General features: G+C 31.4%; 3 protein-coding genes and 1 long non-coding RNA gene across 4 annotated transcripts; 1 reads left to right on the top strand and 3 right to left on the bottom strand.

Annotated features, from left to right (window-relative positions):
* The first annotated feature begins 5,300 nt into the window (after positions 1 to 5,300).
* On the top strand, positions 5,301 to 7,711 carry LOC143046779 (beta-1,3-galactosyl-O-glycosyl-glycoprotein beta-1,6-N-acetylglucosaminyltransferase-like). Its single transcript, XM_076219855.1, has 2 exons — positions 5,301 to 6,282; positions 7,293 to 7,711. The coding sequence occupies exons 1-2, from the start codon at positions 5,325 to 5,327 to the stop codon at positions 7,565 to 7,567; spliced, it is 1,233 nt and encodes a 410-aa protein (XP_076075970.1). The 5' UTR covers positions 5,301 to 5,324; the 3' UTR covers positions 7,568 to 7,711.
* Positions 7,712 to 9,052: 1,341 nt separating this feature from the next.
* LOC143044942 (uncharacterized) lies at positions 9,053 to 21,104 on the bottom strand. Its single transcript, XR_012968814.1, has 5 exons — positions 20,983 to 21,104; positions 16,394 to 16,626; positions 14,944 to 15,100; positions 13,990 to 14,013; positions 9,053 to 13,651 (listed from the first exon to the last, which is right to left on the bottom strand). It is a non-coding gene; the product is annotated as an uncharacterized LOC143044942 (long non-coding RNA).
* A 7,330-nt stretch (positions 21,105 to 28,434) lies between these two features.
* Positions 28,435 to 44,612, bottom strand: LOC143046778 (bile acid-sensitive ion channel-like). The gene is made up of 8 exons (XM_076219854.1): positions 44,491 to 44,612; positions 42,658 to 43,198; positions 41,178 to 41,279; positions 40,027 to 40,186; positions 37,524 to 37,574; positions 35,758 to 35,914; positions 34,941 to 35,032; positions 28,435 to 28,594 (listed from the first exon to the last, which is right to left on the bottom strand). Exons 1-8 carry the CDS (start codon positions 44,604 to 44,606, stop codon positions 28,449 to 28,451), a joined length of 1,365 nt encoding a protein of 454 aa, XP_076075969.1. The 5' UTR covers positions 44,607 to 44,612; the 3' UTR covers positions 28,435 to 28,448.
* Positions 44,613 to 48,873: 4,261 nt separating this feature from the next.
* Positions 48,874 to 66,676, bottom strand: LOC143046777 (caspase-3-like). The gene is made up of 11 exons (XM_076219853.1): positions 66,597 to 66,676; positions 65,084 to 65,222; positions 64,470 to 64,504; positions 63,582 to 63,624; positions 61,665 to 61,753; positions 59,992 to 60,007; positions 57,885 to 58,114; positions 55,817 to 55,986; positions 54,021 to 54,144; positions 52,689 to 52,903; positions 48,874 to 51,421 (listed from the first exon to the last, which is right to left on the bottom strand). The coding sequence occupies exons 4-11, from the start codon at positions 63,608 to 63,610 to the stop codon at positions 51,335 to 51,337; spliced, it is 960 nt and encodes a 319-aa protein (XP_076075968.1). The 5' UTR covers positions 63,611 to 63,624; positions 64,470 to 64,504; positions 65,084 to 65,222; positions 66,597 to 66,676; the 3' UTR covers positions 48,874 to 51,334.
* Positions 66,677 to 72,089: the final 5,413 nt, after the last annotated feature.

Below are 72,089 nucleotides of genomic sequence, written 5' to 3'. Positions count from 1 at the left end.
ATTTTCTCACCCATACAAATTGCCATGCGTCCTCATATATTCTGGATTACAATATGCATTTGCAATCACACGTATATTTGTTTTAGATTGAAATCCGATGTCAGTTGAAACGGAATTATCCAATCTGGAACATATTGGATCGCATACTGATAGTTATAATTTTAAAGGATTATAGTGCACAAGAATGTCATCAAAACTGGGTTCCCTATTCTGACTCTGAGCCGGAAAGTCTTCACTTTTACTTTTTGAAGCTGCAGTTTAAGAATGTACTTGGGTGAGGTTTTGTCATTTTTGTCAAATATTCGGACTCCTTGGTGTTTTACCATACAATACAAGGTAGAATATTTTGCCCCATAACACCCATTTTTTTTATACAAGATTTAATAGCTCATAAAAGGTCATTTACCAAAATTATAGCAGATTGTTGATTTTCTTTCTTTTGATTTGAGACCCAAATAATACCAATGCAAATATAAGGTAAAAGTCCGAGTCAGCCTTTTCCTGTAATATTTTAAATATCATATATCTCCAAAACGAGGTCTATGACCTATCAATATATTTTGCTTATTTTGATTCTTAACCAATGCTTTTTTGAATTATAGTTTAATTTTAAATTCTTGATTTTTTTTAATTTCACAAACCCTCACCTAGGTACATCCTTAAGATCGAAGCTTTAAACACCAATTTAAAGTTTTTTATTTAGTCCGAAAGGGAATCGAGATGACGACCTCAAATATTCGAGTGGAGGAAAAGGGGGGAATGCTTCCATGATATGTAGTTTATGAAGAGATACTAAAATTTACATTGAAAGAAAGTTTACCTTAGGTATAGTCCAATTTGTCTTGTGTTAAACATTGCATTACTAGAAACAAAACATTGTATTGCTTCCATGTTAGTTGAACAAACCAATTCTCACAACTATCATCGATCACATAATCTAAACATATCACCAATGTTGGCATCACACGTAGATCTATTGGTTTCCAAAGACAATTGATTGATGAATGGTTTGGTTTGTTATGTTCAAATACGTGAGTTAAAATACTTAAATACAATAATAAAAACAGAGGACGTGTGTTATAAATATGATTCAGACCGTTCATTTCCCGTTTCCCGTTTGATGTGCTTCTCGTTTTGTCCTGTCGGAGCATTTCATAGCGGCTTTTCTTTATGGTTTATGCGCATTACTGAAAACCGTAGGTTGACCTAAAGTTACTATGATGTAAGTAGTTTGTCCGGGAAATTTTTGAAACAAAAAATGAAAAATGACATGCGTTTAATACTTCAAACAAAAAGCAGAAACAACACACAACAGTCAAAGGTTCTCATAAAGAATCAAACCATATTTTCTAAATTTTACATCTACTGTAAAAACTGTACAATAAATGATTTAGGAATAAATAAAGACAAAAGTTACAAAAACATAATATTTAGATAAAAATTCAAAGTTGTGGTACATATGATTGCAAATGTGTCCGAATGAGACACCTACCGTGGTACAAATAACGTAAATGTAAGCAATTATAGGCTATCGTTAATTTTAATATTTTTTATTGTTCAAAATGACAAATGAATCAGACACAAGTTTTACAACTTAGTTACATCTTCTCCAACATGTCTTAGGCTATCGTTCTACCTACCACAATGGAAAAACACAACTCTTTATTCAGCAAAAAAAAAAGCACCGACAAAACAAAAACAAAAGTCAAATGAGAAAAAAGTATATCCTAATTTATAACAAAACAATTCATGAAAAACAGACATAAACAAACTACGACCAATAAACTACAGGCTCTTGACTTATATATGAAGAATGTGATTGGCTTAAACATTTTTATAAACGATCAACCCTCCTCCCAGCACTTGAGAGAAGTGTGAAAATATAGCATATAAACAAACAAAAAAAACAAATCAGTTGCAGTTAACTCGGACGATAATATATTCTTTCAGACTAAAATGCTAATCATAACTCCTGCCAAAGAGTTACTCTGCCAAAAAAAGACTTGTTTCGTTGTGTAAGGATTTTTCTTCTTATACAAATATATTGGATGATGAACTTTTTTCGTAAAGGCATTTTCTTAAGTAAAACGTTTTTTCGTGTATAAATAGCCCACGATTCTTAGTACAAGTGAGACCTGTAGATTAAGAGCCGCGGCTGAAATTGAATTATTTATGTTTTTTTCTAAGCATAAACATTCAATTTGTTTTAAATTTAAATGTTTTCAGAATTGTCATATTTAAATTTTGTAGCTTTGTAACAAAGATATTTTATTACATTGCAATTCATTTTACTTTATAAGTCGTTTCATTATTAGTCAAATACATGAAACCAATGTACATAGAAAGTTAAAACATGTAATATTGGAAGTACTGGAACACAAATCGTTGTGTATTTGATGCCCTTATGATTTATAATGCACTGGAAGCCAGCGATACCTTACAAGTGGATGACTGATAAAGCTAATAAATTCATCAAGTAAATTGGCTATGAAAGATGAAATGAAAATGTTTAGCTAAAATTTAATAAATGAGTCAACATACATCCAGCAGGTTAATTTATGAATAGTGTATGTAACTCTTTCTATATGATTATAGTGTTACAATGGATGGAAGAAGTGACTATTCAAAAATGTGCGACAAGATGTAGTTTAAATGAGTTTATAAACATTATGCGTTACTGTCATGGTTAGTTATTTATTTTTTTAAATTAAATTTAATTGATAATTCATTGTAGATTGCATTCGCACTTGTTTAGATTTTACTTGCTTTCATTAGTGAGATCTTGGTGCTTTATCGTTACATTGATGTGTAGATCGTTTATATCGTTTGCAGAAAAATTCAGAGATAAAGAACTAAATACCTGTTGCATTGTGATCTGTCCATATACGACTTTATAAAATAAGAAACAAACAAATAAAGCAAAGAACTGATACAAATTATTACTTGACACCTTCATTGAAGAAGTGCGTTTGAGGTATGATGAACCTGTTTTTCAGACCTCTTGTCTTATTAGAACATATTTTGTTGAAGAGCTCTCTTGAAAATAGTGCAATACGCATCTTTTGCATTTGATACCGTCAAAGTAACAGCTACCACTTGGTTAAAACCTGTGGTAGACTTTTAGTATACGCATATTAATACTCAAACTAGAAAATACAAAGCTCGGATGTTTTTGTCCGTATCAGAATATACTTTAGGTCCTGTTTGTTTTAATCGCTTTGTTTGGTTCTGGGACTTCATTTTCTATCTCTAATCACTAATTAGGCATGAAAAAATTAATACAACACGTTCATAAATTGAATAGTAGGTCACATCTGTATGGGTAATAGGCGTATTATCAAAATGCAGTTCTGATGCAAAAGCTTAGAATTGTTTGTGTTATCAATTATACATTTTATAACCCCTAGTTTTTGGTAGGGTTCGTGTTGTTTATTCTTTAGTTTTCTATATTGTGTCATGTGTACTATTGTTTGTTTGTTTGTCTTTTTCTTTTTAGCCATGGCGTTGTCAGTTTGTTTAAGATTTATGAGTTTGACTGTCCCTTTAGTATCTTTCGTCCCTCTTTTATACAGTGTACCCCAGTCTGATAATGATACTTCCATTCTAAGAGATTTGATGTTGGGATATTTCTTCTTACGTTTAATTTTTACTGGCCTTATTGAACACTCTAACTTTGAAATTTGCCCACTTATGATTTCAGAAATTATTCAGAAACTAAGGTTTAAACGACTAATATCAAAAGTGACTCTAAAAAAAGTTTCATATTATTGTAGGGTCCTAAAAGCTAGCTCATGTGTTTCAGTTCATCAAAATCAATGGCGTGCAAATATTTGGCTTTCAGCATTCTAGCTGAAAGAATATCCAGAAAGTTGAATTAACTCTAACATGTAATAAGTACTTTATAATTACTTAGATTTTTAATACACAACACATGAAAGTGAGATTGTAATTTACCTGAAAACATCGGGCTGTTGTTACGCATTTGTCCACAAGATACCTATATGAACATTAATTTGAGTTGGAAATCAACCTAACTTTCTACGTTTCAAATGCCACTTTTGTGATAACAATCAACTATTGGTTATTACATGGAATATATATGTAGGACTCAAATCTATTGTGGGTTCCATATCTATGGCAGATTTCTAATCTACGGTAAATGTGACGTCATGCCATCCCTAATCTATGGCAAGTTTTGTAGTTTCCTAATCTGTGGTGGATATTTATTGTTTCCAAATCTATGGCAATTTCTTTGCAAATGGAAAACAAATCAGTACATTTCGACCAATGCCTTGTCTTAGGAAAGAGGAAATATACGACAACGGGAACATGCCTATAAACATTTGTGAAATAATATTTCCATCATGGTCAACCAAAAAAAGTCTTAAATTATAAAATCATCAACCTTAAAAATGACTTCAAAATGAAATGATGTGCTCTGTAAAAAATAAACATAGTTTATCTTTGCATGGTATCTGTTCATTAAACCAACTAATAAGTCCTTGAACAAACAAGAAGACCGCTTTTAAAAAAAAATACAAAATAAAAAAGTAACAAATAAAAATAAACAGTTTGAATTTTCAAATAATATTTATTTCAGCGATATCGTTAATTCATCTTTTTTATTTGATGTGGATTTAAATCAAATTTGTATTCGCTAATTTGATCTTTCTCTTAAAAAACTTTGGCAACCGTAGACCATATACTACAAAAACTCCTTTTAAACGATATGTCATACTGAAAATATCGGTGCCCTTATTCATCGGGGGCATTGACAGGTACAGCACATCTTGTCCCTCTTCGGAATAGTAGGTCACATCTTCCTTCAAACCACCGGCAACTTTTTGTCAGAAAAATAACTTCATCTTGAATGGTGTTCAAATCTATGGGTTCCGTCATCGTTAGCGGTGGCGAAGATGTAATATGGCGTTATTCAATTGTGACGTTATATGTTACTCTCTCCCCCAGATCTGCCATAGATTTGGAGAAAACAAAAATCTGCCATAGATTTGAGTTGTTTGTTGTAACTAACGTCACATTTACCATAGATTAGGAATCTGCCATAAATTGGGAACCCGCCATAGATTTGAGTCCTACATATATATCATTCAGTTGCGATAGTATATATGACAAGGAAATGTGTATATATATATATATATACCATGCCACAATATCAAACTCATTGTATGGAGTACAATCTTCAATTTCATTGGTTTGAAAAATTGATACGTTCCTTTGTATGCCATGCAGACCTCATTAGTTTTTTATTTCTTTTGTTTGAAAATTTCATTTCAGATAACAACCAACAATTTTCAACTATTAAGATGAAGACTAAATGGAAAACATTGTTTTTTTGTATAGGTGGATTTTCAATAATAAGCATGTTCAGCATATCAAACTTTTTACAAGTTTATCTAAGTCTATATCTGGGATGGAAGGTTAACTGTCGTAATATAATTCATGGCGACAAAGACGAAATTTTAAAAGCACTTCAATACATGAAATATAATTCACCAATCCGTCTATTGGACAAAGACTTCGTCAATATAGCCACGAACTGTTCTAATTTCTTAGAGATTTTTGGCTACAACATTTATCCAATCACTGACGAGGAAAGACATTTTCCGATTGCCTTTAGTATTCTAACTTTCAAAGACGCGGATCAAACTCAACGTTTGCTGCATTCAATTTATCGTCCTCAGAACTTCTATTGTATACATGTAGATACCAGTTCTTCGAGTTATTTACATGAAGCATTCCTAGTAATTGCTAAGTGTTTCAAAAATGTTTTTATTGTCACAAAGACGGAAAACATTATCTACAAACATATTTCACGCCTTAAGGCGGACATCAACTGCATGTCGGATCTTTTGATGAAGTCACAAAAATGGAAATATTTCATTAATTTACCTCACCAACAGTTTCCTTTGAAGACAAACTTAGAACTGGTAAAGATATTGAAAATATACAATGGTGCTAACGATATAGAAGGAATTACATCCCCTAATCGAATGGTATCGGAGCGATATATGTATAGCTACAAAAATGTTAACAACTCTTTAGTGCGTATTGGATTGAAAAATGATACTATGCCGTTTAACGCAAGTATCTTTAAGGGGAGTGCTTATGGTATTTTTAGTCGAAAATTTGTTCAATATGTATTATTTGACCAACGTGCTAAAGCTGTTCTTGAATATATGGAAGACATCATGAGTCCAGATGAATATTATTGGGCTACTTTGAATCATAATGAAATTTTACAAGCGCCAGGTAGATTCACAGGTGAGAATCTTAAATATTCATTTTGTATAAATAGATAAACATGGTAGTGAAAAGAATCGAAATCAAATAAAAAGGAAAAACATACCGAGTTTAATTACAGGTTAAAATTCTTTTTGTGTGCATAATCACATGATTCGACATTTAAACTTTTAACAACGATTAACATTAATGTACCAGATTTTACTACATAAGATGGGAATTTCGACAATAAACATCCCTTCAGTGATGGTCCAGACCAAGGTATTTTTTAAAATCCAAGACATATTCATGGGAGTAAAACCGTTGTAAGGAAGACGAAACAAACAAAAAGACACCAAATAAACGACGGTACCGAAAACGTCTCTGGATTGGAATTCGAACGATGCACATTCCAAAACTTATTTTGTTCCTGCAAAATTTAAAGTCAGGCACATCTTGTAACCACTAAAACTGTCAGGTCAATGATGGGAAATAGGTTTTGTTGTTGTTGATATATGTGTCATGTGACGTTTAAAAGAATATTAACAAAAATACTGTATTCCGCGGAAAATTCAAAACGGAAATTTCGTACTCGAAAAGCTAAATCAAAACTCAAACATATCAAATGAATAAACAACAACACTCATCTTTGTGAATTTATACTGGTATTTTTTATGTACAAAATAGTGGATTAAACCTGGTTTTAAAATCGACCTGTATCTGATTTAGTTCAGGTTTACTAAATGAAATAAACAAGTTGTGTTTTTATCAGCAACAGTTATACAGTAAAAGGCTAAGAAACGAATTATATTTTTGAGTACATCAGTGCCTCTATTCCTCTACAATAGAAACTATAATTGAACTGCTATGAATAATGATCAGCACAACAAACCTTATACCCTGAGTTTCAGTTTTCAAAAGAGGTACATTGTTTTTATGTGCATATAGATCATTATCGTCAATATATTAGTTATATTAGTTATATTTGTTATTATTATTATTTTAATTATTATTCAAACTTTATTCTTGGTAGCGTATGTTTATTTTTTCAGGCAACCCTGAAAAGAAGTCTTGGCTTGCCGTTTACGCTGCATGGGATGGGACGGATCAGTGTAACGGAAAATTTGTCAGAGATATTTGTATTTTTGGTGTTGGAGATTTAAAAGAACTCGTAACAAGGAAAGAACTTTTTGCAAATAAATTCTATCCGGATTTCCAATACCTAGGTCTGGAATGTTTAGAAGAGTATATCAATAACAAAACATTAAATCCAATGCGATTTGATTCCTTTTATTACAAACAATTATCATTTATAAAAAAGACTTAAGGGAATTCGATCCTTAGATCTTTTTAAACAAAAACTAGTAAATATTTTAACTTGTAGATTACAAATAATGGAACCTAAAAAGAAGAATAGAATGATAATTCTGGATTCTAATTTTTGCGATTTGAGCGATTGAAAATTTGGCGGGTAATGATTGGTTCTTTTCATACATTTAACAATGCCATCTTTTTTTAAACTACATAAAAAAATGTTATAAGATATTCACAAATTATAAAAATTGAAAAGAAAAGTAGAGGTAAGCGGCCAATTTATTCTTTTGAACTTCATGAATAGAAATTGAGGATTCCGAATACCTGACAAAAAGTCAAAAAGAGTAGAATCCCTCATAGAGATAATTTCCATTTCAAATAAATGTTCTATAAAAATGTATCTATCATTAAAAAAATAAACGTTTATCATTTTTTTCCTAATAATATTACCTTCGCAGCAAACAAACAAAATAAGATGTGGCAACGCGTATGAGACAGCAACCCACAAACATATATAACAAATACCAATCTTCAAAGATACTTTTCTTTCTGGCAAATTTTGTAATTTTGATCTCATGAGTGGAGTAAAATGTTTACAAATTGAAACAATTATCCAAGTGAATATTCAATAAAAAGTAAAATCACAAAATACTGAACTCCGGGGAAAATTCAAAACGGAACGTCCCTAATCAAATGGAAAAATCAAATGACAAAACTATTAAACGAATGGACAACAACTGTCATATTCCTGACTTTGTACAGGCATTTACAAATGTGCAAAATTGTGGATTGAACCTGGTTTTATTACGCTAAACCTCCTACTTCTAATACAGTCGCATTAATTTTCGTTATATTGTACAACGATGCGTGTCACATATTGATAAAACTTACTAAGTATACAATGTAAGCTATCCTATTTTGCGCCTGTTTCAAATCGGGAACCTCTGACTAATGTTTGTTTTGCTGGATAACTTTTTTAATTTAGTTTATTTGTATTTTTCGGAAGTTAGTATGACGTCCACTTTTGCTGAACTAGTAAACTCAGTGTTTTGAAAGGGGCTTACTTAAGTCTGCCTCTGGGAGCCGGATTTTTCGCAGTGCTGAATACCGATTGGTGGCCCTTTTGCTCTCTTGTATAGTTGTTATTTCCTTGACACATTCTCCATTTCCAATCTTGAATGTTATTCTCATAACTATGAGTCTAGTGCACTTTTCAACCGATTTATGTTCAACGCTTCAATAGATTGTACTTGCTTATGGGGAAATGAACGCCAACAAATATCAATCTTGAGTTTGATCAAGCCACAATTTAGATGTGCCTGTTCTGTGGAAGGAGCATGCAATACAGTGGTTGTCGTTGTTGGCTGTCTTGTTATTATTATTATTTTTAGTTTTTTTTCAGTATATATAACATTATATAGTTTCTGTTTTGAATTGTTTCGAGTTTATGTCATTCCTCTGCTCTTTGGCTTATTGTTGGTATACATTTGGATATTGTTTAAAGCTGATGTACATGTATAAGTGTAAAATATATGTTCCTTAGTCATATGTTGGTCTTTAATGGATATTTATCTAAATTGAGTATCAGAAAATCTTAAATTTAACCAGTGCAATTAACGCAAACACATACTATGCAGCCGTATAATATTTATTAAATATACATACAGTATATTACAGACGAGTTAACCTATACATATTGAGGTACCTTCACTGATGAATAACTTCCTCGAAATGAGAAAAATACAAATAATACATATAATTGATAACATAAGTCTGAAACATATATCAGCTCAATAGAAGTTTAAAAGTCCTACTATTAGATTGTCTGTTGTTATGTAACAGTATATTTTTTTTTATCCCTACAGATATTCTATTTATGACTAACACTATTAATAAATACGACGGATGTGACGTAATGTGTACACTAGAATCGACAGGATACGGTGTTATCAGAAACAAAATCACGTATTTACAAGTTTCCGTATCATCATTTAATTACGTGTCTTGATTCAATGATCAATCGTTAGTTTACTTAATTCACCTTTTTTATTCAAACTACCCGTTTAAAGTGTTTTTTTTTTCTTCAGTATCAGTGTTTCGGACATTCGTCAATATGTCAGTATTTGTTTTATCACAGGTTATCTTTAACACAGTAACTTTTTTCCCAATTTTTCACTAATACATGTTATTCTGAAATTATTATCAACTTGTTTTTCTTTTCTCCTAAGAAATATTTGAATCAAGAGTAAGTAACCAGGCAATAATTTTCTCATTATTTGTTTGCTTAAGTGCAGTTTTATGGTCAAATACACTATGGTCAATATTGTCCCAAAGAAAACGAAGACAGACTAATCTGTCATAATACGTCTGGAAACTGTTAAATTCTCTCCCAGCACAAGCACCTAAAAAGGCATTTTGTATTTCAAGATCACTTTCGGTGTAATTTTGCAATAACCAAATCACCAATCGAGGACATCCATCTTTGCAAGCGTCAAGCATCAATATCTTAACGTTTATATCTTTACATATATTGTTTTCTAAGAAAAAAGAAACAACGTCATATGCTTTTTGTTCATGAGCAGATGTCAGAACTTTTGGCAAATCAAAGTAATTCATACCACAGTGACGAAGAATTAAATCAACGAGTTCAACTCGATTTGTAGAATGTGCATGTTGAATAACCCCATGATACAGAGGATATGGATTGCAGGCCTCTATCAATGCAGTTTTCATATCAAAGTCCGACAATTCAAATTCATTAAATAGATATCTAATAAGATCGCTGTAAGCTGAGCGACAACTAATTAACATAATTCGCTTAATGTCATATAAATCTTGTTCAATATTGTCTAAAATCCATTCAATTATATAAAATGATTGATATTGAAGTGCTACATCAATAACCTTATTTAAATCATACAACTTTTGATCAAAGTGATTCCATAGATAATCAATGAGATCAATTCGTTGCTGTTTGGTATTTCTATTTCTGAAGTCACCGGCACACGTCATAATCATTGCCAAATTCATATCCAGAGTTTTATAACTGCCTTTATCTAAAATAATTTTGACAATATCAGTATATGCAAAACGACATAGCCCTTCCACAACGTTCTGCATATCAAAATATCTATAATCACATTTTTCTATCAGCAGTTTTATGAGGCATTTGTTGTCATTCTCAATAGCATTCTGCATAGACTCAGCTATACATAAAGACTCGTGATTTTGATTCTTTAATATAAATGAAACAAGTTTGATTTGTTTGGTTTGGATTGTATCTTCGGATGTTACTACAGTTAAATTATCATTCGTTGCCCTATTATTCACTTCCACCGACAAATATCTGATTGTTGAATTTGTTCTAAATGAGGACAACCATATTAGGCACGATTTATAATCAACAACAGAAGTATCATTATTAGAAAGAACCCACTCTGCTAGTTCTAGCTGTCCATATTCACAACAGGTTTGAAGTACTTGATTTATATAACGGTGTTCAGATTTGATATGTTCAAGTAACCATTGTATGATATGAAATCGTCTTACAATGCATGCTTTTTCGATAGTATTTTCAGTATTTAAAGTTGTTTTGTCATCGACACAATTCCAAAGTTTAATGACCAATTTCAAACGTTTTTGATCTTCTTTTTCATCATTATCATGATTATTTTCCACAACGGATATGTTATTGAAACGACTAACTCCATTGTTACCACCACATGCTTTCAAAAAAGCAGTGTTGAAGTTTAAGCATCTACGATTTACAAAACCTAGCATCCATTGTACCATATCCATATTACAGTATTCGCATGCTTCGTTGAAAATTGCAGGCAAATCAAAATTATACGGACTCCATTTTCCCAACAACAGAAAAACTACTACTTCGAAAAACCCGTTTTCGCTTGCTAATTTAATTGTTGTTTTGATGTCTGCCAAAGAAAGATCAAACTCCTGAAAGAATATTTTCATTATCTTGACAATTTGCTTTTCGTGGGAAACATCCAGGAAAGGAAATCTATTTTCTAGCAAATAACGTATTGCACATGTTGCGTTGTACCTATTTACCATGACTCTCCCAATCATCCATGGAATCATATTATATATTCTGTTTTTGCAGCATTCGATAAATAAGTGAAATAGCTCAGACTGAAGCATAACTGATTCATCCCAGAAAAAGTCTGCAATATATTCAAAGTTGTTCCTTATACTTAATTTTAAGACAATCCTTTTGTCTAAGTTCTGACTTGTTGTAAGCCATTTAAGGGATTCAAGTGGTGGTGGGGGATAAGTCTTTCTCGTAAACAATGGTTCTATAAATTCATTAATTTTAAACGTAGATAGCGTATATTCTGACAACAACCGCTGCAAAACCGATAGATTGGACAACAAAAACGCTCCTTCGATACATTTATAAATACTTATGACATTTCCGCCGAATTCATAACAAGCGATTAAATCGTCATGCGAAATAGGGATACAATACTTGCGTGCAAAGTTTATAGTTTTGTCAACCATGTCAGCGTCTCCGTATGCACACAGAAGATATATGGACTCAGTTAATTTTGTTTTACATAATGTCTTTTTATCAATATCGAAATCTCCTTCTAAAATTAAAGTTATATATTTCAAAGTAATATCAAAAGGTATTTCGTTTCCCTGTTTTCTAGAAAAATATAAAAGAAACTCGGCAGGTAGAAACGCCGATTTAGAAAAACGTTTATTTAATCTTGAAGTCAGGTCATAAAAACTGACAAAAGAATACATTCCAAGTTCGGAACAACACTCACGTTCGGAACAACACTCATTTTCTTCATTTACGAATGATTATAGTATGGAATCAACTCGTTCTTTGATTTAATCAATGCAGAATTCAAGAGTCTCTGTATCAATTGAGCTGCTTTTTCATGTCTATGCTCACTATGATTAAGATATGAAATTCTTTTGCCTAGAATGTGAGTAAATTTTTCAGGAACAAGCAAAACTACCTCGCCTTCTTTCGATATGTATTATTTAGTTCTCATCATCTCGCAAATAAATTCAAAACTCGCAACTGGTATAATTTTGCTCATTTCTATTTGTCCAAAGGACACTAAAACACTTTCAAAAAGTAATTGATGTTCAAACATGGCAATATGTTGATGCTTTTGGAAAAATCTGCTTTGTAAAGTGTGAATGGAATCAATTAGATCTAATTGTGTTATCTTAATACAATCTCCATATATTGTAGGAATTATTTCATTGACTTTCGTGATTGCATCGGCATGTAAAATATCGAAGCAGTTACCATTTAAAACAGTAAGAACTAACAAGCTGTATTGAATTTTTAACTCGTCATTCTGATGTCCCTGTCTTCTTATGTCATTTATATCTTCTAAGGTTTGTTCGTCAGGTCTGCTGAAGAACGCGGTACCTAGAGTAACATACTTTTTGTTATGAACAAACATTATAACCGCTTGTGGGAACCCGATTACAAAATTAGACGAAGCAATATCATGGATTTCAATGTTATTCAAAATAATAGAACCAGTTGAATCTGCAAAACCATCAGTTGTATATTTAAAGTCATCATTTGTTCTCATATAAGTGACCAGGAGCCTACGTTTCTGCTCTACAGTCATTTGGAATGGTTCAGTATTAAGGTCAATTTCAGAGTTTTGGAACAGTCGTGGATGAATTCTGATAAAATCTTGACATTGCCGTTTCACTGTATCTCTTGTAGACACAATGACCTTAATGTTACCTTTTTGGACAAACGCATAAATTTTGCTCAGGATTTTATCATGGATTTCTTTGTCATAATTGGTGTTTGTTTTTCCAAATATATCGTCGATGAAAACAATGTAATTTTTATCTAGATCGATCAATTCATCCCATTCAATAATATTCTCTAACTTAATCATTTGATACTTAAATTCTGTTTCAGAGCAAAACATATTCATCAGATTTAAACAATTTCTAGTTTTACCAATCCCGGCCATCCCAGTTATTAGTACGACTCCTCTCTTATTAAAAAATTCTAAACCAACATCCAATATGGGAGTCGGAATGAATGTATTTTCTTTTTCTAATGCTTCCACCATAGCACACGTCTCAACTGCAAAAAAGATAATGATCATGGCAGGATGCAAATATATGTAAAAATGAAAAAAATAATTCTAAACAAATGTCTGTCAAAACAATGTGATTCAACTGTCGTAACCACAATCACGTCATCTTTTCAACGGGTGGGACCGAGATAAGATTTAAAAATGAATCATTGCAAAGCATATTGCTTATCAACAGGAATTAAATACTTTCGATTTGTTAAGGTTGATCATAAAAACAATGGACAAATATGTATTCGAACTCCGAAACAACGGTTACGTCCTCTTTACTATATTTTGTTTCTGGTTGTTTAATGACACATTCACACTTCAGCAAATATCTACTTACCTAAACGTTTCTTTCTCTGCTTTTCTGAAATGGGACACAACACTTGATTCAGTTGAAATTAATTAAAAATTGCTGATACTTTCTTACTTTATAAAGCATGTACATGCGCAGATATTTCGTGTTTTAATGTTTACAAAGCTTTCACAATTTGTTCCTTCAAACCTTTGCACAGAGGACAAGAACTGGGCAACAGTTATCAAAATTAGAATCAGGATAGTGCAGCACGTTTCTTTTCGACAAAACCACATGAAACATTTTTGCTCATATCTTTCCTTTTCTAGGCCTTACCATTACCGAATGCTAGCTGTCCTGCATAATACATATGTTAAGGTATTCTGTCGTCGGCAAATAGATCAAAAGCTATTTGATCCTTCATGCAATTATGTTAGGCGCTTAAATATCTCAATTTATAGTTTATATTGTGTATGTTGCCACTATAATGACTTTGCCAGTAAAACAAGCTGCATCAAATAGTTATTAGGAAAACAGAATGAAATACCACTACAGAAAAGTAAATGTTCACCATTTCGAATTTGTTAACCGATACGATGTGTGAGTTTCTAAACAAATTAGCCATATATTTTCGCAGTTTTACTTAATTCTTCAGATATCCGATTAGTCGTTTGCCGCAGGGCCCCTTACCAATTCTTCGCAAATGGTTTTGTTCCTTTTGATATTTATGCGATTCTTTCAGTTTCGTTTCATGCTTTGATTTGTCTATTTCTTATTGATTTATCAGATTTGAACATTTGTTAGCTACTGTGGCATTAATGTAAATCATGCAAAATACCAGAACATTGACGGTCCATTACAAAATTCTATGTTTTGAAGGATTTGCCTCACCGGTAAGACTGATATTAATGTAATCATATTGAGTATGGTGTCTTTCTTGTTTGTTCATAATAACATATTTTGGTAAATGTGTGTTGGGTAAAAACTATATGTTCAATTTACCTATGTCATGGCTATTGAAATTCATAATTTCCTCTTTCAGACTTTGGTTTTCTTCTCTTAGTCGTTTAACATCTCCTTCTGTAATTTTTGTCATTTCTGAACCGGCAAGATCCTCACATAGACTCATAAACGCTTGACCACCGAGTCTGTATATTGCCTTGGATAACCAAAAATTCAAATGAATTATATTCCTTATATTAAAAACGTATGTATTAGTTTTTATAAATTATAATTTACAAATATGGTGTTATTCATCAAACCAAACATATAGCAGTAAACCGTTCTGGCAAGATACGACATGTTTATATAAGAAATGTAAAATTCATTACTGCAGCTAATTAGATGTCGACGGCGTTTACACATTTAAAGTTATAAAAAAGGAAAAACTAGTAACTATCTTTCAAAATTAATTTGTAAATCAATGCATAGTTAGTCCATCAACCTCTTTTTATAGAGACTATTCCGTTCATCACCTTTATCTAAATCATTTCTACAATTTATAGTGTTTATCTTTTGATGTATCGACAAAACCCGAGATTTTCGTAGTCTCTGGGAAATGAATGCACATTTAGAATATTAATATAACTGCAAATCTGTACTTTATTAATGATTTATTTATAAGGTCTTTGCATCGGAAATCAACCCCTTTCATTATAAAACCAGTTATTGGCTTGCTATGTGTTATGTTCGTCTTATATATGTCATGATGGTATGGAACGTGACACCTAACGGGAGGGATTGTGCCTGATATTCATATGTTGAAGGCGTAATCTTTCAACCAGTTTAACATGTTAAATTGAGGTCTGGATTTGTCATTACAATAATTGCTAGTAGTCTTTTGTCAATTTATGTATCATTGTAATTTTGTTTAGTTTCTTTTCTTACCTATTCTGACAACGGGCTTCGACTTCTTTTAAACTAAGTTTGACGGTGCGTATTTCTGTGTGTTTGTTTTTCTAAATTGTCTAGATGTTTAAGGAATGGGCTGAGATCTGACAAAACATGTTAAACCCCGCCACAAGTTTCGCCTGTCACAAGTCAGGAGCCTCTGGCCATTTCCATTCTCAATATTAGTTAAAATAAGAACCAATACATATTAATTGATTTGAACATGTTCAAACATTACTGTTTTCTATCTAAAATTCATCCTGGTCACAACTTTATATCTGTTCTCAAAGACAGCGAAAAACCAATTTTGACATAAGGTTAAATATTAAATAGAGTTGTTCCTCCTTTGCCATCAATGTTTTTTTTTCTGTAAGGCTATATTACGAGAAATCCTCGTTTGATATTTAAACAGCATTCCTGATGTAAGCTCATCCAAAAAAAAATAACTCGCTTCGAACGCAACGAATTATAAAGAGTGATTTCAATTTCAAACGTTCTGAACTTACTTTAAAATTAGAATATAAATAGCTTATGTTGTTTATATGTAAAATCATAAACCTACCTCGGTTATGTCTTTCCAACTAGTCGTGTAATAAGTATTGTCTATCTCATTGCTACTAACATGTGCTAACTTGTTTCTGTAAAACTTAATTCTAGCAAAATCAGCCTCAGGGAATATTTCAGTGTGAGGTGGAAGTTGGTCCAATCCATTAATTGGTTTTCTATAGTTGTATAAATGTCTCAGAAGACAGACCATCAATGTTATGTCGTATAACTTTGATGAAGTAATTCCACCTGAAGTGGTAAAATATAACAATAGTAAAAGTAGAAGTAAACATTCTTGAAAAAAGTTATCAAAGGTACCAGGATTATAGTTAAATACGCCAGACGCACGTTTCGTCTACATAAGACTCACCAGTGACGCTCAGATCTAAATCGTTATAAAGCCAAACAAGTACAAAGTTGAAGAGCATTGAGGACCCGAAATTCCAAAACGTTGTGCCAAATACGGCCAAGGTAATCTATGCCTGGGATGAGAACATCCTTAGTTTTTTAAAAAATTCAAAGTTTTGTAAACAAAAAATTTATAAAAATGACCATATAATTGATATTCATGTCAACACCGAAGTGCTGACTACTGAGCTGGTGATACTCTCGGCGAAGAAACGTTCAGCAGCAGTGGCATCGACCCACAGGTGAAAAAGTTATCAAAGGTACCAGGATTATTATTGAAATTATTGCTTTTTTCTTGCTTTTTAAATTTTTTTTTTGTGATTTACACGATTTTTGTCCCTCTCGTGATAATGGATAATTCATTAACATCTTATTTATTTCTCATTGGAAGTTTTCATCTTGTTGATTTTTATTTTTTCTCTATGATCATTATATGAGTAATGCACGCTGTTTTTCCTGTAACGCCTCGTCTAAATAAAAAGTTCTTTTTATCGCGAGTGTATTAATAATATATTGAAAAAAACATTTAAATACACACTGTGCATAACAATATTTAAACATTTTCTTATTTAAATTTATTAGAAATTCATTGTGCATTTTTATATTTTATAATCGGACATGCACCCATCTCTTTTGATTCCCTAGTGTGTAGGTTTTATCTGGCGGTCTGGTAGCAATTTTTGCGGGGTAGGATGTGTTATAATTGATGTAGGCTTTATTTTTGAAGTTCAGAGAGTTATATTGCAAGTAATATTTTTAAGTGTGTCTCTCTGCGACGGTGCCAGTTTTTTGTTGCGGCACAACATATTGATATGACTTTTTCCATTATTTAACGTTGTAATCAATGAATTCGGAGGGAAAATAACGTCAAATTTAACTCTGGCGGCGTTTGATCCAATATCATTTACCAAACAGAATAACCGTAGAAAATTTTGTTTTTCCTCATTCATTGTAAACGGGTTTATCTTTTTAATCTTTCAGCAGAAAATAGTTTCATAACTCCAGAAAAGTACCTGAAATTTTATCAAAAAAAAATCATCACGGTCATGCAATTACAGATTTAAAGATAAAAACATCGTCTAATTATATATTACTATAATACAATATAAAGTGCATATAAAATCAACCTAACGATTTTAGAGTAGGTCTGATTCGTAACTTCCTCCACGAGTGGGACTGGAACCTCCACTTGTTATTTCTAACTTCTACGACAACACCGCCTAGCATTGCACCTTATCCCCCCTTCTAACTATAGCTTATTAAAATAAGCTTTCGTTTCGGGAGGTGTTACCTTCTCGTAAGAATTAATCAAGGATAACTGATACAATACACTAAGTATTCTTGTTAGTGTACATAAATGATCATCTACTCATCTGTTCAGTATAATTACATGATGCTTATCTATTTTTAGAAGAATACAATCACTGTAAAGTAATATATATGTCTGCCTATGTGTAGTGTACTTCTACATGTTATATAATACATCGTATCACTTAAGATCAATGGATATGCATCGACTTTAAACATAAAGAATATAATATTTTGTTCTTGTAACAAATAAAAACTTTGATTACATCAATACTCAAACCTAATTTAAAAAAAGAGAAAACTTCACTTTTAAAATTTGTTGCGCACGTTGTGCTTATTTTGATTAACCTTAAATACTACCCACTCATACCCTAAAAATAAAACAAATAAATAAATGATGTACACCTACTTTTCCACGTGAAGAGCTATACGGTTCACAGAGGCCACACATATAAATTCCAAGTCCTTCTGAGGTCCACTTTGCCTTAGAAAGTATGAGCTTTAGTTTTTTTCAAATATATTTCAAATTCTCAACGGAAGGTTTTGTTGTTAGAATATTTTATCAATAATTTCAGTGATTAAGCTATATAATAACGATCTGATGGTACTATAGAGGACTAACATTCCACAAGCAGTTGTATCGACACTATGCTAGAAAACGCTTTATAAAAGTTTTGCGTCCAGTGACTTATATAAAGAGAAGATGTGGTATGATTGCCAATGAGACAACTATCCACAAAAGACCAAAATGAGACAGACATTAACAACTATAGGTCACCGTACGGCCTTCAACAATGCCGCATAGTCATGTTCATCAAGAACTTCCATACTCAAATAATGTGAAAGGTAAGGATGCCTAACTTCCAACTCACATGTAGAGTTATTTGATCCAACAGATCCATCTTATGCCAAGTTAAGGAAGTTCCCACTTTATTTGATAAAAATATTTATGAATTTATCTACTGTTAATTTGATTGCCAATCTATGTTATGACTCAGTTCTGTAGTTAATAACCAACTACTGATGATGAAGGTACTCTTGGAAATTTACAGACAGAAAAGTATAGTATCCCTATAAGATAGTATAATCATCTTCAAATTAATGGATGTCGTTTGATTCATTTCATTAATAAAAAATCAAAACATTTCAGAAAAAAAAGGGTCTTCAACTTTCAAATATACATGTCATGTGGATGAAATATACAGATGCGTAATCGAATGTATATAGTTATTTTACTACTGATATGCGTAATAAATTTATTAAGCTGCAGTTTTACTATTTATCTGTTTTCAAAATCGTTGTTGTTTGTTCTGTCCATATACATGAGACTTTTAAAAATACTGAATTGATAAAAAAAAAAAAAGGTTAAGCCTGACATTTGAATTTATACAGCTTTTAATAACTTCAATGACTGGATGATTTAAAGCACCAAATATCAATAGTTATATTTCGTATTGATAATACCACTGTAAAATATTGCGAGAATATATCGAATTTACTCAGCCCGGCTAAGCTAGTTTATTTAAGATTTGTACTTAGAATATACTTCATATATGTTTTTCTGTTACAAATCACAATACATTGTTTTATGTGTACATGTCATGCTGCCAATCAAGGGCTCTTGATAGCTTTTGGATGATGACATACTTTCTCTGAAATTCCAAGGAAATCATTGGTCACAAAACGTTTTGAAATTCAACAAAGGGACATACCTTTTATTACAAGAATTTTACTTTTTGATTCCTTAAACTAACATTCTAGTATTCAAATTTAATGTAAGGTCTGTTTCTGTGTTCATCACTGCGCTCCACTGATGACATGATCATGGTCATATATATAGAGATAGTTGCATTTAATGATATCATTGAGGTAATATTTGAGATAAAATTGATACTAAACCTACAACATTAGTCGCTGCGGATGGGGATATATGTGACCACTTAATTACCTCTCTAGTTTTTAAAAGGTTGTGTTGTCGTTTTATCTTGTGATGCTAGATAACCTAGATGATTACGTTTGGAAATATCATCGTTTTAACTAAAAAAAGACAATTTTTTTAAATGACTATGTTTCTTATGTAACATCAAAATAGCTAAAGTTAATGGTTTTAATGGGTTCAAAATGTTGTTTCATATGTATCAAAAGGTTAAGATATTTCATCCTCTCCAAATTCTAATTTTATGTCATTGTTTTTTATAAATGTTCTCGACGATTACAAACTATATTTTATTTTTACATGAAACAAAAATGATAATAGAAAATAGGAAAGTGTCAAAGAAGCAGTAAACCCACCAAAGAGCAGAAAACAGCCGAAGGCCAACAATGTCTATAATATCTAAGATTTTTTAATCAATGCAGAAGAGGATATGTTTACAAAACGATACCAAGGGGCAAAACAAAAAATCAAATATCATCAAGAAATAAGAGTCAGCTATCATCCCTATGTTAAAAAAAATGGATAACTTAAAATAAGGTGATCAGATAGTAAGCTCTCGCCTTTGAGTCATTATTCACGCCACCAATGAGCTAAAGTCAGTAATCAGTTTAGATATAACATGAATAAGACATCACACAAATAGAATTTAGTTTCATTTATATGGTTAACGAATACAAAAAATAAATTACACACAAACAGATAAAGTCACTCAAAAACGGCATCAGAAAAAAGTATGACTTCTACTATTGTCTCGAAGTTTTTTTGTTTTAATATTTGGGCAGTGTAATCAGCATCATTTTGTCATGTTATCAGTGTTATGCCATTCGAATTTGTACTACTTTATCCGATTATATTAATAGGCATTAGAATATCTTTACGACACAACATTGAGATTCGATTGAACAATGTTCAAGTTATCTAATAATGAAATATATAGTTATTTTACTACTTACTAATGTCCATTGAATAAACGTGATCCACTGATGCTGTTTTGCTGTTAACTGTTTTTCAAAATGTTGTTTGTAATTTACGTATTGTAATGCCTAATTGTTTTCATATTCAAATATATTACCGACTTCAATTTGCAAACATTACACATTGAAATGGTTTGAACCCTTTGATAACCTCGAATATTATGTCAGAAATTATCAATTTTAACAAAAATAGACACACACTTGTTTTAAATGCCTACGTTTCGTAGGTAACACCCACTTACATATGCTAAAAAAAGATCTGTTAGCTGACAAACTTGTCGTTTGTATTCAAAATCCGGCGCAAAGATCCTATCCGATCCATTCTATATAACGTAACACCACACTCAAAAGTAGGTGAATTATACCAAAGTACATGGAACGGATATGACCTATGTGCTTGAGATTTGTGTATATTAAAAAAAATACCACGTGAGGACAGAAATAATCGTAGATTCCAAAGTATACAGAAAGTGACGGAAAATAATGTAGTTCATATTGTAAAAAGTCAGTGTTTGTCTATGATGTGTAGATTAAAGCAAAATATGTATGCATCTATTGAGAATGTACCATTATAAACACATTATTGCATATTACAATAAGAAATAAAGATATGTATGTTAATTAAATATAATCAAAATTCAAATAAGGTAAACAGTTATTCAGCACTTACAGCAAAATATATGTGAAATATCCTTATGCATATCTTTGTTCGATAGAAAATGTATTAATGATTTACAACTTCATTTTGGAAAATGAAAAAAAAAAAAAAAAATAAACGGATCACTTAATCTAAGTATTACTTGAAAGGATGCCTTACAATGATCAATAATTTAATTTTGGATGTAACGCGTCTTCTGATTGGCTGACGTCGTTTTGTTTATCATCTCATAGACATAATTCCGTCATGTTACCGTGACGTCACCAACGTTTTTTCATAATTGACACCGGTTTAAAATCAAATTTAGAAATGACTGTAATATTTTTTTGTCTATTCAAAATAACACACAAAATGTGGCGAACACTTAATAATAGTTATTCAGTGTGCACGACATTTTTTATTTTATTTCTTCAAAGACAGAAAAAAAAATTATAGTCATTCCTTAAGTATTGACAATTTCTCATCAGCTACACACATATCCTGGGTCAAACGATTAACATCAAAACACTTTGCAAACTGAAGTTATTTCCCTTTTCTTTTTGAATACATTTGAAGAAATCTTTTCTTTATTAAACATGAATTCAGGTAGCATAAAAGAATTTTCAAAACTTAGTTAATCACTCCCTCTTTTTTACTTCGAAAAAACAAAAATGAATCAGACAAGAACATTATTAAAAGTTTTGTCAATATAAAACAACAATACATTTGAGGCAATGCACATTGGATAACAAATGGAATACTTTATATAATAATGATATAACCGACAAAGCAAGAAATATTTCAAAAAAAGAATAATAAGACAAATTGACCATTAAATCTGATTGTATGTCAAAACTATTTAGAATAAAAAATGCATTACCAAAAAGTGACAAATGGAATCAGACCAATCAATCAAGGTATAACAGATAAAAACTATACTTCAAACACAAAATAATTATTGATAACCTTTGAAACACCAATTGTCATTTTAAAATGGAAAACACAATTCAAATAAGATTCGTCAAGCTATTTATATAAAGCCTTAAACTTTATAGTGTATAGCTTACAAGTAAACACATTTTAAAAGTATACAGGTGGAAATTACTTGACAAAACCTTCCATGTAAACAGCTATTGTATATTTGGAAATTGAAAAGGATGACTAGTGCCATATTTGCAACCAATTAGAAAACTATGAACACTCTTTCATTACATACAGAAATATCTGGAAAGGTCAAATTACTCCTTGATAAAAAAAAATGGAACACAGATTATGACATTCAAAAATATAATATTTTGCTACAAAATATATGATAAAACCTACTATTCATCTTTATATAACAGTCGAAATATCACCAAAACTCACCTTTATAAATACTCAGTTGAGATCCTCCTGCTCTCAATATTATTAAATTTTTTTTTAATCATTGTGATCATCTAACTTTCTAATTTTCTATTAAAATTGAAAATAAATGTCTGGTTAACCGGTTAACGTTTTTCGTATTCGGTATTCGGTCGTTAGACCGGTTAACCGATGACAACACTAATTAAAATGGAAGCCTTTTTCACCATACTTTTAGAAATACAGCTTGAGATATATACCCTTTATTATGTGAATTAAAATTGTTAATTCCTTAAACAAATCAAAATTACATGTATATTCTGATATAACAATATCTATAGTTTTTATTGCGCTTTTCTGTTTCCATCCTATATAGAGAGATAATTGCATTTAATGGCACCAACTAATATTTGATGCTTGACCATGATCTCATTTGCTGTGTTTGGGGTTATCTGGGATCACTAAATTACTGAATCACCTCTCTAGTTTTAAAAGAGGTTACTAAGTTGTTTGTACTTTTTGTTAGCCAATTACTAGTAACTTATTAAGATGCCTTTTTTTCTCAAATGTAAATCTATAACCGACTTTAATATGAAACTTTTCAAATTGAATTGTGCTTGAGCTCAACCAAAACCTCAAAGATAACGCTCAAACTTATCATCATTTTAACTAAAATGGGCACACTTGTTCTCAATGATTATGTTTCTCAGGTAACATCCAAATGGACGAAGTTCATTTGGTAAATAATGACGGTTTTATTTTGTTATCCATCGACCTCAAAATCAAAGAAATTCATAGAGAATAACCAGACAGAGTCATTATGTATATGCACAGTTAACCTTTATTTCGGTTTGGGAGAGCTATTTTGAATATCAATATATATATACCTGTATACAGGTAAAGATAATCATAATCATATAGGACTGCTGTGGCTAACGAAATGATGTAGTGCATTTTAAACTTCCGTTGCTTTGTTGGTAAATACACATGATGCAAATTTAAGTTACATCAGGTAAAATATGTTTTAAGCAAATAAATGTTCTATTCATCTAGTTCGGCAACTGTATCGACATAATATGTAACAAAATTTTGCTATATCAAATATGAAATTAATATCTCAGTAAAAACATTACCTAAACAAAATGTACATCCATGCATATTATCTGTATGAATGCCAATGAGACAGTTGGCTATCCAATCATAATTTATAAAAGTAAAACATTATAGGTCAACGTACGGTCTTCAAATCTGAGACTTGACTCACACCAAACAGCAAGAAGGGCCCCAAAAAATTACTAGTGTAAAACAATTCAAAGTGATAAACTAACGGTCTAATCTATATGAAAAACGAGAAACGAGAAACACATATGAACCACATCAAAAAACGACAACCATTGAATATCAGGTTCCTGACTAATGACAGGTGCAACCAATTGCAACGGATTTTAAAGTTTTCAAACCTTCACTCTTTTTTTTATAACTTGCTGTTCGATGTGAGTCAAGGCTCTGCGTTGAGGACCGCATTTTGTCCTATAATGGTTAACTTTTATAATTTGTTACTTGAAAGGAGAGTTGTCTCATTGGTACTCATACCACATCTTCTTATACCTATTGGCTTTATCAACTTATCTTATATATTCAATGACTCTTCCATTCATTGCCAAATACCTCCATATTTTGATAATACAGGACCACGTTTTACTTCGTAATTATACAAGCAGAATTTTGATTTCAAATAATACGTCAGTTACACCAGACGTCAATTATTGAAACTGATGCTCCTTTCACTTGAGACAATTAAACATCTAGTTTTAGATATATTTCCTATGGTCTTGTCCCAACAGGATACCTCGACATCGATTACGACCTTGTTATCAGAAATGTTCATTATTATAAATTACAAACAGTGTCGTCTTGTAATTAAAGACGATTTATCAGCCCTCTGTAACAATTAGTGTAAAAGTGAAAAATCTGATAGAAAAAAACTCTAGACAGTTAAAATAAAAGTATCTCATTTTTAAAACAATTTTGAATTAAATAATAAGGTTTATGATATGCCAATTTCTAGAATAACGAATAAATTATAAGTACTCTGAAAGCGTTATGTGTTTGTTTACGCAGACATACCAGCCAACACTTTATTGGTTTTTGTGACGTACATGCTACACGGAAGTTCTAAAGAACGAATTTATAAATTCTTCTACATTCAGGTTCCATACCAGTCCAAATAATTATGACGTCTGGCAAGGCTATTTTATTTTTTTTCTGGGACGCCTTCCTACGACGTCATAACGCTGAAGCCATTTTTTACGTCTGGAGTTTGAGAGCAAAATTTGGGGGGAACTTTGACACCTAATTTTGACAAGAAACTTTCATTGCCTGTTAGAAATTTTACGTAGTTACAAAGTCCTACCTTTTTTGTGCTTATTGGTGTAAAATATTTCCAGAAATATCCAAAAGAAAGGATTAAATAAGATACGATTCTATTTGAAGTGGGGGAATATTTATTTTGTTAGGAAATGATTTCCCACAATTACCAACGAAACGTCACTTCCGGTGAATATAAAATTTAAAATCCGTTAAAATTTGACAGACCCGAATTTCCGGATAATGTAAATCGATCGTTCCGGAAATTCGGATCCATCAAAATTTAACGAATTTCAAATTTTATATTCACCGGAAGTGACGTCACGTCAATGTGCTAGTCTCGATAGATACATGTTTACACTATATGGACTTCATGAACAAATAAATTTTTATTCTTTACACAATTACTGCTCAAACAGATATTCGATTAAATCAATACTACATAATGACAAATGGTAAGGTTGAAATCACCAATTGTTGACCGATACTACACATGTGAAGGTTTCTCCACACACTAGCGAAATCTTTCACTTTCTTTCAAGAAACAAAGTTTTGTCGTCCGACATGTAATATTTCCTTACTGTGTCCTCATTTGGGTTTTTTGGATGACGAGCAGGTGTGTGCATTTAAAAAAGAGCTTGTTATCAAATGTATATTTAAGGAAGGATCCAGGATAAATAATTTATTAAACATGTAAAAGGTACAAATAGAATACAAGGGATGTAATACTGCAACATTTAGTTCAGTGTTAAATTTAAGCGTTCTTTTCCAAAACAGGTAATGCATTATTAACAATATAACAGTAAATAAATACATATAACTAGGGATAACATGTTTTGCTAATTGTTAAGATCAATCTGTGTATACCGTTTAAGGCTTACACATATGGAAATTATTATCTAAATAATAAAACTTTGCATTAAAACCAAAAGAAAATATATGGAATGTTTGTTTATTTTGTTTGCACATCGTTGTCAATATAATGGAATTTGATGATGAGACTGTCATACAAGTAAGGGATTTAGCTAGCTATAAAACATGGTTTTATACTCTCTACACTACACTTCCACGAAATTTTATCAATATGTCTTATTTAATTAAATGGTCTTTTGAAAAATGTATTTGATGTAACTGGTTTAGAGAATTTTTCTGAAACGAAACGAAAGTATGCTAGATACACTTACTGAAATAATGGGGACATGATTGAAGCCTTCAATTTTCTCCTAGACAACATATATATACGTTTCGACGTTAAAGTGTTTCGACCAGTAGTAGGTATTCCTATGGGGACTAACTGTGCCACTTTAATAGCAGATGTATTCTTGTATTGCTATGAATCTCAGTTTATGCTTTAACTCTGTAAACATGGTAAAGACACGTCAATGTTATATTTGGTTGATAATTCTAACAATAACTACCGTTATCTGGATGATATTTTCGTTAAATAATTTAGAATTCTCTAAATTTACTACAACAATTTACACCATACAACTTATTTTTACTAAATCTAACATAAACAGCAATAGTTTTTATTCCCAATTGTTATTTTTCCTTTACTAGACGGCAATGTTCGTTTGGCTCCATCATATGGTGTTCATACATCCAAACTCGTTCGTTATCCCATGTGTATAGTGATGTCATAGATTTTAGCGAACGTAATCAATGTATCACTTTTAAATTATAAAGTCAGGGATTTCGTTACCATACATTACTTAAAATTTTTACTTAATTATTCCATAGGTACAAAGATTTGACTAGTAAAGTTGGCTGTACCTGTAGAAAACCTTTTGCAAACGGAATTCTCATCCCCAATATAACGGTTATATATTGTACTTAAAGCGCAGAAATAAGTATGTGATCCGTGTAAACTCATCGAACCTTTAAACAAATTTATTAGTAAAGGTTATTTTACCGATGTTGTAATTAGATCTTTGAACATAGTTTACATTGGCCCTGATATTGATTTTGTCAGCAACAAATAAAACATAACTTAATTTGTATTCTTTTCACACGGGATGTATGACGACACACCCATGTTTTTTTTTTATCAATTTACAGGTTAACTCTAACTATCCTAGTGCCTGTTGATTCATTTATTTTGGCATTGCAAAAGTCATGTTTTCTTTGGCTGTCCATCCCGTGAAAATACTAAATTCCTGGGATGTAGTTTAGTTTATTTTAGTCTTTGATGATGATTTTTTAAATATTAATCGTTATTGCTTTTAACTAGCTGTAAGTAACTACGAGTACTCTCAAATCGTACCTTCTTGTTGATATGACCTGTTGATTATATTTGTAATGCAATTTTTGTTATTTAATGTTTACTTATTTATATCTAGTCTATAAGTGGAATTTCTACAAATTTTCACTTCTGCGTACTATAAACATCAGTGTTGTATGTACTGGTAAATCGTCCGTTATCCAAACAAATAACTCGAGAGCTGCGTGGGTACAATGGAATCCATGCACACTCCCTATCGGGATAAATGGAGATGTGTCACTCATGCATTTACAATGTTCAATATTTACAAGAAAAATTCCCATCCCTTCACCATGGAGTGTTAGGACATTGGACATAATCTGTTATTATAGTTGAGGAAGCCGAAGAACTCGGAGAGAACCACCGAACTGATCGGCGGGAACAGACAATCCGAAGAGATATCATCAGACTGATCTTCAGGTCAAAGTCGGGGGCAACTTTCCCCAACCGAGGCCCCATTTTAGTTTAAACGCAGGTATGGTACCAGAGATGTATGTGAGAGGTTTTAAATCACTCTTTTGATGTACTGGTATTTTACCTATTACACGTATGTCTTTTTGTTTTGTTCACACATCGTTGTCAATATAACATGTATAATGAAATTTGATGAGACTGTCATGCAAGTGAGAGGTTTATTTTTGTCATTTTACTTTTTGGTAAGTTTAACCAAAAAAGAAATAAAACTTTGCAATTGTGTGCAATGATCAAATATAATTCACTTAAAATACATTAAAAATTGACTATTCAGAAATGTCAATTGAGCTTGTCATTCAGTAAAACATGGTCAAATTGCATATTTCCTACTGTTCAAAATTACAATATCCAAAAAGTTCTAAAACACTAGGTTTTTATTGGTATGACTGTCTTTCCACCTGTTTTAAATCGGGTGATGAATAACCATAGATTAGAAAACACAAATTCTCCAAGTTCAGTCATTGTTACGATACTTGCTCCTAAAAACAATCCCATCATTCCTCCTAAGTTAGCTGAAATGATACATAAAGTTCAATCATTAAAGGTCACACATTAAAGGTCAAACATTAAAGGTCAAACATTTTATATTGATATATGTGCATTCCTCCTAAGTTTAGCTGAAATGATAAACAAAGTTCAAACAATTTAAATATATACAAGTCTAAATTGAAAACTACGTTCAAACCTATGATTGCGTTGGATAAAAACCGCAATTTTTATACGTATGCATGTAAAACAAATTTCGTTGTAGAAGGGTCTAAATACTGCACAAACAACATTTTCCAAAAGACCAAAAAAGTGAAAAAGTATATTTAAACAAAACGCATTTGACTAACAGGTCGAACAACTGATGTTCTTTAACCCTGCTGACTGCCATTGGCGATTCAAAAATAAAATTGATCACGAGACGTCACAAAATGGATCTTAATATAAATTTAATACTAAACAGAAAACAATGAACTTGTGACCAAGATGTTATGCCACAAACACAAGGTGTCAATATTTTTTTGTACACCAGATCTAGATTTCGACAATATATGTCTCTTCAGTGATGTTAGCTGGGATCGAAACGGTATTTGGAAGGCCATATAATTTACCCTCAATTTAAGAATTTTAAGAGTCAATATAGGATGAACGGATCATATAAACCGGAGGGAAAATATGATACAAGCCCAAACGATAAAATCTAAACAAGTCTAAATTGAAAACTACGTTCAAACCTATGATTGCGTTGGATAAAAACCGCAATTTTTATACGTGTGCATGTAAAACAAATTTCGTTGTAGAAGGGTCTAAATACTGCACAAACAACATTTTCCAAAAGACCAAAAAAGTGAAATATATATATATATATATATATATATATATATATATATATATATATATATATATATATATATATATATATATATATATATGTACAACAGTTGAATTTTTTGCCAGGCTGCAGTGGGTGTGTCATGTTTTCCGGTCTTTGAATATATACAAAAGAAGATGTGGTATGATTTCCAGTAAAACAAGTCTCCACAAGAGACCAAATGACACATACATTAACAACTATAGGTCACCTTACGGTCTTCAACAATGCCTAAAACCCATACTGCATATAAAAGGCCCCTAATTGACAATATGAAACCATTCAAACAAGAAAACAAACGGCATAATGTATGTACAAAAAATGAACGAAAAACAAATATGTAACATGTGTAATGCATAAACAAAAGACAACCGCTGAATTACATGCTCCTGACTTGGGACAGGTACATACATACAGAATGTGACGGAGTTAAACATGTTAGCGGGTTCCGTTTCAGGTTAAGGTTTCCTTTACACGATGTAACAATGGCTTAAGGTTTTAGTTTAGATAAATGTAATTAATAACTCAACAATTGAACTGGCATCATCAAAAAATAGTGTAGTCACATGACATAGTATGTTTAAACCATACGAGTGGCATTACATGCCCCTTTTATTTTGATATTATGTTCTTTTTTTGAAAAAAAAAGAGACAACCGACATCTGGACATAAACACGCAGTTTTTGTACAATAGTGGAATGTATAACCAATATACCATGTTCGAAAAAAGATCGAAGAAAAACTACTTAGGCGACCTAATGAAAAAACGAGAATAGCTGTGCACTATGAACCCCATCAAATTGACGAGAGTGCCTGTGAAATGCCGTTGGAGTGCGGGTTTTTGACTCAGAATAATAATGTGCCGATTTTCTTCATGTAATAGTACATTTCGACATAATAATTTCAGATTAAAAACGAACACCTTTATTTATTTTCGACAGTACACACATACAGCATAATAGAATTATAAACTCGGCATCACAAGAATAAATCAACGCTTCAACACAATAGACGTCACAGGTAAATTTCTAAAAATTTAACATACAATCGGGAATAAGTTAGTAGTGTGTTATTTGATGTATTTTTGATAATCTGTTGAAAGCTCTGTGTGAAATAACTCCTTTTGTGATTAAAAAATGTGTTTTACAAAGTGATATGATTAGAAACATGTTTTTGTTCAAAACCGTTTTAATCTTTCAATTAGATCAATTTGATTTGTAATTCAGTTCTAGTATGATGTTCGCGTTAGGTTAGATTTCAAATGACTTACGAAAAGAAACGGTTGCATTAAAACTAGGCAAATAGCTTTGGCAATTTCAGTATTATAAGTTTTATCATCAAACGACAATTTCTACCTTTATATCTGTTGAAAAGTGTGAACGCTTTGACTAAAGATTTAAATTGTTGAAACGAATTTGTATATATACAATGTAAACGCTAATAATTCCTATTCAAACAATAGATTCGTCATATTGAATATTGCTGGATTAACATATATAATTACATTAGTTTTAGGCAGGGAATTTTTAAACCATCGAATAAAAAATTACATGTATCATAATTCTGATATATTTGATCATTTTATTTAAATTTTATACAGCAAAAGTTACGAGACACGTAAACAAATACAAATATGACATATCTTTTGCTCAATTATTAATAAATTAAGGAAACAGTAGCATACCGCTCTTAAAAAGCCATAAATCGATGGAGAGAGAAAAAATCCGGATTAAAAACTAAAACCGAGGGTAACACATCAACAATAAATGTGAAAAATGAAATGATTATTCGCTTTTAGCAGTTACTTTTGTTCAAATGTGTCAAAATGAGATAAAAAAAACATCGATAAGGAATTAAAACTTGAAAGTGAATACTTCGACATTATTTAATCCGTTTTCATGTGACCTTCAATGAAACAGTTTAGCTAGAGATGGATTACCCATGAATTATGCGTGTTCAGTCATTAAAAGGAAAACAATGTTAACAATCAGAGTGAATCAAATGTCAATCATTTGATTGACTGATTTGATCCTCAAAAACTCATATGCAGGTAAACACGATGCTTGACAAATATATTTCAATATAAAATATGAAATATATGTTATCTATTTATATCTACAATTTATATGTATGTTTATATAGCTTATATGACCATCGGCAGTCTTCAGATGTCAATCCAACAGTTTCTTAGATGGTGTCTAGACTAAGATACACACGCAATGATGATACATATTATCGAAAACAAGCCTTGTTAATTGTTACAAATAGTGTGTACATTTTTTAACTCTACTTCGAGCTATATAGATGATGTTTTTTGACTAAAAAATTCAAAATTTGGTGACTATGTGGAACGCATCTATCCCATCGAACTAGAGATAAAGGATACTTCAGATACAGTTATGTCGGCCTTACATCTAGAAATTGACAATGAGGGTCGATTAAAAACAAAATTTTACGTCAAAAGAGAAGATTTCAGCTTTCCAATTGTGAACTTTCTATTTTTAAGTAGCAACATTCAAGCAGCACCTGCATACGGGGTATATATCTCCCAATTGATACGATATTCCCGTGCTTGTATTTCCTATCATAATTTTCTTGATAGAGAGTTACTGCTCACAAGAAAGCTATTAAACCAAGAGTTCCAAATGGTGAAGTTGAAATCATTCCTTCGTAAATTTAACGGACGCCATCACGAGTTGGTTGACCGTTATGGAATAACCGGTACCGTTTCACAAATAATATCGGATATATTCCTTACGTCGTAACTACAATCCCCGTCCCTTTCATGAATGTGACCTACCGAATAAGACTATTTACCGGATTTGTTATTATATAAGGTAGCAATACACAGAAGTTTAGTTTCGCATTATGGCCCCTGTGAATTTTTTAAATATGAAAGTTTTTGTACAATAAAATTGATTTTTAGATAATTGAAGAATAATATAGCCTTCTTAGTTGGTTTATATGAACATTTAGATTGTTTTTAACATGTTTTTTAGGCCATTTATATGATTGACAGTCCGTATTTTCTATCCGTACCGTCCATAGGTCCATAAATTATTGTAGTGTTTATCAACAAAGATTTAGCGCTCGATCTTTTCAATTCAATTTTATGGAAAAACGAGCAAAAATGCATATGATTTTTTTTTGGACCACTTGATAGATATAAACCTATGGATTCAGGAAAGGTATCACTGTAATTGATTGAAATTTTCCTTTAGACCAAATTTTGGAGACTTTTGTGACATGTTCACCCCCCTTTTTTGCTATATTTTGTATCTAAGAAATGCAGATTGTTGCCATGATTACACCCAAAAGGGATTATATTTCACCCTTATGACCATTAGAAATCAAATCTATGGAAGATTCTCTTTCTATAAGTATATACATGCATAACACACATATAAAGTCTTCTTTGTTAGACAGGAGGGGAAAGAGGGTGTTTAAAAATTATGAGTGTCAATTTTAAGTTTTTTTCCTAACTGTGTATTGCTACCTTATGGCATTTGACAAAGCAAAGAATTACTTTTTTTTAGATTAATCATACCACAAATCTATTGATATTTAGGTTATAGATACAATTCTGAGGGAGAAACAACCTTTAGTAAGACAATATATGTTAGTTTTGTTGTTTATTGTCCTTAGCAACCAATATAGACATTTTGACACAAAGACTTGGTTCCGTCATAAATTGATACTTTCTTGGCTACCCCTTGGAAAAGAAGATTGCGCGTTATGTAGAAACATTAGAAGGGAACGCTTTATATTTTTTCATGCGACTAAATCAAATTTATTATTTTAGCAAGTATAAAGTCACAATTTAGCATAAATTAAGCCTGATTTTTTTCCCGCTGTTATAAATAAATTCAGTATTTACTAAATTTTAACCAAGGCTTTGGTATGGTAATACACAACAAAATTGACATTCTACAGCTTTAAAATAGCTTTAACTTGTAAAATTTGTCTACTGTTAAGGTTAATTTAAGTTTTTAAACAAGAAAAGACAGGCTTAGATGGTATAGTTTTAGAAATTTGACTAAAAAAGGAGAAAATGCACCTTGACATGGCATGTTTCATAAAATCACTTTTTTGTTGCATTTCAGTGTCAACTGCTAACCTTCATAAAATATTTATTTCTGAACCGATTTTCAAAACTAGCAGGCCAATTTGCTCGTTTTAGCTAGTAGAAAACGGAAATCCATTTAAAGTGGAATTGGGGAAAAAAATGTTAATCCTTAAGGTAGCAATACACAGTTAGAAGTTTAGTTTCGCATTATGGCCCCTGTGAATTTTTTAAATATGAAAGTTTTTGTACAATAAAATTGATTTTTAGATAATTGAAGAATAATATAGCCTTCTTAGTGGGTTTATATGAACATTTAGACTGTTTTAACATGTTTTATAGGCCATTTATATGATTGACAGTCCGTATTTTCCTATCCGTACCGTCCATAGGTCCATAAATTATTGTAGTGTTTATCAACAAAGATTTAGCGCTCGATCTTTTCAATTCAATTTTATGGAAAAACGAGCAGAAATGCATATGATTTTTTTTGGACCACTTGATAGATATAAACCTATGGATTCGGGAAAGGTATCACTGTAATTGATTGAAATTTTCCTTTAGACCAAATTTTGGAGACTTTTGTGACATGTTCACCCCCCTTTTTTGCTATATTTTGTATCTAAGAAATGCAGATTGTTGCCATGATTACACCCGAAAGGGATTATATTTCACCCTTATGACCATTAGAAATCAAATCTATGGAAGATTCTCTTTCTATAAGTATATACATGCATAACACACATATAAAGCCTTCTGTGTTAGACAGGAGGGGAAAGAGGGTGTTTAAAAATTATGAGTGTCAATTTTAAGTTTTTTTTCCTAACTGTGTATTGCTACCTAAGCAACACGACGGGTGCCACATGTGGAGCAGGTTCTGCTTACCCTCCGGAGCACCTGAGATCACCCCTAGTTTCTGGTGGGGTCGTGTTGCTTATTCTTTAGTTTTCTATGTTGTGTCATGTTTACTATTGCTTGTCTGTTTGTCTTTTTCATTTTTAGCCATGCCGTTGTCAGTTTATTTTTTATTTATGAGTTTGACTGTCCCTCTGGTATCTTTCGTCCGTCTTTTAGTATGTTATAAATAAAATACAAGAATTTGAGGAAAATTGATGAACATGAATTTGTCAGCCAATGCTACCTCAAAGATAAAGTTCATTTAAGGAATGATGAAAAAAAGTAAATTTGAAAATATATCTTCTAGATAATAGATTGTGTAACGTGTGTAGCGGAATATACAATTGTGATTATAATATTCAATCAAGATGATTATCCATGTCGAAAATACCAATGAAAATGCATCGACTATTTGCATAATGGTGGTCTGAATAAAAAGATACATTATACTAATTTACACGTTCACAGTTCTTAGCGTTGATTTCGGGTTGGTAAGAAATTGAACAAAAAACATCTATTTATAGTAGCAAATATTACATACCAAACATTTCTCCAGCTGAATATTTTGGAGTCTGTTTTGACACAACAGTTTTCAGTTGATCAAAATATATACGTAGATTGATGTAGTTTTTTCTGTAACAAAAATGAAAACTTATACTTCTGTGGCTTTCAAATATTTGTCTTCGAGCGTCTTTAAAAGTAAAAATCAAGAAAAACCATATTGTTGTCAGTTGTTTATTTACCCCATTATGTCATTGCGAAACATCTTTCTGTCATTATTAATGAAAATTAACCCATATATAAACGTTTAGTGAACCTTTTCATTATGTTGCTTCGTTTATTTCTATTGAACTATTCGCCTCCACAGAATCTAAAGGACTATGAATAATCCCATTTTTCGTACACCATAATGAATATAACGTTACGTCATTAGTTGACGACGTTTTAAACCAATCACAACGTTTTGAATTACTCTTTTAAAAATATTACCCAGATTGCATTAGATTCTGAAACGGCGAATTGTATGGTATATGGTTATTTTTTTCTGTTACCCTTTTAACGAAAATCAACCCTTAATATTTTAATTGATAAAATTTTGATAGAATATATGAAAAATATAGCACTGAAAATAATGCCAAGGAAACGTAACCATAATATTTACCAAGCGATTTGATATAATCCCAACTGGACTATAATATGTATAACATGTATAAATCTGATTATAAAATTCAGATTTGTACCAAACGGACCAATTTATCTACATGACCTACGATAAGTTAGTACTACCATTGGATTCTTAGCTTAATGCTGTTTTTATGCATATCAGGTCTGATCTGTTTTTAACTTTAAATTCTTACCGGTAATAGTTTATATCCAAGTCTGGAGAGAAATATCTCTTGAATATCTCGGCATAAAATTCGGAGGGAAATAAAGTTGACGAAATCCTAGCGTCATATCTTGTAAATTTGCACGACATTGGACAATCGCAACTCTTTAAAAGTCTTGCAGTTGCGTCTAAAATGAAACACAATTATGTAAAGTAAACAGGTTAAATTAAAAAAAAGATAGAAAACACCATTACATGTAAACTCTTCGGCCTTAAATAATGAATAATACGCATATTGTTTAGTAAGTTATAAAAACCCGCAATGATAAAAGTGTAGAAAACAATATCAAATGAGAAAATTGACGTCTTGATTTATGACTAATCAGACAGTAATAACGCTACATGGGTACAATTATTTTGGCATGGAACAATCAAATACGCCTGTAAAAAATGGTAGGATTAAATGCTTCCAAGTGGCTCTGACCCATTGAAGACTAAATTGAGGGAAACTGTTCAAACTTTGAAAAAGAAACGATCAAATTGAGATTTATAAACAAAAACATTGGTCTTCGGTGATAACTTCGTAGTGGAGACTTATTTGAATTAAACAATGGTTGGGATGATGGTTGAATATATTGGTCTAGATTACTAGTTGTAAAACACATGTTATTAAAGTTATCTGTATAGCTGGAAAATTAATTGATTGTATAGAACAAAAGAACACTCATGTTTTGCTTAGAAAGTTAAATATCCGATGTCATATTTTATATTCTAGTTGTATAAGAGGAGTGGTAGGACTGAAACTAAGACAACTCTATATCTAAGTCACGATTTGTAAAAGTAAACCATTAACTATCAAAGTACGGTCCTCAACCAGGAGATTTGGCTCACAAGGAACAGCAAGCTATAAAGGGCCCCAAAAATTACACGTACTTTTTGTTTACATGGCATATGTCCACTTTCTATCTGCTATATGGATCAAACTTTGTACAGACATATGCCGCCGTTCGAAAAAACTTGTGAAACATTCGATAAAAATTCACAAGGCATGAATTTTTACACTCATATGAGATAAATTTCTCATAAAATTGTTGATTCGAGGCCTCGATGCACAGGTGGATGAAGTAGTTATATATATATATATATATATATTTATCATATTCTTATAGAAAATAATGGTATAACTGTACCAAATGATAAAACGTATTTGTACATATATTTATTCATTCAATTTGAAGAATTGCCTTATCCGTGTGATAAGACTTTTGTTATCAACTGCTTTCGGTTTATCAGTCCTGATCAACATGTTATATTACCATGCCTAGTAACTTTTTCCTTGGGAGCAATAATTAAAGTTCAAGGATTCAGAAATTAAAGTCAAATGGTCGTTCTCTTATCTTGAAGACTTAATGTTTTTTTCGTATTTTCAGTTTGTTTCGGTAGCAAGAAAAAAAACCGGTACCGTCCACATTTTGTGTATAGTTATTTCAATGCATCTTTTATGTCTTTCAAAAACATCTACCAACATTAACGTATAAACTTACTAGTATATAGTAAGTAAATGATACTTTTGAAAGTTGGATTTCAAATTGCATCAATTATTCTGAAAAGAACGGGGAAAACAATCTAAATAGATAAACTCATCATAGATACCAAGATTGAAATTTTGTAATATAGTACATAGAAAGTAACATTTGCCTATTCAAAAAGAACATTCATTTTAAGCTTATACAATGCATTTATGATTTGATTGTTTTGTTTGTTTATATTTGTCATATATTCAAAATGGATAATTACCTATATCTTTAGTGCAGTTTTCTACGTCGAACTTTGAACAATACAGAGTATCTGTAGAAAAAAAAACATTTTGGCAAAAATTGAAAATTTATCTTTTGTTTTAACTTGACATTTGAATAACGCATCGGAATTTAGGATGTGAGATTAATATTGTTTTTCATTCTTTAGAAAGTACACATGCATTAGATCGTGTGTTGATGAAAAATTTCATCCCAAAGTGGTAAATTGTATATCTTGTCATCTAATTCAAAGTAAGGTTTGGAATATTCAAAATGTCCTGTACAAAATCGGGGATATATCATTTGATATCAAATAGTCTGATTCTATGTATGTTGACGTTTATTTTTGTTGCAGTTCCGTGTTTGCATTGTTGTTTTCCGTTTAATTGATGTGTTTCTTTTGCTTTTGGTTTTTGACCCAGCTTTGTCTTCGCTTCACTTAATCGATTTACGACCATTGAATAGCTGTATACTACTGTCTCCTTCATTGACTGCTCAAAGTGTTGGATTTTCCTTGTTTTTAAGGAACTTAATGTGGTTAGCCGATTTAATAGTCCAGAGCATACTTAATATTGGTATTCGGTTGTTAAAAATGTGCCATGATTTTAATTCTAAATAATATTTGCTTTTTTCAAAAAGATCATATAATGCAAATTGTGACTCTACAACTATTTGCATTACCATTTTTTAAATATGTTACGATTATCGATTAAGTGACATTTCGATTAGATAATTGTACAAAGTACTTAAATTATTGTTAGGCGAACATTCACAACTCGATAAACAACATGCAAAACGAAATAAAAAAATGATAAAAATGATAGATATAATTTTCTATAAAAACAAACTAATGAACCATAGAGTCATCCAGCGTTTATAATTTGGTAACTCTAAGGACACATGTTTATTTTATAATCAGGCTTTAAATAGTCCCGTTTCAAAATAAGATTATTTTGTAAACAAAACAAGTAGAATTAGAACTACACATATGTTGGGAAAACTCATATTAATGTCAAGAGACATCCCACAAAACGTTTTTTTTAAATTATATTAAAACTATTGATCCTTTAAATGAACTTAAAATATAAAAGTTTTCCAATTCAACACTGACATAATATCTTTTGATATTGTTTATATTAAGATTGTAACCTAATTTTGACTGCTGTACCCCTAATTTTGACATTTTTACCCAGTATGTCTTCTTCAGGCATTGTTGTCAATATAATGGAATTTGATGCGATTGCCATTCAAGTGAGAAGTCTAGCGCTACTAAACCAGATTCAATCCATCATTTTCTACATACGAAAATTCCTGTACCAAGTCAGGAATATGACAGTTGTTATTCGTTCGATTGATGTGTTTGAGCTTTTGATTAATGGTTTACTTTATACTAATTGTGGATTGGATGGAGAGTTATTTCATTTGCACTCATACCACATCTTCTTATATAGTGCGTCGGGTATAGTGTTAAACGATTTGGTGTCACGATATCTCAGTAGCATGACTTTGAATCAAGGGACGAAAAATCATTTGAAGATCTAACATTGTTGGGCTGATATTTAGACGAATTATTAATATATATAGACTGTGTTTTTTTAGCCTTGTACAGTACTGTATCCCCATTACTGGTGGTCTGATGAATAAAATCTGTCAAAGAGTTGTCATTGGTTCATACGTACTAATAATATGATTATTTTTGTGAATGCATCCTACATTCATTTGTAAGATCATCTACGATATATAATTCCGCTGATCTGTAATAATTTCCAGATTTAACATTAATCTGCTGAAATTAATAAGAACTATATGTATATGCGTACAGTGTGTCATTTTTGTTGCTGGTGAAATATCACCTTTACACGTCTGTGTTTTTCTTACTTATTTTTCTTCTTTCTATCGATATGCCGAGTTAATCCCTTTTTTAACTTATATTTTAAAAGGGCAGTTCATATGTTGTGCTGGTACACCACTGTCCTAGTTTTGTGGAGGACAAGGCGTCTTTAAACATGTTAAACACCGCCACACTATGTTAGTTCATATAATAAGCCTGGATCTTGTAATTAAGTGGTTTGACGTTTGTTACTGTATATCACATATTTTTCTTTTTTTTTCATCTGATTGTAATTAATACGGAAATGTTCATAAATTATCTTTCTTGTAAGACGTTTTATGAAATAAGTCGCAGGCTTTGGTAATGTTTTGCACGAGAGGGGAACATTTAAAAAAGTGTCTCCCTCTGACCCATGAGTTAGAGTTAATGGTCTTCCTCGTATTGACCAATCACACACTGGCATTTGAACGTGAAATATAATATCAAAAGTTTTTTTTTTTTTTTTTCTATCAGGTTTAAATAGACCTAAACAATGTACATAAAAGGTTTTGTATATTACACAAAAGATTGCTCATGTTCCTATAAACGTTTCTATTATATAACAAAAAAAGCAAAATATAACAGTGACATTCATACTCTAACGTCGATAACAAACTGACAACGCAAAACTTACTATTAGTAGTAAAGTCGACACACCCACATGACGTTAACATATGTCTGGCAAAACAATCCTTGAAACAGTGTGTTGAGTAATAATCTGTCCCATCACTATTGCGTTTATCTCTGCAGTAGTTGTTAGCCATTGCCTTGTATGGTTTGGACAAATATTCAAACTATAATTTATAAAATAACAAATGATCAAACTTGATACATGATCAAATCAATTGGGCCATGTGTACTAGGTCAAATCGAAGTTTTTTTTTTTGTAAATAACATTATCACTACATGTATTTGATATATTTTTCCTTTGGTATTTTTGTGATATTTTTTTATTTTATCATACTCGTTTAATTGTAAATGAGATACACCATCTCATTTGAAAAACTGATAATCTGAAAATTGCCCATGCTGTTACTCAACAGTTTTGCAATTGTTATAAAATCAAATATTTTAGATAACATTAATGATTAATGCTGTGAATGTGTGATGAATACACTCAACTGAAATATTTAGCCAAAGTGTGTGAAAACATGGTTAACATTAACTATTTTAAAATGCTAGACTTAATCAGTGTCCAGCTACATATTCTTAGAATCAAATTATAAATTTATTACGATACAATGCTACATATAGACATACCATCAAGCTGTCAGATAGTGTTGCATGCACCATAAACGAGGCAATTGATTTGACGTCAACATTGCGACTGGTCGTGGCTGCAAATCCAAAACAGAGGCCCCAATTTACTAAGGTTTTACTGACGGATGAGAGAAGTCCAGGAAAGAACATATTTGTTCACCCAGTCAACCCTAGCTTCATCTTATTAGTACTGACTTAAATCTAAAAGAGGGACGAAAGATACCAGAGGGACAGTCAATCTCCTAGATAGAAAATAAACTGACAGCGCCTGGCTAAAAATGAAAGAAGCCAACAGACAAACAATAGAAACAATGACACAACATAGAAAACTAAAGAATAAGCAATACGAACCCCACCAAAAACTAGAGGTGATATCAGGTGCTCCGGACGGGTAAGCAGATCCTGCTCCACATGTGGCACCCGTCGTGTTGCTTATGTTATAACACATCCGGTAAATAGTCTAATTCAGTAGGTCACATCCTAAAGGTGAATGTTGTTACATTTACATCTAGTTGTTACATTTACCTTATTTTTTGTGATTGCAGCAGAAATCTCGCGCCCTGGTTCCACATAGTACTCGCTTATTCCATCGAAGTCAGGATACTCGTTTGGATCATGTATCTTAAACTGAAATTCAAAAGTAAAAAAAAATCCTGCCGAACAGAGTTCTTATATCTATTTAGCGGCCCATCGGTGTCACGGAAGCGTGATTCTTCAAATGTTCGAGGTATTGAGATTCTTCTACGTTAGCGCCTGGATTAATACCAGTCATGTTTGTCGTTTCGAGTCTAAGAAGTATTTTAAAGTATAATAATGCAGGTTTGAGGTAGCTGTTCAATTCAATTCTTTTGAGGTACACAAAAATGTATATGTTTATTGTTTAAAACATTTTTGGAGTGAATATCTATTTAATAGGAAATATTCCTGGTGTATTATAACCGTGCCCTATAAAAAAAAAACCAACAATAAACATACAAAAAAATAACCTTTAAATAAATGGAATTCGATAGCTATTTTATCAAACATTGTACAGTTAATTAAACTGTTAAGGTAATAAATGTGAGCGTTTCTAGGTAGGGTTCTTTTGAGATTTGCATTTGATCTGTTTGTTTCTAGTATTTCTCATGTCAAAAAGATTTGTTCTATTTGTAAAACATGAAAAATTTAATTCCCATTTTATGACAATACTGTCAAATGTAATAAAAGATAGAATGGAAATGGGAAATAAGTCAAAGAGACAACAACCCGAACAAAGGCCAGAAAACAAATAAAGGCCACCAATGAGTTTTCAACACAGAATAAAAAATCCTACGACTCAATGCGGTCTTCAGCCCTGAACTTAAGTATATTTCATTTGCGTCTGAAATGAAAAGGTATTCACGGAAACTATGAGCGGAAAATATGAGTAGTCCTTTCGCACGCAAACATCATGATACGTATACCTTATGTCTTAGCATGTTGTTTACCTTCAGCTGTACATTATATTTTTTTTTTTATTTTTTCAAGTTGAGTTACTGTTTAAAGGGGCCTACATTAAGGATATCTTTTAATGTAAAGAAAGTTTATTCACAATAAAAACAAAATCCCACTTGATGAAAATAAATCTTTGCTTGCTCTTTCTTTTGCTTTACCTTTTATGACGTGTAAAACAATGTTTAAAAGTAAGATATAAGTCCCTAACAGTCCATTCTGTAAAATATTAAACAGGTCTTCGGCCTGCGGCCTCAGACTTGTCCAATATTTTATAGCATGATTTGGTGAGTACATTTCAATAACATATTTAGGAAGCGTTTATTGTGGAAAAAGAATTATGATTAATAAATAGGCTGTCCATGCTTTAAATATATTCATAGGTCATCTGATAGTTTTATGATATCACGGTTGTCATAATACATAAATGTTCACTGTGACATTTTATCTTTGCTTATTTTCACGATGTGGATTTCTGTTTGACATTATAAAAACGTGACAAAAAACACATAATTTAACATATTTTAATGTTTACCTTTATTCCTGTACCAAACGATTCTCCAAAGTAATCGTTTTCTGCATCTATATTAATCCATGCATTCAAGTTGAACTTTGAACCTGTGATGTCTGTTGTTATTTGGCCATTTGGATCGAATGTAAGACATGGACCACTCCTTAGTATAAAAAATGACACGTACTCTTTTGCATCCAAATCACGTCCATGAAACTCCCATACCTGAGAACGGATTTTGTGGTCTTTGAGGACTGTGGTTAATGTTCTATTTTCAAAGAAATTTTGTTCTTTGAAAAACGGATCAGACCAATTACTGGGTGTGGCATAAAACTCAAGTAAACTTAGTTTAAGGTAATGATTTTCCATCCTCGTATCGTTCAAAATTGAGTTACGTTTCAAAGAATTCAAGTTACAAATTGTGACCGCTGGGAATTGCATCTCTGAATGTGTTTCTGTGTACATATTTGTATTTACTGGATAATTGTAGTAGTCAATTATTTGTGTTGTTACGAAAATGGCTAAAAAAGTTGTACAAGCTAACAAGATAATAGACCAAATTACCCTGAAATGATAAACGTACTAGATAAAGTAATATAAAAAAAATATACTGAACTCCGAAAAAAATCAAAACGGAAAGTCTCTAATTAAATGGCAAAATCAAAAGCTCAAACACATCAAACGAATGGACAACAGCTGACTTTGTACAGGCTAATGTAAAAATTTAAAGTGGATTAAACCTGGTATTAAAGCTAGCTAAACCATATCACATGTATTGACAACGCTGTATGATTTTTTGGTAAATCAAAATTCTATACGTAATATCTTGTTTTAGTTCAGTTCATCTGAACGATGTTTTTATTTATTCAAATTACATCATTGTCATTCTATACAACGATAATAGAACTATAAGATTATGATGATTATCAATATTTATAGTGATTAGATCATGACTGTTTACCCAGAGTGTACTACGGTATATTAATATCAATGTACAAAAGAAAATCCTTAGTATTTCGAAAATTTATGCTTTTGATAACAGGTAATTTATAACAATGACCACATAATTGATATCCATGTCAACATCGGAGGCTGGTGATACCCTCGGTTACTAAATGTCCACCAGCAGTGCCATCGACCCAGTTGTGTAAATAGTTACCAAAGATACCAGGCTTATAACTTAATCATTGTGTTATTGTTTTTCAATTTTTTCAACGTTCAAACTGTATATTATCTTGCATTGTTGCTGGTTTTGTTTCATTATTTTTCCCTTTAAAATATGCAAACGGCAAGTCGCAACACAATCAGCAACTGTCACAACGTTATGCGAGTATTTTCTTTCTTTATACCATAACATATAGGTTTTTTTCATTTTTAAAGAAAAAAAAGTTTACTAAAAAGCAGATCTGAGATCACTTCAGTTTTTAGTGGGGTAAATCTTGCTCGTTCTTAAGTTTTTAATGTTGTCTTTTGTATACTTTGTTTATGTTTTGATCCTTGCGTAGTTATAGCTTTGTCCGTTTAATTTCGACTAATTGGTGAGAATATCCTTTAGTTATCTTTTGCCTCTTTTTGTTCATCTGTGTTAAATGATTTCGGTCTGGTTGATTTAGAGCTTTGCAGATAGGATAATCAGTTGTTTACATCCTACAGAACAACAGTATGTGAAAATTTTGACTTTTGTATGTGTCGATTGCTTGAAGTCTTTTCTAACAAAAAAACACAAGCGAACAAACCGATATCATTTGTTGTAAACCAGTTATGGTATAATAATGCCGTAACATATACATTTAAGCAAAATGCTAAACTGTTAAAAGATATTAAATTATTATACTTTTTTTAAATCCTAGTACTTACAATCTAAGCTTATTTGTTGAATGTGACAATTTATTTATCCCATGAAAGCCTGTGCTCTGACTAAAATCCTTCCATAAAGACAAGACATTATCATTTTGTTCAACTATTACTGACATAGTCAAATACAGTACTTGCGAAAAGCATCAGAAATGATAAAATGAAAGAAGTTAAACAAATTTTGATTATTTGAAATCACATTTATAGTATAATGTTTATTTATCCTATATTTTGCTCTATAACATGCGCAATATTTCAACTTTTCGTTTCAAACGGACAAAACAAACTAAACTGAGGAATTAATATATAATGAACTTTTATTCATTGTCAGGAAATACTATTTACGATTCCATTACCTTCTCAAATAGACTACATCAACCGGTTATAGTTTTGACGTACTCACATAAGAAAATCTATAGTTTTAAAAAATAAACGGAAGCACTTGCTATTTCAATTGTTTCTCTATTGTCACATATTTGATGAATCATAATTTGAATAAATAGTATAGTTATTAAACAATTAAGATCTTTATACCTTATTCAGCTACATGTAACCACTTTTATTTTAGTATTATCGTATTACATGTGTGACCAGGTGGAATAAGGCTCAGATTAATTAAATGCAGAATGTTTATATACTTTATTAAATATAACATAGAATGCAACGACTACTCTTATACTGCTGGCTACGGCTCTTAGTGTTGTTTCTGTTGTCACTTATTCTGCATTGACAATCTAGTTCAAATATACAGTATATATAGTAAAACGGTGAACCGTTAAACTAGATAGAACCAGATAAAACAACTATTAAGATAAGTAGTTTGTCCAATAGCCAGTTGTGAGTAAATATGAAAGAACCCACATATAGTATTTGGATTCGTTGAATCATATCATAAAAAATATGTTCAATATATATAGTAAGATCATTATGTTATTGGGTGAAATAGATATAAACTAAGTATAAAGTTGGGAATAATATCAAATAGATAATATGTTTATAAATGAACTTGTCCACACATGTGTGTTTCATTAGAATCCGTTAACTAATAACAAGAACAAGTCACTGCAATATCATCATAGTTTAGTTAACATCTTTTACTCCACGTGATATTCGTGACAATGTTAAAATATTGTATAAAAGCTGTTTGACTTAACTCTTAATTGCGTTAAAATATAGTTTTAAAAATTGACCTGTTTTTGTTTATTTTTATTTATGATAGTTCTAAGAGTGGTGATCGTAGTGATCTTACGCACATTTTAAATAGCGATTTCGCATTGCATACACCATGTCCTTTGACCAACATTTTTACACCCTAATATTGTTAAAAGAATCGTTTAATTCCTTAACTGCACTTTCTGACATAACAGAATCATTCGAAAACATGCCGGCGATACAATCTGAAATACAAAATTTATTAAGCAGATGTTCACCACTATAACAGATGAACGCACGAAGCATTACCTGTAGTCTTTTTAACTTTTTAATTTTACTCATTAGAAATAAAAATGTCATACAATACCCTTACAATATTATATGGCATGGCAATATGTTTGTAGTTTTCCGGCACTTTACAAAAAAATAACACCATATTCTCCCCTAGAGATTATTCGGTTATTTGTAACCTGTTGAATACATGGGTCAGAAAGAGGGCGCAGTAATTTTTTGAGTAAATTATTTTTTTTTTTTTCATGTTTTCTGTGCTGTACTTTAAAGAAGAAAGTATGATAGTATACTTTGGAAATTAAACTGATGTTTTAATATATGAAATACCTTGATTCAATGTAAAGCAGTATTATTTATGGTTCCATTAAACATGATAAAAGTGTCATTAAATAATTATTGAATAGTTCCGATAAGTCATTTTTTTTAAGCTAACGGCTTGTATATTCGGATGAATTTTGCTAGATTGTTTGTCTCATATAAAAGATATTTTTTGCATCAGCTAAGGCAAAATCATGCCGATTAAATTAAATATCCTTCAGTATGAATATACATTTTAATATCAGATACTGGCCACACAAATTAACCTGTACTCTTCTCAATTTGATTATTAAACGTATCGAGATATTAGAAAGTATAATTTCATGCAAAACTGTAGAAATATTTATCAGGGCATTGATGAACAGAAGTTATACATCTTCTAATTACATCCTTCAGCTTATCATCGGACATTCGTTTCTTGGAAATTAATGTTTATAAATTTGAATTTTGTATTGCATATTTACATTGCAGTTTTAACCATCTTACATTTAGTTAAAACAAAATATCCTAATTTCGAAATAGTGTTGTTGTATACGTGGAGATGTAATGGTATAGTAGCTTGGAAAGGGTGGGAAGAACTTTTTTCCTAAGTAAGTAAGAGAATCCTGTTGGTACCATCCATGTAATGGCGCTGCGAGCAACTAATGGTAATGGTCGTCATTATTTAGGATAAACCAGAAATAATATTTGTTCCGTTAGTACTTGAAATCACTTTTCCCTAATGACAGCAGTGCTGATTATCAATTAAGCTAACGGCTTGTATATTCGGATGAATTTTGCTAGATTGTTTGTCTCATATAAAAGATATTTTTTGCATCAGCTAAGGCAAAATCATGCCGATTAAATTAAATATCCTTCAGTATGAATATACATTTTAATATCAGATACTGGCCACACAAATTAACCTGTACTCTTCTCAATTTGATTATTAAACGTATCGAGATATTAGAAAGTATAATTTCATGCAAAACTGTAGAAATATTTATCAGGGCATTGATGAACAGAAGTTATACATCTTCTAATTACATCCTTCAGCTTATCATCGGACATTCGTTTCTTGGAAATTAATGTTTATAAATTTGAATTTTGTATTGCATATTTACATTGCAGTTTTAACCATCTTACATTTAGTTAAAACAAAATATCCTAATTTCGAAATAGTGTTGTTGTATACGTGGAGATGTAATGGTATAGTAGCTTGGAAAGGGTGGGAAGAACTTTTTTCCTAAGTAAGTAAGAGAATCCTGTTGGTACCATCCATGTAATGGCGCTGCGAGCAACTAATGGTAATGGTCGTCATTATTTAGGATAAACCAGAAATAATATTTGTTCCGTTAGTACTTGAAATCACTTTTCCCTAATGACAGCAGTGCTGATTATCAATTATAAGAGTTTAATTTGCCGAATAAGTCGTCCAATGTTGCATTTTCAATTCAACCAATCGCTCATCATAGGAACGGAAGTGACGACACCACTAAACATATAAGCATACTAACTAAAATCAAAGTGTTTGACGGAAATACAACGAAATCGAAAGTTGTTTATGGCCGCTAATCATACCTCTTCTGTGTTTGTCTTTCTGCTAGCTACGTTTTAAACATGTTCTCATGATCTAGGTTTTTTTCTTCTTATTATTATTAATTTAATTATGATGACTTGCTAAGTACTACAAATACCATGAATAAAAGCCAGCCAAACTTAGGTCTAATTCCAGTCGTGTTTGTTATGGTATAAATCATCAAATATTGTTATAACGATAAGTTCGTAATTAGACCTATCCGAGTATCAACTACATATTAACCGTTCACACCAATTTTGAATATCGCATTCCGTAAAAACACCAATAAAATCACCAAAAAGCATTTGAGAAACCTCCCATCATTTAATTAAGAAAAACAAAATATTATCAAAGAAATTCATAAAAGTAGTATTTACAAACTATTTAATAACAATAAAATTAGTGCAGTTTAGCATTCATTTATCAGTCAAAACTTGTCATATACTGTACCTAAGGAATGACTAGGAAATTTCTATTCGTTCTTCTTTCGACTTGCCGTGAAACGCTTGTCAAGTTGGTGCCTGTTTTGCTGTGAGGGATGTATAAAAACGCAGTCATATCCGGTCTTAATAGGAACAATAAAACCGATGCCTCCATTTGAACGTTAATTAACCTTGCAAGATTTTGTAGGACCTTAATTTAATTCGAAATTTATCAACAGGATTTTTTAGAACTGTATTCTGCTCTAATCTAACGAACTTAGTTGATTACATTTGAAACAGATGAAGAAACTTGGTTCTACAAGCCAATGGTTTTCTTGTGATTATTTTTCACATTCTACAATATAGATTTCAGAGTGCAGCATAAAATTTGGAAATTTGAAGATATTCTGTTCACGTGGTTTGATTAATGTGTTCCAAAATGAATCAAATATTACAAATAACGGCCATTTCTTTGTATGACAACAAGCAATCAAGAGCTTGTTTTCATGTTGTTGTAGGGAGTAACTGTGATTTTTACAGCGGAGGACCGTCAGGGCCTCAGGTGTATTGCCATCGCCTAATTTTCCGCCTAATTTGCATATATTCAAAAGGATTTTGCTATATACACGGGTCATAATCAAAGGGCTGACACTACTAAATTCAATCATTGTCAAATTGTTTCCTATTGTAGTTTTATTCAGCAATCAGCAAGACTTTCTAAGATAACTAATATAGGACAATGCTGTTGATTAAAAAATACTCCATTCCTGGATAGCCAGGACTTTTTGTTTTCCAAATAATTAATATTACCAATAATTGATAAGTTCCAGGTCGACGGGTTCAAACAGAAAGATTTGAAAGCAGAGAAAACTTTGTATCTTATAATCTACATGACTTTATCAGATGACAATACTAATTACTAAAATAAGGCTTAGGCATAGTTATATACTTTAATTCAGTCACGGACCCGCGATATCACGGGTGTGTACTTGTAGATTAAAAACTTACAACTCATATCCAAAAGTAATACTACGAAATACGTTTTATGAAAAGTCACAAGGACGTTTGTTCATTCATATTTAACGCTCGAATTTTATAAAACCATGTTTTCAAAAATATTCGAAAAAAAAGATAATCTAAAAAAAAGTAGTATGAATCCATACAGCACCAAGCCCAAAGGAAAATGTAGAACATCAGTCAACAAAATAGAAAAATCAAGAAAAAATCAAAACGAATCCCAACAAAAGTCAATGGGGGACTTTAGTTTACTCTACTACCTATAACTATTGATATCAGGAGATAAGAAATAGAAATTCAGAAGTTCTACAACTTACTATCTACAGGTAATAAAACAGATAACAAGACTATCCTATCATTAAAGTACTAATGTTATTGAATACCAAAGCCCAATTTAGTTTTAATTGATAAATGTCTAATTAATGTGATGATTTTATGTTATGGTTTCATGTACGATGATCGAATGATTTTTGAATTCGCACTTACTGACTGTGAGAACGTTGGAATTCTATCTATTACTGTAAGTGTTTCATCGCAATAATAAACCAGAAACCAATAATTTTCTTTTTCGACGTACTGGAAGATTGATATACATGTTATTCTATACTTATATGGATTGATGTTTGTCTATTGTCCGTTTTCATCAGATTGTGCTAGTTATCCGCCTTTCCGCAATGAATGTATTTGATTAACTGGAGACCATTTTTCTATCGACTATCTTTAAATCAACACAGATTTGTACAGATACACAAAAACAGTATATAAAAATACAATATATATACAATATATGTACATTGTCGGAAAACATAAAATTTATTTGTATTAGCGTTAGAAAGAGGACGAAAAGCGAGACTCCGTCGAGCTTTTTCTCTTATTTCGTAGCGAGTACAAATAAATTTTATATTTTCCGACAATGTACATATATTGTTTTTATCCTGAAATTTACACCCAACACTTAAAACTTTCGTTGTCAAATGTAAATCAGTGTCTTTAATTTTTCAATGAAATCGTCGACAATTTAAACGCGGACCGCGGAGAGGACTCCAAAAATTAAATGGTTTGCAAAAAAGAAAAATCCATATTACCCCGTACGCAACATGGAAGCAGGATAACAGGAGACTTAATTCGTACATGTACAAATAAAGTAAAAAATTATTTGTATACCTGTTATTTGTACAATAGATGGCTGATTGCAGGATAAAAGGTCAATATCAGAAAGATAATATGAGGCAGCCATTTCCAGTGAATGGGTACGAAATCTGTATGAATTATTTTTTTTGAAACTTAAATATTTGTTAAAAAAAAACAAACGGAAATACCGTAACGTTTCTTATTTTGGTTCTGTTGTTAGAGATTTTACTTGTGACGTTATTTAAGTTATGACGTCATGTTCAATGTTAAAAAGAAACGCAATGCATCAGGTAACGTTAATTCATATCAAAGACATAGAATTATTAAAAATGAAATATTGGTATTGTATTCCTTGAGTTTATATATTTTACTAGACTACTCAAAGTTTCGCCACAACGAGACAGGAAGAAGGAAGTAAATTTCTGCGTTCTGTGCAAATGCAGGCATTAAAAAAAGGGACAAAAAAATTTTGAACGATTTTGAGTTCATTAGTACAATGAAAATTTCGGATTTTTTTTTTTTTTTTTTTTTTTAATGATTTTTCTACTGTAAAAGAGGACTTCGTCCCCATATAAACTTTTTTGTATGAGGCTGAGAAACTGGGAAAGAGCGAGGTTTTACCGAACCCTTCCCCAGTTTTGTGACGAATATACAACAGGTTTTTTTTTTAATGACATTGACCTACTATTTTTTTTATACTGTAACTTAATCAAATCATTGATAGCTTTTTAAATCGTAACATAAATGTAATTTCATCCCTTATTGAACACCTGAATGTGGATAAAGTGTCCCATGATGAAATTGACATTGCACACCATAAAGCTGTGTTACTATATTTAGGAAATAAACATTTAACTAGTTGCAGTATAAACATGATGTATATCTGTATCAAAATCGGACATCCTTTTCAAAATTGTTCCCTACCGAATCACTGAAAATGATAAATTTAGACTGTTGATCAGGCACTTGAATGTGTTGCATTAATTTGTGCATTAGTATTTGACACATTTGAGTAAGTTCCATCGTTGTACATTACCATCACAACCTACAAATAACAAGATGATAAGTGAGTGTTTGTCCGATTTGATTGATTGACAGTGTGTTGTTTCTTTAAATTCGCGCATTTTTAAGACGGGACCAAATTAAACGTTTATACAATAGATAGGTTCTATGTGTTTCTTTGTCTAATACGTTCTCCTATTTATTTGTATTGTAGTCCTGTATTTTTATGTTGTCATTTTAATGTTATATTTAACAATGCCATCAAAGTGCGAGGTTTGGCATGCTACAAAACCAGGTTCAACCCACCATTTTTTTCTTTAAAAATGTCCTGTACCAAGTCAGGAAAATGGCCATTGTTATATCATAGTTCGTTTCTGTGTGTGTAACATGTTTACGTTGTGTTTCCGTTGTGTCGTTTGTTTTCTCCTATATTTGAGTGTGAATTCACATTACTATAAGACGTGTCACGGTACTTTTCTATCCCAAATTCATGTATTTGGTTTTGATGTTATATTGGTTATTCTCATCGGATTTTGTCTAATGCTTAGTCCGTTGCTGTGTGTGTTACATTTTAATGTTGTGTCGTTGTTCTCCTCTAATATCTAATGCGTTTCCCTCAGTTTTAGTTTGTTACCCCGATTTTGTTTTTTGTCCATAGACTTATGAGTTTTTAACAGTGGTATACTACTGTTGCCTTTATTTATCATGGTCGGTGGAACAGAACAATGTAATCAGAGGGAAAATGTTTGTCTAGGCAGTCACTAAAAAATTTGTGTTAGTTTGAAGAAGCAGAACTTTAGCAAGGTAACACGCCATCATGACAAAACCCGGTAGCAATGTCATATTTGACACATTATTTTTACTTTGTATATGAAATATAACCGTTTGCATCGATCTATGCATTAACACATTATAATATAAATTTCATAGCACAATCAGAATGATTAAGAAAATGCTGTAGAAGTCAGATTGCTGTTTTCGATAATAGAACATGATTGTACAACGAGTTAAGATATATGTTTGTCAAAACATGGAATCAGATTAGTTCCATGACATTTGTTTTTGCTAAGTGACGTAGAGATCCAATTAGTTCCATGGCTATTGGGTAGATTTTTGTTTCTTCATTTGTTTATGTGAAGTTAATGGCAGATTAATGACTTAAGTACTAAACTAAGTACAATTGCAAAATATCCTACATTTAGCAAATATTATGTAGTTGTATGTATCGGAACATATTTGAAAACATGCAAACAAAATTTTTAGACATTTACATTTTACTTAATTATGGAATCATTGATAATTTTACCCACCCGTTTCTTCAAATTGAAAACTAAGGATTTACTAAGCGATGATGTGTAGCAAGGCACTTGACATAATCTTGAAACAGCAAAGCACTTGGCAGTATAATTACTGACTTTCTGTAGTAGCTCTGTAAGCTTAGTTTCGGTTCCTTCTAATCTTAGAAGCTCACATAGTACCTCTATGTAAATGGAGCCCATTTTCTTATCCCTCCATGAAACATAATCTGCAATATCAAATGAAATGCAGGCTATTTATAAATAAACAAGTAAGGATGTACACCTCTGAAGAGCCCAAAATTTCTAGAATTAAACTTTTATTCTTAACCTGATTTTTGGGTTTATAAGACTATAATCAAATAATTGGCGAAAAAAAAATCATATGGTGGTGCACTTCTTTTTATAGCTACGGACAATGAAAGTACTCAATTTTGAAGATTTTCCCATTTGTCATCAATTTTTACTTATTATCGTGATAAAAATCATAGTTCCACAGTTAAACTTTATCATACTTTCAATAAATATGAAGAGGACCAATCTGAATAAATTTAACTTGAAAAAAAGATAGGAAGATTGGTTTATAAAAGAAAGTTTTATCATATTTTGATGCTGTTTGCCCAAAATTTACCATGATGTCAATTTTCTAAATTTGTGATTTTCTCTCTTTTAAGAAACAATATGCACAATATTTCACATTCTATGTTATAAATGTTTGAAAAAATACATACCTAAGAAATTGAAAAAGAAAAACGTTATATGGGATGTTCATGTTTCTAGTGAAATCAGTTATTGTACCCCTCACCCATTTCCCGAAATTGGGGTTAAAAGACTGATTTGATACACATTTTTTACAGAGCTATGTTTGATAATAACATTTTTTATATTCATTAATATTTTCTGCTTTTTTCACATAATTTGGAAATAATTCCAGAACGAGATTTCAACGAGACTGAAACGTCAGAAGAATATGGTCTTGGTCTAACAAACATAGAAATGAAACAAGATATTGCTGCTTCTTAATTTTTATTATAGTGTAAGAGTGTTGATCGTGATCGATTGAGGGTTACAGTATACTGCTGCAGTATTTCACTGTCACGCCACGGTCGGGTGAAAGGGAATCAAGAAATAAGTGAAACTGTATCTATGGAGCAGCACCGACCCAGAGATATATAGATACAAATACAGTTATTCGAAACGAATGATACAAAATTCTGTTTTATGTGAAGTGGTTCTTGAATACCTTTAAACCTAAGTACGTTTGATATGTTAGGTCATCACGAAACAATGTGGTTTTTTTTTATTTGCTCGCAGTATTTTAATTTCCCCATAAAACTACATATTTACCCGGTGTCGTGGCATAAGCAATGAGAACATCTGATTCTGATGATAACATTTGCAGAGTTTCGCTTCCTCTTAGAGAGCCATCTTGGACTAAATTGCCAAAGTCTATCGTGTTACCACGGCATGCCTTATAAAATATTAAAATAAAATAAAACTGATGTTCAAAAAAATTTCTCTCTGCTTGATTTATATTATTGGTGATCATAGTTCCCATTAATCTACATCTTTGTAAGATATAATGAATTAGAAAGAGACGTGATCTAGATCGCATGAAAATTGTAATATAATTGTGTAAATTGTTGCGAAGTTTTAATTATAATAATAATGATAGCATTTCATTTATATACCATCAAAATAAGTATAATTGATTGGTTGCAAAATGCATTACCATGTGTGCCACATTCTTTATAAGTGTGTATGTAGTTATAGAGAACCTGGATTGTTTGTTATATAATACTTTGTGGTTTTGTTCTTAAAAATCATGAAAATAACGCATTATTATTTCAAGTGTTTGAAACGCTTTTCTCGGTATGCTTCATAAGACAAACTGAAATGGAGATGACTCTTTTATGTGTGACCGAAGACGTTTCAAGATTTTATTTCTCAAGGCACACGCATACTAAAACAAAAACGCTAAAGATTGTCGATGACGCGAGGAGTTGTTTTACCAAAAGGGGAATATGCAATTGCAAGAAGAAGTTAAAATCATAGTTCCTAGCTGTATGGAGGAAGAATGTAAATAGACAGAAGAAGATGTGGTATGAGTCCCAATGAGACAACTCTCCACCCATGTCACAATTTGTAAAAGTAAACTATTATAGGTCAAAGTACGGAAAATCATAGCAATGCTGAATTAAAAAACCACTAACTGTTGAGATTTTTCGGAGACCCAGTGCTAGAAAATGAACAGACATGAACATGACCTATATGTCAAGTAACTTCGAATTCTAAGCTACCAAAGAATAACACGTGCTAGAAAATGAAAAAAAAAATCATCATAAATGGCTAGTAAAAAGTAAAATCAAATCGGAAAGTCCTTGATAACATGGCAAAATCAAATGACAAAACACATAAAAAATGAATGGACAACAACTGTCATATTCCTGATTTGGTACAGGCATTTTCAAAGGAAGAAAATGGCAGACTAAACCTAGTTTTATAGCGCTAAGTCTCACACTTTGTACTGTACGACAGTCTCATCAAATTCCGTTATATTTACAATGATGCTTGAACAAAACAGACATAATAAATAAAATAGTAACGCCTTACTTACTTATGTTACTTAAACTGTAATAAAATAAACGGTATAAATGTAATTTTACTGCACCAGATGTGCATTTCGACAATTAACAGCTCTTTAGGGATGCCCGAATCAAACATATTCAACAGTTTAAAACCCAATACAAATGTTGAAGAGCTAAATCTGTAATAAAAATAATTACAAAAAGTAAAGCAAAATTTCGGACAAAGAATCACAAAAACAAGAGAGATACATTTCTTTATTTAAAATGATTTTGAAATTTTATAACAACAAATTTAATAAGAACAATACACACTGTGGATTCATAATTATTCGTTGGAAACCAATTTTCGTGGATTTCGTGTGTACAGGTGAAATATTCAACGAATGAAAAAATTTCTATAGTCTTGTATGCAGACTTAAGGCAAATAAAGGCAACAGTAGTAAACCGTTGTTCGAAAAACACGGACTTAAATATCCACGAACATGCAAGTTTTTCCTAATTCACGAAAATTGGTATCCACGAAAATCAATGAATCCTCATTATATTCAAATGTACCTGAATGAAGAAAAGTTTTGGTTTCCCCAGCAGTGATTTGCAGTTCTTTATAGGATCAAATAATGTTGAAAGAGACACTTCTCCGTCAGTTGTATGGACATATCCTTCTCTACCATGACTTAGAATCACACAGACAAAGCAGTCATTGTCATAATGGTTTTTATCGGCAACTAATTTGTGATAAACAGATACAAAGCAGATATAATGAAAAGATAAAAACAAATGTTTAATAATAATTTACACTATAAAACAACATATGTAGTCAAACTTGATATAAACGGTAATAACTGTTTATTCCTAGAGTAAGATATTTAAGTTTGACAAGAAACCCTACCCGAAAATTTACGACAAAAGGGATGGTTTTTTGTTCTCTAATGTTATTTTTCTTTTCTTAACATGTTGTTCCTTTTAGCAATGTCTGTATAGCACAAATTGCTTGATATTGACGTGTCTGTTGTAACGTTTAGAATTACAATGGATGTAATGTATGTTTTAAGCCCTAGTCCCACAAGACCATGATCGCACTACGCTCACCGCGATCTAAAATAAATTCAGATCGTGGTGAGGTAGCGGTATGAGCGGCATGAAAATGTAAATTTTGTTTGCTTTCTATTTCTGATTAATACGTAGATTTATCAGAAACAACGCAGTCATGCAACCAAAATTTACCTGAACTCTTGGGCGTAGTGGTAGATGTAGTGGTAGAGGCAGAGGGAGATTTAATAGTAACAAATCATGATCCAGTAGAGATATGTCGGAGCGACCAATCCAACTTGAATCACAACTTATTGTTGGTCTATCAAGATCAAGTGACGATGCTTTAGTGACGATAGTGTGGATGACAGAGATGTATCAAGCATGGTTGGGTCATTGCAGATAGAGGATAATTAAGAGACCCAAATTACATACAGACAAACAAATGCTGGAGAGCATTTATATATTACATATGACAATGATCATGATGATCGTAGTATGAACGTAGTCAGGTCATAAGAACAGCATGACGAGGACGGCATGGGCGAGCTAAAATCGCACTATGGTCTTGAACAGCGTGGTATAAACGTTGTATAGTCGTAGTGGTAGCATGGTGCGGTCGCAGGGAGAACGTGATGGTTGTAATGAGTTCGTAGTACAGTCGCTGTGAGATCGTAGCGTAGTCTCCCCGGCTCTAGTCGCGCTTTCGTTAAATCTCGCTACGATGGTGCAGCAACCTTTGCGATCTTACCACGACCAAACTGCGCTCTCATTACGCTTCTACTACGACCTGATTTTGCAACGACGGCACGACGATTGTTTTGAACATGGTCACAGTTGGCCATGCTCATCACGATTATGAAGACCTCACTACGACAGTATTTCGACTTTACTGCAATTTGCACGATCACACTACGATCGTCAAAATTTGCATTTTTTTCACAGATCGTAGTGCGATTGTGGACTAGTGGGACTGCGGTATTACTGAAGTTATTACGTCAGGGTTTTCGTTACAAAAATTATCCAAAGCCTTTACTTAATTCTTCCATAAATACGTATTGCTATTTCACACATATTTTACTGAATTTATGATATCTTATTTCAAATGATGTCTAATTCTTATTAATATCGAAGACTTTTCCAATGAAAAATGATATGAAAGCTTAGTTTGAAAATTTTTATAGCAATTCAAAATGACAACATTTTACCTTTAGCATGGTAATGACTATAATATGTCTATACAAACTGTTACTCTGATTTTGTCTCAAGAACATTAAAGTGGGCTAAAATCATATAGGATTGTAAGTATGTTTTATTTAATCACCTTGCACTTTCACATTTTGACTCAACAGTTTGTTCGAAATTCTGACCAGTTGAACAGTTTTGTTTTCTAAAGCAAATTGCATTTGGTCAGAATTTTGAATGTGTTGCAATAGGTCGATAGCAACACTAACAGTCAAGTCACTGTAAAAAAAAACTTTTCAGTTAGTACATAACATTTTTTAACTGTCAATGTAAAAACAATGCCTTCCTGGTTTCATTTTGTAATAGTTTATATCGTACTTTAAACTCTCTAATTAAACAATCTACGTACTTGAATGTATTTCTCTTATAATTTCCTTCTTGGTTAAATCTACCTTCTCGATAACTTCAAAACCGAGGAAAGAAAAACTTTCGGTCAATCTTTGAACATCTTGTTCGCTGCCAGCTCTAACCTCTTCAGTTCCAACATGTTTGATATTGAATATAACGCAATCCCCACGTCTTGCATGATTCATGTTGTAGAATTCTTCTTTCATTTGGTAAATATCTGGTATTGCTAGCCTTTAATCATAGTACATTTGTGGATTATACTTGAGTCAAAAGGTTAGTATGGCATAGACATAATTTTTCTTATTCATTCCATAAAGTTAGAACGTTTTGTATATCACTTCATCTAATATTTAAAAGAATTAGCGTGAATTTCATATTGTGGCATACATGTACATAGTTTAAAGCACTTCAATTAATTCAGTTATTCGTATCACGGATAATTGATTGTGTGGTACGCAATAACATTTATGTATACTTGACTAGTATGATATCGGATATGTTCACAGAGGATATCGGATATGTTCACAGAGGATATCGGATATGATCACAGAGGATATCGTATATGTTCTTTATGTCGAAACTACACCCCCTTCCCTTTTCACGAATGTCACCTTCAGAATTAGACTTTTTACCAAGTTTGTAATAACATGACGATTGCCAGACGTTGAGCAAATTCTACTTGCCCTTTCAGAGAACCTGGGATTATCCCCAGGTTTTGATGGGGGTCGTGTAGCTTAGTATTAAGTTATCTATGTTGTGTCTTATATACTATATTTTGTCTGCTTGTTTTTCTTTTTAACCATGGAGTTGTCAGGGTTTTTTTTTTCGATCTATGAGTTTGACTGTCCCTGTGGTATTTTTCGCTCCTTTTTTTGAATAGGTTTTTATATCTTTCTGTTTCACTGTTCATATTTGAATGATGTATGTCTTTTTGTAAGGAGGTGATAAACTATATAGTTCTTATATTTGCATGTATTGCACCAATGTTCAAAATAAAGAATCTTTAGTCTAAAAAAAGTGTTTACTGTATGTTCCACTATTATGTTGTTGATTTTATTAACGTAATTGCAAATACATACTTTTGTGCATGTTTATCCTTGTTTGCGTATTATTAACTTTTTCTTGTTAAACATGCTTTTTTCAGGTTGCAGATGGTTGATGCATTAAAATAAAAAACGTGTGCCAACTTGACAAATATTTTCCCGTTTGAACTAAAAGGTCCTAAACAGAACAGGTTAAACCACTGAAGATCACTTTTGCTTGGATCAGCTACAACCATAGTCACTGTGTTAGTTCTACATGCATTTCACAATATAAGGCCTTTGATTAATGCACTTTTGAACTCCTATACAGTTATTTACTTTCTAAAGTTTCAGTTGACAGTATATAGATTTAAACTGTTACATGTAGTTCATTTTTGGTCAAACAGGTCTTCCACTGTTTCGGCTGATTCTTTATTTGACTTAAAGATTTCTTGATGACGGTCAATCAAGAAAAACGCATTGTACACATTTAATTGATAAAGTGCAGTTTTATTTTTTGCCACGAGTAACGCCACCGGGGTCACGGGTGTTTAGCAAGAATTTCTGAAACGTCTGTAATTTCTTATTTACTTGAGTTTGTGACATTTTGATTTATTTCGTTTGGATTGTCACGGCGGATGATGAATCTGTACACAGGAAAGAATGTATTAATCTGACGCTCTCGCTGCTTATACATTTCGTTATAAGAAATGCCTTCCAAAGTCAGGAATATGACAGGTTTTTTTATCCATTTGTGTGATATGTTTAAGTGTTCGACTTTGCTTTTTACTGAGGGAAACTTTGTTTTGAATTTTCCTTGGAGTCCGACTTAAATGTTATTTTACTTATTATTTAAACTTATTAAGCTAATATTGCTTAATTTACCCGCTATTTGTTGTTGAGGCATGTGTAGTGTTTAATGGACTGTTTTCATGGTGAAGTGTTCCCGTTTGCCATAGTGTTTCTGTTTTCCCTTGGTGTACGGTATTTTTAAAGTTGTGTTGGTAACTTCCCTATTTGTCGAAAAATTTCATAAAATATCATCAATTCAAAATTGATTATTGATATAACATTCAAAGTACATACCATGACTGTGTTCTTCCTGTACAAATGTAAGAAACTTCGTTTAAAGAATAAATATTGGGATTTATAACTTTTCTTTGTATCATTAAGATTGATTAAAGGTAAATTAAATCATTATAAAACCGGAAAAAAAACTTCCTAAAATTAAAATAATGCACACTCATTTGAATATTGGGGAGTTTCCAAAGACCCTTTTGTCGTACCGAAAAAACTTGCACTTGCTTGAAAAAAATTATAGGGAAAAGCTTTAAGAAATAAAAAAAAATATCTCTTATTATTATAAAAATGCACGCTTGCAAAACGATCATTTGAATATGAGCGAGTTTTCAAATTACCTTTCGTTGTACCGAGAAAAAACTTCAACTTTCTAATAATAATAAAATAACCTATCGGGAAAAAAATATTAGGATGGGTAACAAAACTATCGTTTTTCATGTGAAAATTGACCTATTCATCTATGATAACTGTGTCTATAAACTAGTGTTGTCAAACCGTACAATTTTGCCTAACCGGTTACTCGGATAATCGTTCGACCGATTAACCGGTTAAACGGTAGTTTAAGTTGGCGTTTGAAAGCCTTATCTATATTATCCTACACATACATCGTAGACATAAGATGTGGTATTAGCTTCAATGTGACATGCTTCCATTTAAGTCATGAATTTACGCTTTTTGAATTGTAGTTTGTACGTTTGCATTATAAGGCTTGTCTGTGAGGATTCCTGGCGAAGTTTGACTTTTAATGATAAAATACACCGTATTACCCATGGCGTTTGTGCCGAATTCAGATTGAAAAAAAACTTCTTGATCTCGTTTAATTGAATATGTCTGAAACCGATTATTCTTTGCTTTTCTCTTGTTGTCTCAGATAATAATGTGGAGTGTTTCAATTTGAAATGATTAAGCATGTCACTCGTACTTTCATGTATACATTGAGTACATTCACATTGGTTTGCATTTCACAATTTTTTATTTAACATTTCGTATGACCAAGTTTTGCACGACGGTGGTTGCACATTTAGATGTTGGTCTACACAATATAAGACCAAAAACGAAATATAATGATGTAAATTGTAAAATTTGGTCGTATTTCTGATTTACAGTTACTGTTAAAAAACATGTATACTAATTATGTTTCCTTAAGATCTTGTCCCGAGCTGAGATACAACTTCTAATTAACTTTATGTTTTTTTTATTAACAAAAGCAATCGATATACTGTTCAATTGATCTGTCAAATTAATTACCAAGACGACAATTTGTAAATAAAACATAACTATTTAATTATTTCAATACAAATATATCAAAAATATTAAAAATGAAAAAAAGTCCGGTTAACCGGTTAGCGTTTTTGGTAGTTCAACCGGTTAACCGTTGACACCACTACTATAAACAATCGTTATATTTGCTTTAATACACCATTTTCTACAGAAGGAAATGTATGTAGCATATGACAATTGTTGTCCGTTCGTTTGATGTGTTTGAGCTTTTGATTTTGCCATTTGATAAAGGAAATTGCCTTGGAGTTTGATATTTGTGATATTTTACTTATTACAGAACACTGGTACAATTTTCTATACTACTACATTACAAATTTCAAACTGCTTTGTGAGATATAGTCACTCAACCAGTCTTTAAAGAACATTTTGAAAAAAATTATTCATTTCTAAAAACTTACGCATGGTTGGTCGAGCGTCAGTTTCAAAGTGGTTCAATTTAATGTTTGTTTCTGCCTGTGTTGATCTATCGCTGTCAAAGCTGTATGGTCTATTGTATAAGGGACACTATATATAAGGTTAATTAAATACCACAACTAGAATCATATAATAAGCATGACTGTCGAATTAGTTTTCGATATAAAGAACAAACTTTATAGTTCATTCTTATGTTTTACTGTTATACCACTGTCCCAGGTTAGGGGGAGGGTTTGGATCCCGCTAACATGTTAAACCCCGCCACATTATTTATGTATGTGCCTGTCCCAAGTCAGGAGCCTGTAATTCAGTGGTTGTCGTTTGTTTATGCGTTACATATTTGTTTTTCGTTCATTTTTTTTTACACAAATAAGGCCGTTAGTTTTCTGATTGAATTGTTTTACATTTTCTTATCGGAGCCTTTTATAGCTGACTATGCGGTATGGGATTTGCTCATTGTTGAAGGCCGTATGGTGACCTATAGTTGTTAATGTCTGTGTTATTTTGGTCTTTTGTTGATAGTTGTCTCATTGGCAATCATACCACATCTTCTTCTTTATATTTAAATGCCGATATTTGTATATCAACTAGATGAATGCAAAGCTGTGTTACCTTGACAACCATTCACAATAGTGCTGTCTATGCCGATCGGAACAAATTTGAGTTGACATGTTGATATGTTCTTCGACAAACAAAATGGAACATTAGTTTTACAAAAAATAAACTAAACATTTTTTTTTTCAAATAAATATATACATACAGTTAACTCTCGTTGTCTCGAACTCGGTTGACTCGAAATTTCGGATGAGTCGAAGTTTTCACGTGGTCCCGAACTTTATTCCATACAAAAGTATGTAATTCGACTCCTGATGAGTCGAAATTGGATGAGTCGAAATTTCGGTTGAGTCGAACTAAATCTACGGTCCCAAGGTTAACAAAAGCATTCAAAATTCATTTTTTATCTCGAACTAATACACATATGTCAAAACATGACCTCCAGGATTTAAATGGATTGAAGAGTTAATCTGACAATACACGTGTAATTAAATTTCCGGTCATTGACCACTGTATTGATTTATGACATGCTATTTCGATGAGTGTTTACCTAAGATTATTTTTTATAGAATTTTGATAAATAATTAGTGATACATTGTTAATGTTCATGAAAAAGTATTTAAAATGTTTACAAAACAATTAATTTGTGATTTACACTAATGAGCTTGGGTGTGTATAAAGTGAGGATTATGGCTTCCGTTGATGATCACTTAAAAACTACTCAAACGGCATCTTTGATCTTGTTATATTTTCTTTTGAAAAGAAAGAGTGAGATCAAACAAAATGAATAGAAATCAACATTTTCTAAATCTTTTGTATCCGAGAATAAACAATTTTGTCAGCTATAACCGACCTGAATAACGAAACTATCGATTGGAATTTACACTCTTGGAAAAGCCATAGGATTTTTTTTTAATTGAAACAATTGAATAAGTAAAAATAATGTCATTATAATAATAAAAGACTGTGACATACAAATACATCGATCTGATACTAGAATGTCGATCCCCTTGCCATATTCACCCGGATTTATTTTAGCTTTACCAAGCTAAGCAAGAGTTGTGTCCCTTAGATTGTCGAACTTCCGGTGTTCGTTTGAGTCGAACTACGTGCATCTCGAAATATTTCTCTGGTCCGGCTGACTTCGACATAACGAGAGTCGACTGTACTTATAGAACGCTTATCTGTTTGGGGCACTTGAGGTCTTTCCAGTCTTTTGTCGAAAAATTGTTGCTCAAACTTAAGTTTTTAAAATTGAGTTTGTGAACTTTAATATTTTTATTTAGAAGGCCAAGCTAGTCTGACTTTCAAGCGATGTCGAACCTATATTTTATGTACTAACTTACTCATTACTAGCCTGTGACGACCGGTTCATTCCCCTTTGTGATACTAAAACAAAGTATGGATTATCCATCAGACATACAGTTCAAATTAAAATAAGCAAAATAATATGAGAAAAGATGTTTACGCCGGGTTTCAAACCTTTCAACATTTGTAGAATATTAAATATCTTTGAATATTTTGACCTCGAGCATCACTGAAGAGACATTATTTGTCATGCGCATCTGATAAATTGAAATTTGTATCGTGTATGTTTTTTAAGAAACTATTAGAATTCAACAATCACCAACATGAATGTTTGACTCTGTGAAACACGTTTAATAAAATATTGTATATAAAAGCAAAGCGGAAATTTCAGTTACTTTCGTTTCAGATTAAAATAGTTTTTAATTACTTTCTTTGCTCCAATAATTGACACCTCAAGTTAAGCAAAGAACTGATGCATGTACTTTCCAACATAAAACAAATTAATGTAACAAATAGTGAATGCGTTTCAATTTCCTACACAGATCCACCTCTTAATATGTATTGAACATTAATAATACCTTGTCTTATTACATTTTTGTATTTGATTAAAACAATTTGCAAAAGTGTCATCGGACTTGAACCATTTTTTTTCTATTTGTATTCGATGTTTTGAATTTTTGAGTAAATTTGTTTTAATATTCTAAATTATTAATTCACTATGACGTCGTGTACATAACTACCATCAACATTTGATGAAGCGCGCAATTGATTAAGCGTTTTGTTTGAAGAAAGTTATAGTATTTTCCATTGCATATGATGTGATTCTTATTTGTATGATTCATATTAAGCTTTAACTTCAAACAAAACGTCGACAATTCGATTTTATTTCTGGACTTTTATCGGTCATAATGTTTTAATAAAATTACCATAATCTGATGTTGTTGGCGCTGTTGATATATTACTAAAATAGAATTTTAAATATAATACTGAAGTAGAAAAAAATAATATGTGCAAACAAATATCAAAGTACATGTATGTATTACGCACTTAACTCAAAGGAAGCATTTTAAGAAAAGAGCAAATAATGAATTTATGGACAACAACAACAAAGTTGAAGTCAATCTTGCGAAACTTTTTATGTCCGTTATCACAAGTATCACCGATATTGAAAAGCTAAATTCTCTTTTTCTCGATTTTGACATCACAAAGTGAGAAATGATATCAAAATTGTACTAACCAAGAGCAACAACACAGGTGTCAAATTTCCGATTAGTCTGAAAGCACCCTTGGTTTCTTGTGAAATTCATTTTGATCAGTCTTTTCTCATAATGTATATATTAAGTGTTTGTGGAACTGTTTGTGTTGTTTTCGTTTTTCCTATGTTGCCTCGCTTCGACATTTATGAGTTTTGAATGCCCTAAAGCTAACGTCAGTATACAACTTATTGCTTAGAGTTTAGATAATTTGCGATTAATACTAATGTTCGTATAAACAATGAACTTGGAGTTAGAAAATTACACTTATAACAAAACGGGTTTACCTAGTAGAAGCATATCTTCTAAGAGTTGTTTGATTCAAATTACACCTTTGGTCTTCGCGAACTGGGAAATAACTAAATCCAGCATAACCAGGTTGAACGCTGTTCTGATTTTGCGATACAAAACCATAGTGGTCATTTTCTGCAAATGAAAACATCGATAATACTATAGGGTTATTGCATGAATATTGGGGAATATTGTCCCGAGTAGAATTTTATATTGCACGAGCTTGCGATATATGTTCTACGAGGGACAATATTCCCCAATATTAATGCAATAACCCTTTTATTGTATAGCAATATAATATTTGAAAGTAAAAATTGGTTTAAACTAAGATTTTGTTGTTGATGATGTAATGAATTTAGAAGTTTTATTGCATTAGTGCAATATTAGAATTTATTGCACGCTAACTTTTGCTTTCTTTCTGTGGGAAATATTATATTGCTATGCAATAATATCCAATATTGCACACCTTGGTTATGTTCTTACTATAAGCTTCGTAATATGTATAAAAAATCAATAGTTACATGCATCTAAAGAGGTATAGAAATCAATACAGTAAGGGAAAATTTGTCATCATAGAAATAAAAAGATGTAGAATGATTGCCAATGAGAAAACTCTATACCAGAAACGAAATGCCTTTGGAGCCATTGAATATCCTTGTCGCTTTTTTTAGTACTCTACTTTATCACAATTCAGAAGGAAAAGTAGAAACCGTGTATAATGCGGCTTAATTCAGTGTATAATATAGTGAAATAGTTACATAAGATACAACGTTTAAGCTTTTTGGCAGTTTTCTTACCTTTTTACCTTTTGGCAAAGTTTGGTTTATACCATTCATCATATAAAACATCTTAAAATACGTGCAATTAACCTTAAAAGAACTATACTTTTCGTCATATCTTAAATGCTTGTTGGAGAAAATATGTACCTTTAAATTATGGGTGTACCTGTTACAATGTGTTAAATTGTGTGATTTTGTTATTTTTTAAACTTGATGTTGAACACAGATTTCTGTTAAACATGATCTTTTTTTCTTTACAATCGGGAATTTTAAATCTACTTTGGAACTCGACATTATGTCACGTGTTAATTTTGATATGACACATTCAAGTTATTGAAAATTGGTACCTGACAGTAAAAGGTATTAAATACAATATCTTTTATTTCGTCAGAATTTCTTTAAAAATGAAAATCGTTTTTGATCAAGCATTTCCTAACTAATTATTGCTTCTTCTCTTTTGTCATGTTTGTGATTTGAATTAAATATCAAATGAAAGATATGACAAATTACCGAATATGCATATTACAGTTCAGGAGAGACAATGAGTTTAACAATTATATGTTGATACGTGAATTTTTTGTTATAAGTCCTCATATAGGAAGGTTATTCAAGGTGAATGTGTTAAACAAAAAATAAACAAACAAATAAATAAATGAATAAATAAATATTAAAACAAAATGATTAACAAAATATCCTGTCAAAGATTATTACATTTGATATATGTATTTACCATGAATAGAACTGAGCTGCTGTTCCGTTCTTCCCTTCTTGTTCCGTTTTGTATTTGGTTTTGAAAAATTCTATAGACAAGAGACACATGAACAATATATCGTAACACATAAGCATGCAAATGACAGGCAACCAATTATGCATATATGTTTCTGATATTTAAGGTGGTACCTAACACTACAGGGAGATAACTCTGTAAAGTCAGCTAAACGTTTTAATTACGTTGTGTTGTAAAAGGAATATTAAGCTTCTCAATGATTAAAATTTGTGGTTGTCAAATTGCTATATAACCAGTGTAATTTTTCTGACAAAACGGTTGGTTAAATTTTTTTTTAATTTTTATATTTTTGTTAAAGTGTCAAAGTAAATACTTTGACAAAATTTTATGAAAATTAAACGAGCCAAATTAATTTTAGTGAAAGTGTTGGGTACCACCTTAACCTATGTACATGTACAACAAAATGTTTGTTGTATTGTTTTGTGATGTCACGCTAACTTTATGACGTTTACCCGACATTTTGTTTATAATGCGATAATTTCCAGTAATCAAACGTGAATGATAAATCTTTAATTAGTTTACTTAGTATTTAAAATGAATATTGATTTGAAAGAAATAGTATATATATATATTTTATATATATTTTAAGTTATTTTAGTTGATTATGGAACAAGCTATTTTTTAGTGCATGTCCTAATTAATCTTAATGTTTAATTAAGAAACACAATTATGCATTTTAACATGGTAAAGGTAGATCGGGTGTCGTCCTCCATCTTGGATTTTGTAAAGCAGATAACAATCTGTCTTGATCTTTAATGTTGATGTAGGAAATTGTGAGTTTTATCATATTAACGGCTGTATTTTACAAAAATCAAATTATTTTATTTCATGTATTTGTTTTTAATTTTCCCAAAATAAGGGTAGACAATTCAGATATAATGGGAACTAACTCGATTAAGTATTTTTTATGATATAATGTGTTGTGAATTTACCCATTTCATTATGTAGCAAGAAAAGGAGTTCCGTGACCCCATTATTTCTTTTTCTTTTCTGAAAGCATATTATTAGAGCTATATTCTTATATTTTATCGAAAAAGTCTATAGTGTAGTTTTCTTTTTTTTTTATCACTCAAATTTGGGTTTTAAATGCAAAATCTGTAAAAAAAAATCTGACAATTTTGCTCAAACCATATCGTGTAAATAAGCAGGGTGGCCAATACTTGTTATTACATTTTCTGCAAACAACTGATAACACTACATTTTGACAAATCATCAAAATATTCTCTGGATTTAAATAAAGACACACTATCTACCTTAAGGCGACAATAGTTTGTCAATTTTCAAATCACTTAAATCGATACAGATGAAATCCCATTTATGAAAGAAAACATTCTTAAAATATTTGTAAAAAAATAAGTAGCTTTTTTTTTATTGTTTGTTTATTTTTTTTTGTGGAACAAATGATTAAACGTACTAAAATTACAATATCAAATTGTGTACCTACCTTCCCCATGTTTCCCAAATCTTCATTGTAAATTCACTAAATATTGGTTTCTTTTTACTTATTATATATTTTTAATTACTTTTGAAACTCTTTTTTCTAAACGCCAAGTTAATCTATGCCTTTTGAAATTATATATTTGTTGTCAAATGAACAATAGGGCATTATCTTAAGTGTAACAATGCATAATTGGCTACTTATTTCAATATTCACTTAATTCTAAAGTCGACATTGTATATCCTTTTAAAGATGACGAAATTCTGAAATTTTTTACATTTTTTTATTTAAGCAATTACATGATTTATTGAAAATTGACATTCCCTTGTAAAAAAATATTATGGATCAGTAAGTAGGGCATTTGTAGGAAGAGTCCAATACAACAATATGATAAATGATGAAGGATGTTCGTTACTCTGTTTAAAAATAACAAGCTTGTTAAAAGACTGTTATGAAATGATAGGATATGAATAAAAAAAAAACAAAAAAAGCAGAAAAAAATGTGTGCCCGTTTCCGAGATATAAGCCATTGAAAATTTTGCGGGAAATAATTCTCTCTAGATTTTTCTTACATTTAACATTGGCACAATTTTTGTTTAAAAAAATATGAAAAAATAATCAGGAATTTATAAGACTTTGAAATATACAGTAGCTTATTAATATTTATGTAATAGAATTATGGAAAGAACAGTATGAGTTAGTGGGCAATTTTTTTAAATGGCAATACATGGATACAACCATAGGATTCCGAAAATCTGGCAAAAATTCAAAAATTAGAGGTGCAAACATCCTTAAATAATTATCAAAATCATACCAATTTATTATTAAGCACCTTCATTTCTGTAAAACAAATTAAATAGTCGAATACTTTGTTTTTAGTTCGTACTACTAGGTCCTATTTCGATGCATTACATTTGCGCACTTAATCATTAATTTTGCGCACATTATCATAACATCAGCGCACAAAAATTGTTAGGTTTGCACTTAGCTTTTGATTACATTTGCGCATTCATTTTATAAGTTAACTAAAGTAACTACAAGTAGATATATTTATTAATTTATTTAAGTATGTTTGAGCAGGGTAAATCGTAAATTTTAAAAACATAGCATATTTTATGATGCAAGTACTGATGTCAATGTGCTTAGTATTTGTAGCCAACTGTTGTCGGCAAATACAAACAAAACACGTAATAACATAAATTTGCTAAAAATCCAACAAGCATGAAAGAGGTTCATTGTCTGGGTTTTGTTACGTTGTGATACACACAGACTTGGAGGAAATAGGGAATTTGATGAAATGCATTTGCAATTATTTACGGTGCAGTGTCATATAATGTCTTTAGTATATCCGTCGTACACTAATGACCCCTTACCCATTCCAATTTATTTCTCACAAACGAACTGATTGGTTGTGCCTTGATGCATCTTTACATTTTTACTTAAGCTATTTACTTATTTATAAGTGTTCACTAATTATTATAATTATTATTCACTTTACAATATTAGCATTTAAGTTACATATTACGTGTGATTTAAGCTATTACTGGATTTCTCATGTTTTTCGGAATTCAATATGAAAAAAATATATAATTGAAATTTCCAAGTATGTTAAAAGGAAATTAATAACTATAGTCATAATCAAAAGTTTTCCGCAAACCTAAACTATTTTAATACTCAAATGCGTGCAAGAAATATTGCATCGTGATATCAATATCTTTGGAATAAACACAATTACTAGAAAAGTTTACAATTTCTTTGAAATATGTTGTCTACACCTGTCCCAAGTCAGGAGCCTCTGGCCTTTGTTAGTCTTGTATTATTTTAATTTTAGTTTCTTGTGTACAATTTGGAAATTAGTATGGCGTTCATTATCACTGGACTAGTATGTATTTGTTTAGGGGCCAGCTGAGGGACGCCTCCGGGTGCGGGAATTTCTCGCTACATTGAAGACCTGTTGGTGACCCTCTGCTGTTGTTTTTTATTTGGTCGGGTTGTTGTCTCTTTGACACATTCCCCATTTCCATTCTCAATTTTAGAGATGGGAGAATAAATAATAAAAAAAACCATATTTAGCAAAAGAGAATTGGATGAATAATATTTAATATTGCAAACGAAATGATTCTTTTGTATTAATTATATTGATTTCTAGTTGGTTACATAACTTACTATTTGTATTTATTATTTAGTAATCGGTTACAAATACCTAGACAAAAGACCTATATTTTTTAACTGCTCCATTTTAATCAGATTACAATTAACCCATTGATTGTAAACGTTACCTGCAAAGTGAACGTAAGTCATCGGCAGTCGACTGAATACAGATTCTGTATGATGTTAACCGTGAGAATGTCTAACAAAATATATGCAGCACCATAATTCACACCGGTTTTTAGTTGAGCCTCTTGTTGCTCAATCTATAGTTGCCTGACAGAGCGTGTAATATTTTAGTCTTTCTGTCTCTGTTTTGTTTGTTCTTTCTGTTGTCTGTAATTAAGGTCTTTCCTTTTTCTATAAGGAAAGACCTTATTGTATTTCTTCTGATTATTACTATTATTATTATTAAGATCTTTCCTTTTTCTATAAGGAAAGACCTTACTGTATTTCTTCTGATTATTAGGTCTTTCCACCTTTCCGTGGAAAGACCTATTGGATTTCTTCTGATTAGTATTATTATAATTGTTATTTTTTTTTTCTTCCGCCAACTTTTTTTCCTTCGCTTCTTTTTTGTTTCACAAGATGTCGCTTAGACATATAGTATATGATATCGAACAGTAAATACGCTTTTGAAACTGACACCGTGTAACTAAATACTTTCCCATATAAGAGTTATCTCCCCGAACACTGTTTTTTTTTTTTTTTGTTATTGCTTAATCTTCGCAACCGTATAAGAAACCGACAAATTGATTTTACCAAATTGCTCATTATATCCTGAGGATGATCTGATTATTTTGACCGAAGCTATCCGGTGACTCCATGTGAGAGTTATTTCCCCTTTTATATTTGATCTAAGTGATATGCATTTTTAACTGGAAAACCATAAGTGATAGAGGCCTAGGCTCTTTTGATTTGAGGTCCTTGGTCCAAAAAAATAAAAATGAGGTCAAGGTCAAAGGTCAAAGTCATGATTAAAATTTTGATTTTGGCTTGTTATCTCTTATTTCTAGATAATCATATAATATCGACAAAATATTTTCACAAAATTGTTAGTTACGACATGTCATAACACATACATTTTAGTCGAAAGGGTAAGTAGACATTTGGCGCGAGTTTTTCCCCTTTTTATATCTAATATCATACGTATGGTAATATAACTCATTAACAATATAAAGCAGAGGACTAGAGTCTTTTGATTTGAGGTCCTTGGTTTATGACCTTGCAATTGAGCTGAAGGTCATATGCTAATTTAACAGTCTAGATTTTGACCTTTGCCATTACCTAATATATACACATGATAAAGCCATGGGTTTTTTTTTCATACGGTTGTAACCAATGTGACCTTAAAAAAACCGGAAGTGACCTTTTGTAAGCCGAAAGTAGCTATGTTTGTACTAAATCAATGTAAAAGTATATAGAACCATATATTTTTGGAATCAGTGTCAAGTAAACTATCGAACAAAACCGGAAGTAAACTTTTTAAACCGGAAGTAAAAGATTATCTCCCTTTTTTATATAGAAACCATATATTTTTGGAATCAGTGTACAATAAGCTGTCATTTGACGCTGAAACTGACATTTAAAATCAAATTTTAATATTTTCATTTTAAAATAGATTCTTACTGGTGGAAAGACCTGCAATTTTTCACTGAACAATTGGTTTTTAATAATTATTATTTTCTTTCCGCCAAACTTTAACGACATTTCTTAAAAAAGGTACGTGACATGTTAAAATGATGTTAAGTAATTAGTATCGGTTGACCAAAAGCTATCTTGTGGTGAGGGCACGACCCCGTTACATTTCTTTTATAGGGGTTATCTCCCCTAACACCGAAAACATTGTT

Source organism: Mytilus galloprovincialis, chromosome 9, assembly GCF_965363235.1.
Source record: "Mytilus galloprovincialis chromosome 9, xbMytGall1.hap1.1, whole genome shotgun sequence".
NCBI lineage: Eukaryota > Metazoa > Mollusca > Bivalvia > Mytilida > Mytilidae > Mytilus > Mytilus galloprovincialis.
Note: the sequence above shows the minus strand (reverse complement) of the source record. Positions and strands in the feature narration are given on the sequence as shown.

Bases quoted from the DNA above. Each gene is read 5' to 3' on its own strand.
- LOC143046777 (XM_076219853.1), bottom strand. From the start codon at position 63,610: ATGAACCGGTCGTCACAGGCTAGTAATGA. The intron at 61,754-63,581 runs GTAAGTTAGTAC...CTTATACAATAG, and splicing joins TCGTCACAGGCTAGTAATGA to ACCATACAGCTTTGACAGCG. The intron at 51,422-52,688 runs GTGGGTAAAATT...TGTTATTTGTAG, and splicing joins TTTTCAATTTGAAGAAACGG to GTTGTGATGGTAATGTACAA.
- LOC143046779 (XM_076219855.1), top strand. From the start codon at position 5,325: ATGAAGACTAAATGGAAAACATTGTTTTTTTGTATAGGTGGATTTTCA. The intron at 6,283-7,292 runs GTGAGAATCTTA...TTATTTTTTCAG, and splicing joins AGCGCCAGGTAGATTCACAG to GCAACCCTGAAAAGAAGTCT.
- LOC143046778 (XM_076219854.1), bottom strand. From the start codon at position 44,606: ATGTCAGTAATAGTTGAACAAAATGATAATGTCTTGTCTTTATGGAAG. The intron at 43,199-44,490 runs GTAAGTACTAGG...TTATCATTTCAG, and splicing joins TCAACAAATAAGCTTAGATT to GGTAATTTGGTCTATTATCT. The intron at 35,033-35,757 runs GTAAGAATTTAA...TTTTTGTTACAG, and splicing joins TTGGATATAAACTATTACCG to AAAAAACTACATCAATCTAC.